At 36.7% G+C, this 72,089-nt stretch overlaps 2 protein-coding genes and 1 long non-coding RNA gene across 4 annotated transcripts; 1 reads left to right on the top strand and 2 right to left on the bottom strand.

Moving 5' to 3' along the window:
* Positions 1-656: 656 nt before the first annotated feature.
* LOC145803586 (uncharacterized) lies at positions 657-1,199 on the bottom strand. Its single transcript, XM_082896896.1, has one exon. The coding sequence runs from the start codon at positions 1,197-1,199 to the stop codon at positions 657-659; it is 543 nt and encodes a 180-aa protein (XP_082753022.1).
* A 31,578-nt stretch (positions 1,200-32,777) lies between these two features.
* LOC145804513 (uncharacterized) lies at positions 32,778-43,548 on the bottom strand. Its single transcript, XR_014346445.1, has 2 exons — positions 43,236-43,548; positions 32,778-33,017 (listed from the first exon to the last, which is right to left on the bottom strand). It is a non-coding gene; the product is annotated as an uncharacterized LOC145804513 (long non-coding RNA).
* A 5,283-nt stretch (positions 43,549-48,831) lies between these two features.
* LOC114259699 (putative mediator of RNA polymerase II transcription subunit 26b) lies at positions 48,832-54,162 on the top strand. 2 transcript variants are annotated; one of them, XM_082898666.1, is made up of 9 exons: positions 48,832-50,254; positions 50,620-50,688; positions 50,793-50,875; positions 51,587-51,639; positions 52,453-52,574; positions 52,714-52,741; positions 52,861-53,195; positions 53,366-53,506; positions 53,646-54,162. In XM_082898666.1, exons 1-9 carry the CDS (start codon positions 49,796-49,798, stop codon positions 53,724-53,726), a joined length of 1,371 nt encoding a protein of 456 aa, XP_082754792.1. In that variant the 5' UTR covers positions 48,832-49,795; the 3' UTR covers positions 53,727-54,162. The 2 variants fall into 2 exon arrangements, with proteins under 2 accessions (XP_082754792.1, XP_082754793.1); XM_082898667.1 differs by having other exon boundaries at positions 53,425-53,506.
* The last annotated feature ends 17,927 nt before the right edge of the window (positions 54,163-72,089 follow it).

Consider the following 72,089-nt stretch of genomic DNA (forward strand, 5'->3'; position numbering starts at 1 on the left):
TGGATTTGAAGTTTGGCACAGAATTTCCTGAACTTGGCATTGTCAAATTGTTTGCCGTTGTCAGAGACGATGGCTTGAGGAATGCCAAATCGGCACACGATCGATTGCCAGATGAATTTGGTGGTGTTCCGCTCGGTAATTGTGGTAAGGGGTTTCGCCTCCACCCATTTAGTGAAGTAATCAATGGAGACAATTGCGAATTTGGTTTAGCCTCAGCCAGTGGGCAATGGGCCAACTAGGTTGATCTCCCATTTGGCAAATGGGTAAGGGCTGCAAAGTGTGATCAACTCTGTAGGAGGAGCATGAGTGATGTTGGCAAAGCGTTGGCACTTATCACATTTAAGCACGAATTCAGCGGCATCTTGGTTGAGAGTAGGCCAGAAGTAACCAGTGCGGAGTATTTTGTGGGCTAGTGACCTGGCACCAGAATGATTGCCACATACACCCTCGTGGACTTCTCTCATCACGTAGGTCGCTTGAGCAGGATTGAGGCATCTCAGGTATGGTCGTGAAAAGCCACGTTTGTACAAGAGACCACTGATAAGAATGTAGTTGGACGACCGGGCTCTGACTTTGGCGGCCTGGTGCTTGTCGTCTGGCAGTTCCCCCATTGTCAAAAATAGGAAGATGTCGGCCTCCCATGGAATAGGCTCGTTTTAGAGGAAGTGGACTTGCTGCTGGTTCGGAGAAATAGCAGGGTGAGTCAGATATTTGAGACGGACATCATGGCTGAGGTTTGACTGGTCGTCAGAAGCTAATTGAGCCATTTCATCTGCCTTGGCATTTTCCGTCCGAGGAATGTGCTTGATGTGGAAATTATTGAAGAGGCGAGCAATGGGGAGTGCAATGTCCCTGTATGCCCACATTATGTCTTCCTTGGCATCGAACTCCCCCGTGATTTGTCTGACAATGAGCTTGGAATCGCTGAACACTTGGATATGGTTGACACCAATGTCTCTGGCGAGGCGGAGACCTGCGATGAGTGCCTCATATTTAGCCTCATTATTGCTTGCGTCGAACAAGCAACAGAGAGCACACTTGAAATAGCCACCCTTGGGAGCGGTGAGGATAAGACCAGCCCCACTGCTTTCTTTGCGGGATGATTCGTCGACGTTGAGGGTCCAAGAGTAGGGGTCTTCTGCCTCAATATGGGATGGCGGGGGTGGGGGTTGGGGTGGGGGCTGGGGCGGGGGAGCCATGATTGGAGTGGGGTTAGTGAACTCCAGGATGAAGTCGGCGACAGCCTGCCCTTTGATCGCCGTTCGAGGTCGGTAGGAGATGTCAAATTGGTTGAGCTCGCCTGACCATTGCATAAGTCGGCCGGACAACTCTGGTTGTTGCATTATTTTCTTCAACGGTTGGTCAGTGAGGACGACAATGGGGTGGGCCTGAAAGTAAGGTCGGAGTCGTCTGGAGGCTATGACCAAGGCTAAGGCCATTTTTTCAAGCAATGCGCAGTTTTGTTCTGCTCCCTTGAGAGCCCGACTGATGTAGTAGACCAGTCGTTGGACAGAGCTGTCTTCCCTGATGAGTGCTGCACTGACTGCGGTGTTCGACACGGCTAAGTAGAGGAAAAGGGGTTGACCCGTGATTGCCTGAGAAAGTACGGGGGCTGGCCATGCACTGCTTCAACTGCTAAAAGGCCTCTTCAGATTCTGCTGTCCACTCAGAAGTTTACCGAAGAACTTTAAAGAAGGGGAGGCACTTGTCCGTTGTGCGGGAAATGAAGCGGTTGAGGGCAGCGACTCTGCTAGTAAGCCTCTGAACCTGCTTAACCGTTCTGGGCGACTGCATTTCTATCAAGGCTTTGATCTTTTCGAGGTTAGCTTCGATACCTCGTTGATTGACCATAAAACCCAAGAATTTCCCAGATCCTACGTCGAAGGCGCATTTCTCCGGATTGAGTTTCATTTGATACTTTCGTAGGGTGTTGAAGGTGCAGATCAGCCAGATGATCGGTGGAGAGCTTGCTCTTGACTAGTATGTCGTCAACGTATACCTCTATGTTCCGGCCTATCTGGTGATGAAAGATAGCGTTGACCAACCGTTGGTAAGTAGCCCCAGTATTTTTTAACCCAAACGGCATGACACAATAATGGTAGGTTCCCCGGTCGGTGATGAAGGAGGTGTGCTCCCGGTCAGACGGGTGCATCAGAATTTGGTTGTATCCAGAGAAAGCGTCCATGAAGCTGAGCATTTGATGGCCGGCCGTAGCGTCAACAAGCAGATCGATGCGAAGAAGGGGATAGCTGTCTTTGGGACAAGCTCGGTTAAGGTTGGAGTAGTCGACACAGAGTCGCCATTTACCGTTGTTTTTACGAACCAAGACCACATTTGACAGCCATCTGGGGTAGTCCACATTTTTGATAAACTATGCCTCAAAGAGCTTATCTACTTCAGAAGTGATAAGAGTGTTGCGCTCCGGGTGAAAGATGTGCTGCTTCTAGCGGAAGGGTCGGAAGTGAGGCTCAATGCTGAGACGATGGGTTATGAAGGAGGGGTCAATACCCGGCATGTCGGAGTGGGTCCAGGAAAATACGTCGTTGTGCTCAATCAGGAGGGCAGTAAGGTCAGCCTTTGCTTGAGAGGATAGTTGGTTGCCGATTTTGGCAATTTTTATCGGGTTGGTGGGGTTGATGGGGACCTCAACAAGCTCTTCCACTGGTTCCCCTCTGACCAGCTCATCCTCGTCCCTGATGTCAAGCCCTTCAATGATCATAGCCTCCTTTAGCTTGACCTCTTTAAGTGAAGTGACGTAACATTTCCTAGCCACGGTCTGCTCTCCCCTTACTGTGCCGATCCCCAAGTCGGTGGGGAACTTGACGGCAAGATGAAAAGTGGATGTGATAGCTTGTAAAGCATTTAGGGCGGTGCGGCCAAGGATGATGTTGTAAGCAGAGGGACAGTCGACGACGAGGAAGGTGAGTAACTTTGTGGTCTGCCGTGGGTATTCTCCGATTGTGATGGGAAGATTGATGGAGCTGATGGAGGTCACTCGATCTCCAGTAAAACTGACCAATGGGATTTGGAGAAGGGATAGACTTTCTTCCCCGATCTTGAGCTGGCGGAAGGCATTTAGGAAGATGATATCTGAAGAACTGCCGTTGTCGACGAGAACCCGTCTAACCTTGTAATTGAAGAGGAGGGTAGAAATGACGAGAGGGTCATTATGGGGGTAATAGATGCCTGTGCAGTCGGCATCCGTAAAGGTGATAGGCTCCGTCCACTGCTTGGGCTGTTTGGAAGGTCGGTCCAATGTGGCAACTTCTTTGTCTCAACCCTGCCTTATTTTTCTGAGTTCTGCCCGCTGAACCAAGCGAGATGGCCCTCCACAAGCAAGCCCGCCGGCAATAACTCTGATCTCTCTAACTAGGGGGCAGGGTTCCCTTGTGCCCGGGGTTGCTGTAGAGGGCGATCATGACCTTGATTAGGTTGTGTGGGTTATCGGGGAGGGGTGCGCCGGCGGTTGTTTCTAACAGGTTCAGTCCTTTGCCTCTGCTGAGGGCGGGCGTCTGTGAATCGACTGAGACGTCCCTAACGTATCAAGCCCTCGACCTGGTCTTTGAGGTTAACACACTCCTCGTGTTATGGCTGTGGTCTTGATGGAAGCGGCAGTATTTGGATTGGTCTCGCCGGTTAGAAGGAGGCTGTGATGGTTGGGGCCATTTTAGGGGATAATCTCGTTGAATCTGGTTCAAAACTTGTTCCATGAGGGAGTTGAGGGTTGTGTATCGTTCGAACCGGCCGGGCGGTCGGGTTGGTGTCGACCGATTGGCTCGGGGTGGTCAGTCGGTATACTAAGGTGTTTGATTATTGCACCGGGTGTTTCTGGTTTCTAAGTCCTTTCTCTTCTCTCTGGGGGTCGGATTTTTGGTTGTAGGATCTTGTCGGGTGGCTAGGGAATCAGATGATCGTAGGCCGGCCATGAATACCGTGAGGATGACCTTGTCATCGTTTTCCACTACCTGTAGGGCTTCGGTGTTGAAGCGGGTGACGAAGCTGCGCAGCGACTCCCCCTCAGTCTAACGGATGTTAAGGAGCTGGGTTGCCGGACGCCGTTGGTGCTAGGCTCCAATGAAATGGCTGAGAAAAGAGTCACTGAGGTGCTGAAAAGTGGAAATAGAGTCTGCTGGCAGTTGACTAAACTAGAGTCGAGTCGACCCCTTGATTGTTACAGGGAAAGTCCGACACATGATTTCATCAGGGAATGCATGGAGGATCATGAGGGTTTTATAGGTCTCCAAGTGATCGACTGGGTCCGATGTACCGTCGAAAGAGTCGATCGTGGGCATTTTACACTTAGGAGGTAGAGGTTTGTCCCGGATGGAGGCAACGAATGGTGAGTTGGTTGTAGTAGATGGTTATTCGGAATATTCTGCATGACTCCTTGGAGTTGGATCTTCATGGCTCGGAGTTCTACGTCCCAGAAAGGGACGTTGTCACCTCCGGACTGGAGCGGAGGCTGGACGCTACTGGCCTTGCTCTCGGAGGTGGGTGCCGGGGCCAATGGGTATGGGGCCCGAAGTGGAGGGTTCATATCTAGGGGAGGGGGTCGCAAGCCTTCCAAGTTGGGTGGATGAGGCTGCTGGATAGTATGGCTCGGGGCTTGTTCTTGGTTGGGTGGAATATCTAAAGGTGGTGGTGGAGGCATATGAAGGTTTGTTTGGAGTAGAGCATTAATCAGGGCTTGGTTTTGCCCGGCCAAGCGGTTGATGCTGTTGGTGAGCTCGATGAAATACTGTGGGGGGTTGTTTGGATTGGGAGGGTCGGCTTGGTGGTCGGCAACATTGTGGTGAAAAGCCATGGATCTAGTTATGACCATCCACCTTGGTAGGCAGCAGGAAAGGCTTATTGGGAAAGGGTCTCTGGCGACAATGAGCACAACTGGCGCGCGGAGCAAAAGGTTTCCCATAGACTAATCAAGATTGATGATGCTGCACGTTCCAGACGAATCGGGTCGGATTGATACACGTTTCCCAAACCAATGTCCAAAGGACCAAGCCCACAGAGGAACCTGCACAAGAGTTCAACAGGGAACGGAGAGTCCCCCAGTAAACCCTCCGACGAGCAAGTTAGAAAGAGAGATGGAATGTAGAGATAGTTTAGAGATAGAAAGCTTAACCTTCTTCTTATCTTCGACATCTGCTTATATCCTTTGGTAATCATTTCGTTATCCCTTCCGACCTGCCATCTTGGCCGAAAGTCTATGCTCTAGCTTGCCATGTTCATGGTGAGGCCGTTCTGTCTCAACGGGGAGTGGTTATCGTAATAAATGCCGTAAGGGACTTCATTAATGGCTGATGTGCAGTGCAATAACTTTGCAGGATCTTTGTCTGCTTATGTGACTTGTCCTTCACCTGTCACGTGTCTAAGTATCATTGATTCTTAATGCCATGTTGAGTTCCAGCCATGTTGGGCCTCATTAGTTGAATTATGTATTGGGCGCTAAGTGGTGGGCTTGGGTTGTTTATAGTGGGTTATAGCCTTTATGGGCTTACCCATGCTAAAGATCTTTCAAATAAGATTCACGTTGACTATAAAATTCTTTAAAAAAATAAAATATTACCGTCAAAATTGATGTAAAAAGTAACATGTTACTCTATTTAATAGTAACATGTTAATATTATCCTTTTTTTTTTTTCAGTTTGTCCTTACTCAAATTATGCACCTCCTCCTTAAAGGGTTTATAAAGCAAAATAAATTGGATTATTTTTTTTACCAAATAAAAATCCAATGAAAAAGTTTTAGCCAAAATTTTCTTGTATTTATTTATTTGTTTGTTTGTTTGTTTGTTTGTTGTTGTTTTTGTCGATCTTCAAGTTCATCTTCTTATCCTCATATCAACTACCACTACTCCCGTTGACAGCAGCCACCAACCAGGATTTATACAATAAATTCAGAGAACTCGTGAACTAAATCATTTACCCCGTCTGGGAGTTTGGCTTTTATCCAAAATTTTAAAAAAATTATTATAAGTTCGTATAACTATTTTTATCTTCTTCCTTTTTTTTGGGGTAAGTTTTAACACAAAAATTTAAAAAATTAATTAGAATAGTTAGTTTCCAAACGGGTTCTTAAATATCTATAAGATGAGTTGCTTTGATATCAATACATTGATTTGAGGGGGAAATTGCATTTCAGTCGAGAAGTAGGAAAAAAAATTATATTTTCATAGTGGTGTAACTCTCATGTGTGTATGGTGTAAATTCATTCACGTATTTGATGCAATTCTTTCTCTGTGTTAGAGTTACAAAGAAAACAAAAAAACAAAAAAATCCATTTGTAATTACTCTATGTATTTACAATTTTCCCTTGATTCAAGAATTTGGGAGTAGGTTAAAAAAAATAAAATAAAAAAAATAAAAATAAAAAGTTAATATAAAAAGTTAACTTATTCCCTTTACTTTTTTAAACATTTTTTTTATATAAAAAATCAAAAAAAAATATTAAAAGTTTCCAAACCAACTCTAAAAAATAGGGCAAATTACAAACACTCCCCTCGAGATTTGGTAAAATACAAATTCCCCCTGAGATTTGAGAAATTAAAAATTCCCCCCTGAGGGTCAAATTTTTATAACAAATTAGGAGAAATTAGGGGGGAATCTGTATGAAAATAAAAACCTCAGGGAGCAATTTGTTATGAAAATATAAAGCTCAGGGGTGGGATGTAATTTTTCAAACCTGAGGAAGGAATTTATATTTTCACCAAACCTCAAGGGGGTGTTTGTAATTTGCCCTAAAAAATAAGCAACTCAGTTCTACGGTTTGAATTTTGAACTAAGTTATGCTTAACCCGAGTACACCAGAATTCCAAACAAGTATTTTATGAAATGAATTTAAAACTGAAATAAAAACTCTGTATTTTTTGTGGACAAAATGTTGCTACAATTCTTTGGTCATGGAAAATGAACATCTGACAGTCCCTTCTATATTTTCTATAAAAAAAAAAAAATTGGAAAAGATATAAAGGAAAAAAATATGATTTAATCCTTATAACAAAATAATCATTAGTTTTAATTCTGACAATTTAAGTTCTAATTTTTTAATTTATTTTCTATTTAAATCATCTGTCTCTTTTCATTAAGTTAAACCTATAGAAAAAAAAAATAAAAATTTAGTCACTAAATACAATGAAAAATGATATTTTATGCATTATATGTACAACTACATTTAGCCCTGGTTTGATTATCATTTTGAGGCTAAAAAAGCACTAAATGACAAAATAGGTTAAATAAATCAATAAAATAAAATATCACATCCAATTTATAACTATTACGCTTTTTCTCTAATAAAAGTTAAAAAAGCCAAAAAATTCAAACCAAACGAGGCTAAAAAAGTCTCAATATAAAAAAGTTGACCATATTAGCCATTGTCAAACGAAACTTTAGTTTAATGGTTAAAATATCATTTTTTCGTTGATTTTTTTAATGAAAATTAATGAATGATTTGATTAAAAATAAATTAAAAGATTATGATTTAAATAGATAAAATTTAAAACTCAAAATTTTATTTTATAATAAGGTATTAGGAATTATTTATTTATTTTTATTTTTTTTATAATTTTCTCAAAATTTTATACCAACATTTTCTAGAAAAAGACGTGATGGAAATTAGAAATTTGGCATGATGTATGGTCATGAAATGTTTTGTTGATTTACATTTTGGTCTTGGACTCGTGGTGGAATTTATACATGAAAAATAAAAGCGTAATTTTATTTTCATACATCAATTTCTCTCTATTTATATATTTAATAAGAAACATTTAATATAATTTTATCTTAAAATAAAAATATTACAATACCTTATATTCTTTCATCCAAATGATAATTCTAAAATCATCACAAACATCTTCCATCGCCAGCGCCACATCTCTCATCCGCCATCTCCTCACATCGTCTCTTTGGCCCTGCCTGCAAGCACCTTCCGACATGAACATACACTCTTACAAGCCTTTCGCTGTGAACTACTCACTTTTGAGATTGATTGTGAAGGTCTAAGATGGAAGGGGATGAGCTAAAAGTGGTAGTGATGATGGAAATAGAGGGCTAAGAGTGGGGACAATAGCGGCAAAAGAGGGGTGGGTAAGTGGAAGAAAAATTAGAATTTTTAAAATTGTAGATGAATGTATTATTAGAATAAAGAGGTGTGTATTGAATTGTTTATTAATTTATTTGTGTACTGAAAATGCGTTCATTAAATATTATGGGAGCCAAAAAGAGGATACACTTGAAAATGGCCAACAGAGTATCCAAGCTTGTTTAAAATGGGCTGAATAAGGCCAAAGCCCACCAGACTATGTCTTTGCCAAATAGATGTCCGAATAAGCATGAAAATATCAGGGATTGTTGAATTACGAGTACCTGTGTCGAATAGCAAAACCTAATATGTCAGGTGATTCTGCATGGACGCATTAGGTGGGACTAGTGTGACAATCCCATTCTGTGTTATGCCGTTAATCTTTAATTACACTTGTGATTATGTGCTTAATATGAATTTGGATGCTAAGTATGTGATTATATGCATTTTTGAATTTATATTTGTTCATCGTAGGAAAATCTATTCTGTATTCTATAATAAACTGAAATTGAGGGTCGTAAAGGTGATAGAAACCAAAATTGACCACACTGTTATGATTAGCATAAGTTTTAGAGCCTATGGTGAAATTTGATTAAAAATTGATTCGGATTAAAAAAATTAGATTAAAGTGATTAAAATAAGTGTAATTGCTTAACCTTAATCAAAATTATTAGTCCAAGCTAATCGCCCACTATATATAGGACTAATTAATGTTTGAACTCATTTATTTGAGCTCATCTTCAAGTCTTGGTGAGGTTATACAATTTAGAGAGAGAGAACACCATTTTAGAGAGAGGAAGGCAAGAACTTGAAGGAATTGACTTGGAGATTGAAGATTTGGGAAGCTAGGCTCAAAAATTTTCTAGAGTTGGAAGAATTAAAGGCTCCAAGTGAGTAATTGACCCTTAATTCATGAGTTTAAGTCAAGTAATTGTAAATTCAAGAAGAATATGTAGTTAAATGCATGAATTGAACAAAAATTGTAGGAAATGAGATCATGTTGTACATCATGTATGAGTTTGTTATGAAATATCATTTTAAGGCATGGTTTATGCTGTCTAAGATGAAAAGTGGGTCATTGAGTTCATGCATGCATAAATCATGAGGCCATGGACTTGAATTTCATACGTAGAGAGTTTTAGAAAGGAAATTGGACCAAAATGGGACATACATGATGAATTCATGATGTTTTGAGCTTCAATTTTTGTGAGTTGGCTATTGAATTCATGCTTATGGTTGTATAGTTAAAGTTTAGAGCATAACATACAAGTCTACACTTTTTAAACATGTGTTTTGAAGCTCAAGAATATTTTGAAAATTCCAGAATTCGAGCAGTTCGCTCGAGCGATGAAACTGTCACTTGAACGTACATTTTGAGTTTCCAGTACTTTTGCAGACATTAGAGGTTGGCTCGAGCGACCAAAAAACTACTTGAGCGACCAGCCTTTATTTTCGATCTTGACTCGAGCGACCAAAAAGTTGGCTCGGATGTAAAATGAGGGCATCCAATACTTTTGCAGACCAAGGGGTTCGCTCGAGTGACCAATATTGCGCTCGAGCGAAGTGGCCTATTTCAAGAAACTTTGAAAAGTTGTTTTATGCCTCATTTTCTGTTCTTTTGCATTTCTAAGCACTCTCAAACATACATTGAGCATTCTAAATGACCTAAAGAGTTCAGAAAAAGCCTAAGAAAGAGACATAAATTAAAGAACAGATTGAATTATATTGTGACCCCAATTTCTGTATGTGTTATGAATTGTGTAGGGTCAATCGCGAGAATGAATCAACTATCTGAACACTGTGAGTAATATCTTAGTAAAGAAATTTTCATATATGTTACTTTCTAAATACTACCTATGCGGTAAGCTTTCTGAACTCATGAATTTGTATTATGAATGAGTATTCCACCTGTCTGATTCTTAAATGGCTTGAAAAAGTGATTAATAAGCACAAACTTATAACATTGGACTGAAGGTCGTTTTGTACGAATACAGAATGGGCTCAAGGCCGTTTGGTATGTTTGATGGGAATATGAAATGGGCTTAAGGTCGTTTGGTATATTTGAAAAGGACACGGAATGAGCCTAAGGCTGTCTAGAATGTTTGACAAGATAAACCTAAAGTCATCATATGTTTGAATTAGACCGAAGGTTGTTTTGTATGCTTGCTAAATGGACCAAAGGTCATATTGAATAAGGAACTAATTGGACCAGAGGTCATTTTGAATATGAATATGAATATGCATGAGAACATGATCATGACTATGGACTAAAGGTAATTTCGAATAAGGAATTGAGTGGACCAAAGGTCATTTTGAATGTGAATACGAATGTGAACATGATCATGATTATCAATGCGCGTATGAGTATGTTGGACCAAAGGTCGTTTTGATTATGAATGAATGAATGAGTTGGACCGAAGGTTGTTTCAATTATAATTGATTGAACCCGAGGTTGTTCCGTTATGATGTGCTTAAGGCTGCTGTGAATGAGAATTGGGTTTCATATTTATTAAGTACAAGTATGATTTATTTATACACAAATCTCAATCATTAACCTCTTGACTCAAGTATTATTCATTGGGCGTTAGCTCACACTTTATCTGTATGTATGTAGGTGAACAGCAGGATATCCAGGCCCAGCCCTAGTGAAATTGTGAAAGAGTACTGAGCTTTTGAAGTCAGCCAAGGTTGCCTCACGTATGAGGCTTTTGATTGTCCTTTTTTGTTTTATTTTGTAGTCATGTGTGACCAAGTTTGTATATAACCTTGGTTTTTGTTAAGACTGTTTTTGGTTTATCTTATGACAAGTCTGAATGATCCTGGACATGTATAAATTACTTATGTATGTGATGTGTGAGTTATTATATAAATGTGAAATGTTTTTATTTTGCCACATATACACAGCTGATTGGACAATCTTTGTGTTTTTGCTTTCACTTCTGGCTCTATATTGATAAATATGTTTGATTTTCCATCTAAGGCTATAGGTAATCTTATGATTATTGGCCAGTTATGCTTCTAACTTCTAGGGGTGGGTTCGGGTCATGACAACTAGACTATCCCTTTCAAGGAAAAATAGTAAGGGAATGGGCCCTGACAGGATGATGATGAAGGGTTAGGTTACATAGAGAAAATATCAAAGAAAATAACTATATAAAAGGAGGAGGGAAGCCCCAAGAAGGGGGTATGTGCTCAGAACCTTGAACCTCAAGATACCATAAAACACCAACCGTTTTACAGCGACTAACTCGTCCGCCAGAGTGCTAATTCTAACATCACAGTTCGGAGTTTTATTTCTATTTCAGGTGACAACTGGGAAGATTATTTGTGATAACCCTATTCCGCATTATGCTAATTGGTCCTTAATTTGAATGTGATTATGTGTTTGATATGATTTTGTGTGCCACTATGTGAAAATATGTGGTTTTGAATTTCTATTTGTTCACCGTAGGAATATCTGTTTGATTATCTGTTTTGGATATTAATTGAAGGCCTTATCGGCCACAGAACCCGAAATTGATTACGCCATTGTGATTAGCGTAATTTTTAGAGCCTATGGTGAAATTTAATTGAAAATTGATTCGGATCAAAGTAATTAGATTCAGAACGATTAATTAAGTGCCCAATTATTTTGATATTGATATCTTTGGTTAATGGGACCTACCCTAAGGGCACTATACACTCAAAATCTCTTTTTTTTTTTTTTTTCATTTGGCTGGTTTTGACTCCAAGAGATAGAGAGAGAGTCGGCTATAGAGAGTGAAGGGGAGAGAATTGTGCAATTTTAGCTTAAAGCTTGGAAACCTTGAAGATTACTCAAGAAATTGCTATAGATTGTGAGAATTAAAGCTCCTAGGTGAGTATTTCTTGGATTCTATTTTGTAATTTTGTGTGTTCAAGCTAGTTGGGTAATCAAGAGTAAGAATTGTCAAGAAATGAGTTGTATTTGTTGAGTTTAAAGTCAATAGATGTATGCATGTAGGAAATTACTATGAATTTCCATATTTGAGCACAATGTGTATGATCCATGTTGAATTTTTGGTTTAAGTCCATATATTTGATCACCTCTTCACCAATTAAGTTGAGAATATTGTGTATATGCCACATGCAAGTGCAATTCATGGAAGCATGAACCTTGAATGTTTGAATTTAGTGTGTTGGTGATGAGTTTGAGTCAATTTGGGACATGCATGTGTTTGATTCTTGAAATTGAGCTTCATTGGGTTGTAATTTGGGGTTTATGCCATGTTAGTACAAGTGTGTTTGAAATTTGAGCTATTGCATACAAGAAATGTTGGTTAAATGTCGAATTGGAGCTCAAGAACATGTTCTGGAAAACCCAGAAAATTTGGTGTCCGCTTGAGTGAGGAAACCGCCGCTCGAGCGTGAAATTCGTGCTTCCAGTATATTTTTGCAGACATGGTGTCCGCTCGAGCGGGGAAGTTCACGCTCGAGCGAGGAGCTATGTAGGATGGACTCGAGCGTAAAAATAACATAACCAGTACTTTTGCAGACCTCATGGGTCCGCTCAAGCGGGGACCCTATTTTTTGAAATTTTGTTTATGCGTTCTGTGTTTTGTTTTCCGTCCTCTTTCACTTGTAAGCACTCTTAGGCATGCATTGAGCATTTTAAATGAGTTAAAAAGATAAGAATGAAGCCTAAAGAAGAAGATGTGAATTTAGAATGGATTGAATTGTTTGTAACCCTTTGGGTTCATGGAATGTGTAGGGTCAAGTTCCAGGGCAATCCAACCAACCGATCACTGTGAGTAATATCTTGACAAAGATATCTGAAATATATTGTTGTCCAATTCCTTACTCCTATGTAAGTTTTGTAAATTTATTAATTTGAATGGTGGACAAAGTTTGATATGAAAGTTTGAAAAGGCCAAAAGACCAGTTTGATATGAAAGTTTGAAAAGGCCAAAAGGCCGGTCTGATATAAAAGTTTGAAAGGGCCAAAGTCTAGTCTGATATGAAAGTTTGAAAGCGCCAAAGGCCAGTTTGATCTGAATGAAAGTTTGAAAGCGCCAAAGGCCAGTTTGATCTGAATGAAAGTTTGAATGGGCCAAAGGCCAGTTTGACATAAATGAATTGGGCCTAAGGCCGTCTATCCTATAATGTTCTAATGTATCTTCTTTATTTGATATTATTCACTAGGCTATCGCTCACGCTTATTCATGTGTTTGTAGGTGAGCCAAGAGAAGTCCAGACCCAACCCCAGTGAAGTCTGTATGGAATGACCAAGGTTTTTGGAGAGTCAGCCCTCGCGTCTCACGCACAAGACTTGTCTTCGCCCTTTTGTTATGTATTTATGTTTTGTCATGTTGGCGAAGCCTTTGACTCTGTTGTATATAGTTTTCATGGGTTGACGTAGATTTGAATGATCCTGTTTGTACAAAACCTTATGCTACTATACTTTCTGTTGTGAGTTATTAACATTTGTAAATGTGGAATGTCATGATGTGCATATAAGCACGGCTCTATGGACAAAGTTTTAAATTTTCTTCCGTTTGGCCCCTTTACTCTGATAACTTTTGTCTTGTTTTGGTTAGAGGCCATAGGTAATCTCAAGATTACTGGCCGGTTACGTCCTTAACTCATAGGGGCGGGTTCAAGTCATGGTATCAGAGCACGAGTTAATAACTCACACACTTGTCCAAAAGAGCAACAAGCGTCTAGAAAAGATCTAGGATGCATTCATGTGATAAGTATGAATTTGGAAGCATCGAGAATATGCCTAACTGTTTTGATATGAACGATTATGTGCTATAAGTTTGTGAATTGCTTGCATTGCAATTGTTTGAATATGTGTGCTTTCTAGTATATGCATACTTGTGAATCTTTTGTATAAAACATAATGCAAGTTTAGTTAGATGGTGAGAACAAGAGGTGATGAGATAGAGGAATCTTTTACTGCTAGACTGGATAGAATGGAGAGACTGATTTAGGAAATGGCAGAGACATTGAGGCAACAACAGGAATGGCAACAACAGTGGCAGCAGCCACATTCTCCACCTCCACCTCCGGCACCTCCTGTGCCAGATAATCAGAATGATGACCGAATCATAGCTCTCACCAAAGAGTTCAAGAAAATGAAACCACCACAGTTCCATGGTGGATTAGATCCTTTGAAAGCTGAAGCGTGGTCCTCGGTATCGAAAAACTATTTGAAGTGTTCCCGTGTTCGGAGACACAAAAAGTGCTTCTAGCCACTTTTATGCTAGAAGACGAAGCAAGAAAATGGTGGATGTTAATGCGTGAGAATTACAAAGATGCTGATTGGGCGAAATTTTTGAAAATTTTCTATGACAAGTACTTCCCGCAGTGTGTTCGGAACAGGAAAGTAGCAGAGTTCATGGAACTAAGGCAAGACAGTATGACTGTAGCTGAGTATGAGGCCAAATTCACTGAATTGGCCAGGTTCGCACCTCATGTGATTGATACTGACTATAAAAAGGCGAGATAGTTTGAAGGTAGGCTTCGAAGTGACATCCTAGAAAGAGTGAATGTCTTGAAGCTGTAAACCTACATTGGGGTGCTGGACAGGGCCATCATATCAGAAGCCAACATAGCTAGACAGACTAAGCCAACAATAGAATAGAAAGGTAAAAAAAGGCAAGGCTTCTTTTCAAAGAAGAAATTTATGAAAAAGCAGAATACGGGCTCCTCAAATACTTCAAATTCTTCCCAAGACACATCTCCCATGTGCAATGTTTGTAGCAAAAGGCACCGTGGGATTTGTTACCGTGTGTCAGGGGCTTGTTTTAAATGTGGTAAATAAGGGCATATGGCCAGAGATTGCAAACTGAACAATGAAAAATTTGCTGCTAGTTCGACAGCATCAGTCCCAAAACCAGGAAATGCTACGAGATCTACTCCCGCCAGAGATACCGTGAGACAAAGGAGAGTTTTTACGCTTGTTCTGGGCGATACTCGGAATGCCAACGTAGTTGTCTCAAGTACCATTTCTATATGTAATCAGGATGCCTTTGTGCTAATTGACTCTGGATCAATACACTCATTTGTAACATCTGCATTTGCATCTAGACTGAGTAGACCTCTAGAATTACTGCCATATCTACTATGTGTGTCTGCTTTATCTGGGGAATCTGTATTGTGTGAATCTGTCTATCATTTTTGTGACATGCGAATTGGAAATGCCATTTTATATGTGGACTTGTTACCCTTGAACTTTAGGCACTTTGACATAATTCTGGGCATGGACTGGTTAACTAAATATTGTGCCACCATTGACTGTGCGACAAAATGGGTTATGTTTAGACCACCAGAACAAGAAGAAATTATGTTTGTGGGTAACGGGGTAGTGCCTCCATCTTACTTGATATCTGCAATGATAGCATGTAAATTGATCAGGAAAGGGTGTCAGGGTTATTTGTGCTATGTGTTGTCTGAACAATCTGTAAATACTGAATTGAATGATATCCCTATTGTTAGAGAATTTCCATATGTGTTTCCAAATGAACTACCAGGGGAATTGGTGGACAGAGAGATAGAATTCACTATTGAAACTGTATCAGGCACCCAACCTGTTTCTAAAACTCCCTACAGAATGGCTACAGCTGAAATGAAAGAATTGAAAGAACAATTACAAGACCTGCTTGACAAAGGGTTTATCAGACCTAGCACTTCACCATGGGGTGCATCGGTCTTGTTTGTGAAAAAGAAAGATGGAACCCTACGCTTGTGTATCGACTATCGGGAATTGAACAAGGTAACAATAAAGAATAAATATCCCTTACCCCGTATTGATGACCTGTTTGACCAGTTGCAGGGATCACAAGTGTTTTCCAAGATTGATTTGAGATCCAGGTATCATCAGTTGAAGGTAAAGGCGGAAGATGTTGAGAAAATCGCATTCAGAACGGGGTATGGACATTTTGAGTTACTTGTTATGCCATTTGGAGTTACTAATGCTCCGGCAGCATTTATGGACCTAATGAATCGAATTTTCAAAACCTACCTTGACGAATTTGCTGTGGTTTTTATTGATGACATTTTGATTTACTCTAAAGATAGACTTGAACATGAACAGCATTTGAGAACTGTCCTGCAAATACTTAGGGAAAGGAAATTGTTTGCTAAACTAAAGAAATGTGAGTTTTGGTTGGGTGAAGTTGTTTTCTTAGGGCATGTGATCAACAAGGAAAGGATTTCAGTGGACCCACAGAAAATAGAGGCAATTGTGAATTGGCCTACACCGACCAATGTAACAGAAGTCTGCAGTTTTATGGGTTTAGCTGGGTACTACAAGGTTTAGCTGGGAACTACAAGAGGTTTGTGAAAGATTTTTCAAAAATAGTTGTGCCTCTTACCCAACTGACACGCAAGGGGCAGCCTTTTGAGTGGAACGATGAAAGAGAATTAGCCTTTCATGAATTGAAAACAAGATTGACCACTGCACCGATTTTGACACTACCATCAGGTACGAAAAATTTTATAATTTTCAGTGATGCATCTTATAAAGGCTTGGGTTGTGTGTTAATGCAGAGCGGAAGGGTTATCGCTTACGCCTCTCGGCAGTTGAGGCCACATGAGAAAAACTACCCAACACATGATCTAGAATTGGCTGCAGTTGTTTTTGCTTTGAAAATCTGGCGGCATTATTTGTATGGGGCAAAGTGTGAAGTCTGCACAGATCACAAGAGCCTGAAATACTTTTTTACACAGAAAGAACTGAATATGCGACAGAGGAGATGGCTTGAACTGATAAAAGACTATGATCTTGAGATTCAGTACCACCCCGGGAAAGCCAATACAGTTGCTGATGCCTTGAGCAGAAAATCAACCGGGAGTATGGCTTGTTTGCTTACTGGACAGAAGGAGATTCTGCAAGATTTTGAGAAGTCTGAAATTGAAGTGGTATTGAGTGAATAGGGCAGATTGATAGCCGCTATCTCAGCTGAGCCGAAAATCATTAAAGAAATTAAACAGAAACAGAAAAGAGGATGAATTCCTCAAGAAGGTGATAGGTGAATTTGAGACAAGTCTGAAAGCAGAGTTTGGCGTTGTAAATGAAGTGTTGAGATTCCGAAACTGAGTGTGTGTCCCAGACATTCCGGAACTAAAGAAGAGAGTTTTAGATGAAGCCCACAAATCAGCGTTTGCTATGCATCCGGGTAACAATAAAATGTATCGGGATTTGAAACAGACCTATTGGTGGCCTAAGATAAAGAAAGAGATTGCAGAATATGTGTCCAAATGTCTTCAGTGTCAGCAAGTTAAAGCTGAACATCAGAAACCAGGCGGTTTACTGCAACCTCTCCCTATTCCTGAATGGAAGTGGGAACATGTGACTATGGATTTCGTTGTTGGCCTACCTCGGACTTCTCGAGGTTTGGATTCTATTTGGGTTGTAGTTGACAGACTGACTAAATCTGCACATTTTCTACCTGTTAGAACTACATTTAATGCTTATAGATTGGCTACTATATATGTTGATGAGATTGTCCATTTACACGAAGTTTCAGTATCTATTGTGTCGGATAGAGATCCAAAATTTATATCTAGATTGTGGAAAAGTTTGCAGGAAGCTATGGGGACAGAACTGAGATTTAGTACTGCATTTCACTCACAAATAGATGGGCAATCAGAACGGACCATATAGACTTTGGAAGATATGCTAAGAATGTGTGCTTTAGACTTTCAGGGGAGTTGGGAAGAATATTTTCCACTGGCAGAGTTTGCGTACAATAACAGCTTCCACTCCAGCATCGGTATGGCACCATACGAGGCTTTGTATGGTAGAAGGTGTAGATCACCAATTTGTTGGACAGAAGTCGAGGATAGAGCTTTACTCGGGCCTGAAATTGTGCAAGATACTTCTGAGAAAATCAAAACTATTCGGCAAAGGCTCAAAACAGCTCAGGACCGACAAAAGAACTATGCAGACGTTTGAAGAAGACCTCTTGAGTATGAGGTCAGTGACCACGTGTTTATCCGTGTGTCCCTAATGAAAGGCCAAGTCAGATTTGGAAAGAAGGGCAAGTTGTCGTCGCGTTACATTAGGCTGTTTCAGAGTTGCTTTGCCACCGGGATTTGAACAAATCCATAATGTGTTTCATGTGTCGATGTTGAGGGGTTACCTTCGAGACTCGTTTCATGTGATTGATTATCACCGGGTAGCTATTGATGAAAATATGGAATACGCCGAATGGCCGGAACGAATCATTGACCGGCAAGTGAGACAGTTGAGAAGCAAGTCCATCCCAATGGTGAAAGTGGAATGGAAAGAACACTATGGGACGGATGCTACATGGGAAAAAGAGGAGGAAATGCGACTACGCTACCCACATTTGTTTCCCGACGAAGGTAAATTAAGTTTGGAGGACCAAACTTCCTAAATGGGGGAAGGTTGTGATAACCCTGTTCCGTATTATGCTAATTGGTCCTTAATTTGAATGTGATTATGTGTTTGATATGATTCTGTGTGTCATTATGTGAAAATATGTGGTTTTGAATTTCTATCTGTTTACCGTAGGAATATCTGTTTGATTATCTGTTTTGGAAATTAATTGAAGGCCTTATCGGTCACAGAACCCGTAATTGATTACGCCATTATGATTAGCATAATTTTTAGAGCCTACGGTGAAATTTAATTGAAAATTGATTCGAATCAAAGTAATTAGATTCAGAACGATTAATTAAGTGCCTAATTATTTTGATATTGATATCTTTGGTTAGTGGGACCTACCCTAAGGGCACTATACACTCAAAATCTCTTTTTTATTTCATTTGGCTAGTTTTGACTCCAAGAGATAGAGAGAGAGTCGGCTATAGAGAGTGAAGGGGAGAAAATTGTGCAATTTTAGCTTAAAGCCTGGAAACCTTGATGATTTCTCAAGAAATTGCTATATATTGTGAGAATTAAAGCTCCTAGGTGAGTATTTCTTGGATTCTATTTTGTAATTTTGTGTGTTCAAGCTAGTTGGGTAATCAAGAGTAAGAATTGTCAAGAAATGAGTTGTATTTGTTGAGTTTAAAGTCAATAGATGTATGCATGTGGGAAATTACTATGAATTTCCATATTTGAGCACAATGTGTATGATCCATGTTGAATTTTTGGTTTAAGTCCATATATTTGATCACCTCTTCGCCAATTAAGTTGAGAATATTGTGTATATTCCACATGCAAGTGCAATTCATGGAAGCATGAACCTTGAATGTTTGAATTTAGTGTGTTGGTGATGAGTTTGAGTCAATTTGGGACATGCATGTGTTTGATTCTTGAAATTGAGCTTCATTGGGTTGTAATTTGGGGTTTATGCCATGTTAGTACAAGTGTATTTGAAGTTTGAGCTATTGCATGCAAGAAATGTTGGTTGAATGTCGAATTGGAGCTCAAGAACATGTTCTGGAAAACTCAGAAAATTTGGTGTCCGCTCGAGCGTGAAATTCGTGCTTCCAATATATTTTTACAGACATGGTGTCCGTTCGAGCGGGGAAGTTCACGCTCGAGCGGGGAGCTATATAGGATGGACTTCTATTTGAGCGTTCGAGTTTCACGCTCGAGTGTAAAAATAACATAACTAGTACTTTTGCAGACCTCATGGGTCCGCTCGAGCGGAGAAGTCCACGCTCGAGCGGGGATCCTGTTTTTTGAAATTTTGTTTCTGCGTTCTGTGTTTCGTTTTCCGTTCTCTTTCACTTGTAAACACTCTTAGGCATGCATTGAGCATTTTAGATGAGTTAAGAAGATAAGAATGAAGCCTAAAGAGGAAAATGTGAATTTAGAACGGATTGAATTGTTTGTAACCCTTTTGTGTTCATGGAATGTGTAGGGTCAAGCTCTAGGGCAATCCAACCAACCGATCACTGTGAGTAATATCTTGACAAAGATATTTGAAATTTGTTGTTGTCCAATTGCTTACTCCTATGTAAGTTTTATAAATTCATTAATTTGAATGGTGGACAAAGTTTGATATGAAAGTTTGAAAAGGCCAAAAGACCAGTTTGATATGAAAGTTTGAAAAGGCCAAAAGGCCGGTCTGATATGAAAGTTTGAAAAGGCCAAAGACCAGTCTGATACGAAAGTTTGAAAGGGCCAAAGACTAGTCTGATACGAAAGTTTGAAAGGGCCAAAGGCCAGTTTGATCTGAATGAACGTTTGAATGGGCCAAAGGCCAGTTTGACATGAATGAATTGGGCCTAAGGCCATCTGTCGTATAATGTTCCAATGTATCTTCCTTATTTGATATTATTCAGTAGGCTATTGCTCACGCTCATTCTTGTGTTTGTAGGTGAGCCAAGAGAAGTCCAGACCCAGCCCTAGTGAAGTCTGTGTGGAACGACCAAGGTTTTTGGAGAGTCAGCCCTCGCGTCTCACGCACGAGACTTGTCTTTGCCCTTTTGTTATGTATTTATGTTTTGTCATGTTGGCGAAGACTTTGACTCTGTTATATATAGTTCTCATGGGTTGACATAGATTTGAATGATCCTGTCTGTACAGAACCTTATGCTACTATACTTTCTATTATGAGTTATTAACATTTGTAAATGTGGAATGTCATGATGTGCATATAAGCATGGCTCTATGGACAAATTTTTAAATTTGCTTCCGTTTGGCCCCTTTACTCTGATGACTTTTGTCTTGTTTTGGTTAGAGGCCGTAGGTAATCTCAGGATTACTAGCCGGTTACGTCCTTAACCTATAGGGGCGGGTTCGGGTCATGACATTATCCAAGGGCTTGTTTGGATGAAAGAGTATTCCATATTCACCTCCACACAAATATGGGCACTAAAGAGAATTTGCGTGTAAAAATAAAATTACGTAAAAGAAAAAGAGAAGAAAGCGAAAATAGACCTTTTTTACATTTTTATCCTGTTTTATTTTCTTATGTAATAATTATTTTTTAACAAATTTGCAATGTAAATTCAGCATTAGTGGATGTGTCGACACTCAAATCTAAACGAATTCATTTTTATTTTTATATATGAGAAGATGTTCACACTAGTATTTTTAAAAATTAAAAAAAAATTACTTAAAAGTTAGCAAGTTTGAAATTGGCAATCAGATAAGGACCATTATATGATGGGACTTTTAAAAGAGAAAAATTGTGACTTGATCAGCCTCTGGAGAAGAGTTTGATACCCTTATGATAGTTTATTTCTCTATTACTATGGGAATTGTATGTAGTTAGGCTTGCCTTGGTAGATTTGGTTTACTGTATTAGTTTTTGTTGACTTTCTAGTTATTGTGAGTTAGTAATATGTTTGATAATATAAATATTTTTCCTATTTCGATTGACCAAAGAAAAAAATTTCGTCTATCTTTTAATGTTCAACTAACTTAATTCACCACCGAGGGTGGTGGCAAAGTAGAACTCAGCTCTCCTTCCATGCAGGGTGTCTGGGTTTAACATTCAGGGGTCCGGTTTTCAAACATGCACTGTACTCCTATTACTAGACTCTGAAGACTTTTGTTGTCGAGTGTGAGTGGAGTCCATATTTGCCCCTGTAATAGGTCTCTTCTTTTAGGTTAGGTTAAATCTAGCTGTCAACTTGTTATCCCAGGATTAGGGCCTATGGATGCTATGATAATCCCAATAAATGTCCTTTTTTGATTAAAGTGACATAATATTTTCTTTCATTTACATTTGTTTCTTGTACATTTGCTTCCTCTCATCACATCAAGCTTATGCTTTCCCCTCTTTCCCTCTTGGTTGTTCAGCCACCATCAACACCGAGCTTACTCTTGTAACAACCCCAACCTTTGATTAACGCTAATCCATGATTAATTATGCCTAATTAGAAATTTAGTTGAATCTTGAATTAAAATGCATGTGTGTGTGTTGCATTGTTGTGTTTATATCTGTTAGGCGTAGAAAGATCTGTTCACGATTTATTCGGTTTGCGAATTGAAAGCCTTATCGGCATTCGAATCAGAAATTGACTTGATTTATTTGCTAGTTAGAATTTTATAAAATTTTATGGTAGGCTTAATTAAAATTCGATTCGGAACGACTAAATTTGATTAAAATAATGCTATTTGTTTTATTTTGTCAATTACCACCTACAACGCCTTTTGACCCCACTAAGTTGCCTTTCTCATTTCATTCCTTCCACAACTGATGCAAGAGACGGGAGAGAGAGAGAGAGAGTTGAGGGATTTGGGTCCTAGTTCAAGAATTGACTTCACAAGGGGGAAATTCGCTAGAAGATTGAAGATAATTTGAAGCTTTGAGTTAGGATCACACTTGTAATCAACCTTAGGTGAGAACTACACTCTTAAACTTTGTATTTACGGCATTAAGTAAATGAACTCAAGAAGGTTAGGTGGTCAATTAAGCTAAGATTGGAGAATTGAAGCTCAATACATACATGCATGTGTAATTCATAACATTTGGGGTTGGCTTTTTAAAGAATCCTTGCATGCATGTCATAATCCAAGCTTCGTTTTAGAAATTCCTCATGTTCCATATCATATTATCTTAGTTGATCATGTTTTTGGGTTGAACATTGCATTTGATCATGTTTTGGAGAGCCTTAGCTCTAGTATGTACATGCGTGTCATGTTTTGGATCATCCTCAAAGTTTAAATCAAGTTTGTGCACAATCGGTTTGCTCTTGGGCCATAAATTCTTGAAATGATTCTTTAAACATGTTGTTTCATGAGTTTTTAAGTATTTTCCAAAGTTTTGGGCCCAGAAAATTCAGTTTGATGCATTTGGAGTTGAATTTGAGCTTGGTGGGAAAATTTGGGAATTCCAGAAATTTGATCCACGCTCGAGCGTGGGACTTTACGCTCGAGCGTGAACTCTGAGTACGTGCACTCCGCTCGAGCGTGGAAGTATACGCTTGAGCGTGAAATGCATATACCCAGAAGTTTGTGGGTTTTACAGTTCGCTTGAGCAGGGGAATCCACGCTCGAGCGAGGGTCTGAGTCTCAAGCTCGAGCGTTGGTCGAGCGCCCGTCGAGTGTGAAAATCATGCATCCAGCACTTTTTCATGAGTTTACAATACGCTCGAGCAAGGAAATTCATGCTCGAGCGAAGCTTCATTGTCTGCATGTCCGCTCGAGCGGGGAAAGCCACGCTCGAGCGTGGACCTTACTTTCAGCAAATCTTGAGAAATGTTTTCCAGCGCATTCCTGCATCCTCATTCCATCCTAGGCATTTCTAAGCCATGTTTAAGACTCCATAATGAGGATTAAGGGTTAGAAACACAATAAGAGCAATCAACATAAGTTATGTACAATTCGAACGTGTGTTTCAAGTGTGTGTTCGTATGTGTGTTCATGTAGGTCATGCGCCTCAGAACAAGTGAAGGGCCTCCTTACCATCTAGTTAGGGCTACCAATCATCTGTGAGTAATAACTTTGTAAAGTTATGTTTAATGTTAAGTATTTTCTGAATATTATGATACGAAGTAATTAGTTCTCTGAAATGCCATACTATGTTTGAAATGATTGAATGATTGTCCAAGATTCTGAAAGTTATTCGTGGCATCCTTAGCATCATATGATATGCGTCCCTTTATGGGTCATCAGGTCCCTTCATGGGTCATCAGAAACGTCTCTATGCACATGAGTCATCGGAATGCCTTCAAGGCTGTCCCTTTATGGGCCATCGGATTTGTTAACGCTAAGGGATGTACCACGTGTGACTATATGCAAAATATGATTATGAAAACGATTATAAGTCCGTTTTTGATTTGGAATCTGAATATGCGTAAGACTCTGTTTCTGATAAGAATATGATTTCTAACTCTGTGATGGACATCATTCATTAAATCCTTTACTCTGTTGTTATTCACTGGGCTTTAGCTCACAGTTTATATTATGTATGTAGGTGAGCCGACGTGTGACCAGGGCCAGAGTTGACGGCCTTCATTTCTGTTTTGTCAGCTAACCATTGTGCCTCCCGAGGAGGTTCCGATCGAAGTCTAGTTGCATCGCTGTTTTTGTACTTATGCTAGTTTCTGAATGTTTGTAAAGTCAGGTCTTGGGAACTCCACTTATGTAAATGTTTTATAAATATTGAGGTCCTCCGACCGACACGCTTGTGTATATATATAAGTTTTGAAATCTGCTGACCCATGTATATCATCACAGCTCATTGGACCCTGTATATTTTGTATAATTACTTCCGCAGCCCCCTTATCATGTGCTTTTCTGTTCAGAGGCCTTCGGTAATCCACGAATTATTGGCCGATTACGATGCTAAACCTACAGGGGCGGGTTTGGGTCATGACAACTCTCCTCCTTCTACCTAACATGAGCTAAAAGTTATATCGTGGGATTAGATGAGATAAATGATTGGATATATGATGGCATTGTGAATAAGAATATGGAGATAAGTTATACAATGAGGTAATAGATATAATAAATGATTGCATAAAAAAAGTGAAGTAGTTAGAATGAAATAAAAATATATAATTGTTTTTAACTATTGGATGAAGGGAAAAAAATAATCTAGAGAGACCTCATTATTCTAATCACACTGTCTATGATATTATTAACTCCCCTACAAATTTTAATTTTCTATTTAATCTTCTATATTAAGTGCAATACGATACAAAACAAACACCAGATTGAATTTTTGGAGGGATACATGTTCCCACCTTCAATCTCATTCTCTTTATGTCATAATTATACACTGGATTAATAATTCGATCATGTTTTCTTCACATTCAATATCTCTTTTAACACTGGCAATCAAATGCACCCTAGAAGAAAGGAAAACTATCTTGGTTTGAATAATGGGATAAAATTTTAAAATTACTTTAAATGTTAGCATGACATTATCACCACCCTTTAGATTAATTCAAATTAATTAACCAAGCCAAACAAGAAGAATAAAGTAGAGAGCTATCATAAAAGAAGAAGGTGTTGATGTGGAAATGAATTTAGCGATAGTATGCTCTTAGGACACAATAGCATGCTTTTTATAGTATAGATGCAATAATAAGGTTGTCAAAGCCCTAAATTTTATGTGATTAATTAGGTTAAAAAAAATTAATTTAAACGTGATTATTTAATGAAAACCCTCTTTTATTTCTTAACCATTTCCCAAATATAGTAGTTTGTTATTTGCATGTTCACAATCATCTATCCTATTCTATTTTCATAAAATTGAGTCGACTCCTAGTAGTATTACTTAAGGCACGCCATATAACTGAATGCATTAAAAAAATGAATTTGTTATCATATAGATTACAAACTAGAAACTAATTAAAGAATTACAATTCACAAAAAGGTCATAACCCTAATAATTTTATGGTCTACTAATTTTGATAACGAAAGAAAGTGGAGTGCATCCCCACATCACGGCAAGGGTTTCTCGTCCGCACTTGAAATGTAAAGGCTAAGCAAACAACAACAAGCTCACCATAAGTTGTCACGACCCAAACCTGTCCCTATAGGTATAGTGCCGTAACTAGCTAGTAATCCTGAGATTACCAAAGGCCTTTGAACAAATTAAACAAGATACAGGGGCTAGCGGAAGCAAACATAAACATATACATCCATAGAGCTATGTAGACATACATGGGACAAAAAATTTAAATCTCAATTCCCATAATTAAGATGTCATGCCCATATCACCATTCATACATACAGACCTACCAAAGACTTGTTCAAACTTAACAAAAGAAATACAAAAAGATCTTTAACAAGATTTGCAAAAGCTTGACCATTGCAAAAAGGAAGCCTCCTCAAGAGGCATTGTGGCTGGCTGACAAAAAGGAACTCCAGGTCAACAACTCTAAGCCTGGTCACCTACATACACACACAATAATAATGTGAGCTGGAACCCAGCAAATAACAACAAAGTCAAGGATTTATGAATGATGTCTAAAAAGTTTCAAGAATCAGAGGTCATATCAAAAACAGATTCGCATTCACATATTTAACCAGATGTTGTAAACAGTTATATGTGGTCCATCTATTAGCTATCATATCATCTTGGTCCTAAGACCCATATGCATAGTCGGTACCGATGACCCTATAGGTTCATATCTTGTGCACAAGTAACCATGGTGTTGTTTCCCCCAGGCTAGCGGCATATGATCATAAGTCACGGTATTGTTTCTCCCGGGCGAGGGCCTTGTGAACTAAGGATGCCACAAATACATTTCAGAAAATTGGACACTCATTCACTATTCATAAAATAACATTTCATAAAACAGATCATATCTTAACATTCTGAAAATACTTATAATCCAACATAGCTTGACAGAGTTGTTACTCACAGATAGCTCTGATAGCAAAATGGACAAAGTAGACAGATCGGATAGCCTATGGCGTGTGACCTGTACAAACATATAACAAATGCGTATTGAACACATGCCTGGAAAACACATAACTCATTCCTTTTTCTATCTTGGCATGTTTCTAATCTTTATCATCATTATTATGTCTTAATTAAGGCTTAGGAATCCCTAGGATGCAATGAGGAGGCCAAAATGTAAGCTGAAACACTTAGTCAAATTGTCAAAAGTAGGGCAGTCCGCTCGAGCGCAACATCGGTCACTCGAGCGGTCTGCCAAAGTACTGGTTGCTTGAATTTTTCGCTCGACAGATGCTCAACGGTCACTCGAGCGAAAGACTGAGTAAAAAAGGTCTTCGCTCGAGTGCAACTTCAGTCGCTCGAGCGGTTTGCAAAATCTTGTAAAACTTCTGGGAGCATGAATTTTACGCTCGAGCTTGGACTTCTTCGCTTGAGTAGAGGTAAAAATGTAAGGGTGGTCGCTCGAGCGCAGATTCTACCGCTTGCGCTAACCCCCAAACTCTGCAAAAGTGCTGGGAGCTTGAATTCTTCGCTCGAGCGTAGACTCCAACGCTCGATCGGAGAGTGCAAATTCTGAAATTTTCAGATTTGCTTCGCAAGTTAAAAACTCAATTTCAACACTTCAAAACACAATCTTTTGGGTCAAAACTTGGTAAAACATTGAGAAACTTATAGTAAGTGAAGAATTCGAAACCATTTCACAAAATCAAGCCCAAAATCTTTGTCAATTGAACAAAACTAAACTTGAAATGTTGAAAACATAACATACATGTATTCCTTGAGTTCAAACTTTCCAAATCTTGGTAGAATGAGATGTATAGCACAAAGAGGAGTTGAATTCGAATAACAAGACCAAAATATGAACATGCATGTAGGAAAACTTTGAAATCAACTTCCAAAACTCCATGATATGCACATGCATGGATGGTTTAATCCCAATTCTACTTCTTTAGCTTAATTCTCAAGTTAATCTACTTAATTCTCTTAAACTTATGCATTAAGTGCTACAACTACGCAACTAAAGGAGTGAATTCCTACCTCAAGCTTTGAATTTTCAAGTGTAAAGACTTAATCTTCCTGGACTATCCTCTTAAGTTCCCTCAATACTCTAGCAAGTTCCTTAGTTGAACTCAATTCTTCACTTCTCTCTCTCTCTCTCTCTCTCTCTCTCAAGTTTTGCTCTCTAAGATGACAAAATGAGAGCGTTGTACTCAAGAAGCCTTATATAGGTTGGTTTAATTGTCTTAGTTAAGCTAGAGCATTATTTAATTCTAATTATTTGGTTCCAAATCGAATTTTTAATTGAACCTACTATAATGTTCTAAAAATTCCAAATAACACATAACCCAAGGTAATTTCGTGATCGAATGCCGATAAGGGCCTCAATTCGCAGAACAAAACAGAAACACAAACAGATGTTTCTACGACAGATAGATATAAATGAAAATAACATATAACATATGTAATTAACATAGAATTTCATCTTAATTACTTATTAAGCCTTCTTAATCAAAGATCATAAGCTAATCACAGGTCGGGGTTGTTACAGTCTTCATCTCCTAAAGAGTTTGGTCCTCCAAACTCGAATTACTTTCGTTTTAGAAGAATATCGGATCCAAAAGAAACAAGTCAGGGTATCTCTTTATCATATCCTCTTTGGTCTCCCGTGTTGCATAAGTTCTTCCATGACTTTTCCAATCAACCTTCACCAGCGAAATTTCTTTATTTCTTAGTCTTTTGATTTGGCGGTTCACAATCTGGATTGGTCGTTCCTTGTACGTTTAATAATCTTTCAGAAGAACATGAGTTGGCTCAATCACATGTAACGAATCTCTCAAATAATCCCAAAGCATTGAGACATGATTGTGCATATTCTCCATAACTAGAGGTATGGCCACTCGGTATGTTATTGGATTGATTTTCTCTAGAATCTCATACGGGCCAATGTATCTCGGAGCCAATTTTCCTTTCACTCCAAATCGTGTTTGCCTTTTCATAGGAGTTACTTTAATAAACATATGATCCCCGACTTCATATTCTCTGTCTTGTCTTCGGACATTGGCATAACTCTTTTGACGACTTTACGCAGTTTTCAGTCTCTGTTGAATCAGTTTTACTTTCTTTGTCGCCTCTTGCACAAGTTCTGGTCCCAATCACGGTCTATCACCTACTTCGGCCCAACAAATTGGAGATCAGCATTTCTTTCCATACAATGCTTTATAAGGAGCCATTCTAATGCTTGAATGATAGCTGTTATTGTACACAAACTCGGCCAGAGGGAGGTAAGTCTCTTAATTCCCTTGGAAATCTAACACACACATCCGTAACATATCTTCCAAAGTTTGATTGGTTCATTTAGATTGGCCGTCTGTTTGTGGGTGGTAGGCACTACTCAGTCGCAGTTCAGTTCCTAAAGCCTATTGTAAACTCTACCAAAATCTTGACGTGAACTTCAAATCTCTATCAGATACAATGGATACTGGCACACCGTAAAATCTCACAATCTCATTTACATAAATGCTAGTTAACTTATCCGCATTATAAAAAGTTTTAACAGGCAGAAAATGGGCAAACTTAGTTAAACGGTCAACAATGACCTAGATAGAGTCCATAACTCGGGAGGAGCGAGGAAATCCAACAATGAAGTCCATCGTAATGTGCTCCCATTTCCATTCTGGTATTTGGAAGCAATTGAAATAATCCAGCAGGTTGTTAATGTTCAGCTTTTACCTGTTGACAATGCAAATACCTAGCCACAAAATTAGTAATACTTTTCTTCATTCCAGGCCACCAGAAATTTTGTTTCAAGTCATGGTACATTCTTGTATTCCTCGGATGCATAGCAAATTTAAAGTTGTGAGCTTCGATCATAATACGTTTTCTCAATTCAGAATGGTCTGGTACACAGAGTCTACCCTGAAATTGCAACACATTGTTTTCATACACAAATCCCGGCCTCGATTTTGATTCATTTTCATTAACAATCTTCTTCAGAAATTCATCTTCTAATTGCTTTTCCTTAACTTCCACAATTATGGTTGGTTGAACAGAAATGGCAGCTAGGATTTCACCATGTTCATGCAAAACTACTTCAATTTCATTCCTTTCCAGATCACACAACAATTATTTCTGCCCAGTGAGAAAATATGACAAATTCCGAATAGACTTTCGACTCATGTGCAACAGTATTTGCATTGCCTAGATGATATAGAATCTATAAATCATAATCTTTTTATCAACTTAAGCCATCGTCTCTGTCTCATGTTCAATTCCTTTTGAGTAAAGAAATGTTTGAGACTTTTATGATCAGTGTACACTTCGCAAGTCACACCATAAAGATAGTGTCGCCAAATTTTCAACGCAAACACTACCACTGCTAGTTCAAGGTCATGGGTTGGGTAGTTCTTTTCATGAGGTCGGAGTTGGCGAGAAGCATAGGCAATCACTTTTTCATTTTTGCATAAGCACACATTCTAGACCCTTGTATGAAACATCACTATAAATCTGGAATCCATCTATACCATTAGGCAGAGTCAGAATGAGTGCAGTTACTAATTTGGTCTTTAATTCTTGGAAAGCAGATTCCTTTTGGTCATTCCAATCAAATGGTGTATTTTTCTGTGTTAATTGTGTCAAAGGCATAGCGAGTTTGGAGAAATCTTTCACAAATCTTCAATAGTAACTAGTAAGTCCTAGAAAACTTCTAACTTCTGACACATTTGTTGGTCTTGGCCAATTCACAATAGTTTCAATTTTCTGTGGATCTACCGAAATGCCATCTTTGTTGATTACATGCCCCAAAAATGTTACACTGTCTAGCTAGAATTCACATTTAGAAAATTTTGCATACAACTTCTTTTCTGTCAAGATCTGTAAGGTAGTTCTTAGATGATCTTCATGTTCTTCCCTACTTTTAGAATAAATCAGAATATCATCAATAAATACAACTATAAATTCATCAATGTATTGTTTGAACACCCTATTCATTAAGTCCGTGAATACTGCAGGTGCATTAGTTACCCTAAACGGCATTACCAAAAACTCGTAGTGCCCATATCTAGTCCAGAAAACCATTTTCTCTATGTCTTCTATCTTAAGTTTCAATTGGTGGTATCTGGATCAAAGATCAATTTTGGAAAACACTTGGGCTCCCTGGAGTTGGTCAAACAGATCATCTATTCGGGGTAGTGAATATTTGTTCTTGATAGTTACTTTGTTCAGTTCCCGATAATCTATACATAGTCTCAAAGACACATATTTCTTTTTAACAAATAAAACTTGAGCACCCCAAGGTGAAGTGCTCGGTCAGATAAACTTCTTGTTTAACAATTCTTGAAGTTGGACTTTCAATTCTTTCAGTTTTGAGGTTGACATTCTATAAGGGGTTTTGGAAATTGGTTGTGTTTCAAGCACTACTTTAATGGTAAATTCAATTTCTCTATCAATCAAATCACCAGGTAGTTCATTTGGAAACACATCAGGAAATTCATTAACTACATGAATAGCTTCCACATTAGGACTATCAGAAGTCACGTTTAAAACACTACACAAATAACCTCGACATCCTTTCCTAAGCAATTTAACAGTTTTCAAAGCAAAAATCATTTATGGAGGTAGAACTATCCCATTCCCAGCAAACACGAATTTAGATAAACCAGGTGGTCGGAGGACAATAGATTTATTCACGCAATCAATAGTTGCACAATACTTAGTCAACCAATCTATACCCAATATGCAATCAAAATGAGCAATGTCTAAAGGCAGCAAAACAACGTATATTAACACATCTCCAACCATGACATCACACGCAGGATACACATAGGCACACATCATAGTACCCCCAGAAGGTGTAGGTACAGCTAACAAGTAATTCATGGGTTCTAGTGGTCTAGTCAATTTGCGAAAAAAAGCATGCGACACGAATGAATGTGTAGAACTAGAATCTATTAACACATATGCATTTTGAGCACAAATAGGGAGTATACTTGACACCATAGATTTAGTGTTCTGTACATCGCCGGGCACGAGTGCAAACACTCTACCTTGTCTCAAGGGTTTTCTCTTAACATTAGTTCTTATATTTGATCTTGGTGCAGAAATAGATCCGGCCAAACTTGCCATAGGACGGTTGGCATTTTTAGCTGTGAGTGGGCAATCCTTCATCATGTAGCCAAGCTTGCCACACTAGAAGCACGCACTAGAAGCACGATAATAAACAATCTTATGTTTTCTTTCACATTCTGAACAAACATGTGTAGATCCAGTACTCTGACTTGAGCTGCTAGTAGATCCCGTGTTTTGCTTCTTGTTCATAACAAATGAATGGCCTTTTTTGAACTTGTACCCAGATCTCTTGCCCTTCCATTCAGTTATTGGAGCTTTTGTTTGTTTCATTACAGCCAGGTTGGCTTCATCCATTAAAGCTCTATCAAGTACATCTACATATTTGGGCAGTTTTAAAACACTTACCCAATCAAACACATCTAGATCTAGTCCTTCCTCAAATTTTCAAGCTTTCTTATAATCTGTGCCCACCATGTGCGGGAAAAATGGGCTAATTCAGTGAACTTGGCCTCATATTTGAGCACTGAAATATTGCCTTATTTGAGTTCTTGGAATTTAGACACCTTTTTATCTCGGAAACACTGAGTGAAGTATTTTTCATAGAAGATCTCTTTAAATTGATCCCAAGTCAAAGTCCCACTACTTTCACGGACAAGCATCCACCAATGTCGGACTTCGTCTTTTAAGGTATAGGTGGCCAACAAAACTTTATGTGTCTCGATACTTGGAAAGACTTCAAATAACTTTTCAGTTTCTAACATCCACGTTTCAGCCTTTAAAGGTTCAATTCCACCCAAGAAAGTTAGTGGCTTTATCTTATTGAATTTTTGAGTCAAGCTGATGATGTCATTATTTACCTGTTCTACTTGGACCAGAAGAGGCGGAGAAGGCAAAGGTTTTTGTCTTTGTTGTTGCATTATTGCTTCTGTCAAAGCTTCAAGCATTTATTCCATTCGGTTCATCCGAGTCTCGGAAGATTCAATTGTACCATCACTTCTTGTATTTTCCATTTGCTATAGGTAAACAGAGCACTAATAAACATAGGCAAATAATTCTTTTCACAGTGTTCAATTTCAGTTCATTTCATGTCAGTGTCAATGTATATTGGTTTAGAGATGTTCATATATTTCACACACACTCACACATGCAGATTTAATGTCTCTAATTCTTACTAGGACATCCTATAGCTCATATGGACTCGTGTGTGCGGTATAACTTGTACTTTGATACCACTCTGTCACGAGCCAAACCCGCCCCTATAGGTTTAGTGTTGTAACCAGCTAATAATCCTGGGATTACCAAAGGCCTTTGAACAAATTAAACAAGATACAGGGGCTAGCGAAAGCAAATACAAACATATATGTCCATAAAGCTGTGTAGACATGCATGGGATAGAAAATTTAAAACTCAATTTCCATAATTAAGATGTCATGCCCACATCACCATTTATATGTACAGACCTACAAAAGACTTGTTCAAACTTAACAAAAGAAATACAAAAAGATCTTTAACATGATTCACAAAGGCTTTACCACCGCAAAAAGGAAACCTTCTCGGGAGACACTGTGGTTGGCTGACAAAAAGAAACTCCAGGCGAACAACTCTAAGCCTGGTTACGCACCTGGTCACCTACATACATACATAATAATAAAGTGAGCTGGAGCCTAGTGAATAACAACAGAGTAAAAGATTTATGAATGATGTTCAAACAATTTCAAGAATCAGAGTTCATATCAGAAACAGATTCGGATTCACATATTTAACTAGAAATCATAAACAGTTATATGTGATACATTCATTAGCTATCATATCATCTTGGTCCTGGGACCCATATGCATAGTCAGTATCGACGACCCCAAAGATCCATATCTTGTGTACAAGTAGCCACATTATTGTTTCCTCTAGGCAAGGGCCATGTATAAACCATGGTATTGTTTCCACCGGATAAGGGCCATATGATCATAAGCCATGGTATTGTTTCCCCCGGGCGAGGGCCATATAAACATGTACTACGGTATTGTTTCCCTCGGGTGAAGGCCTTGTGAACTAAGGATGCCACAAATACATTTTAGAAAGTTGGACACTCATTCACTATTCATAAAATAACATTTCATAAAATAGATCATATCTTAACATTATGAAAATAGTTATAATCTAACATAGCTTTATAGAGTCGTTACTCATAGATATCTCTCAATAGTAAAATGGACATAGCAAACAGATCGGATAGCCTATGGCGTGTGACCTACACAAACACATAACAAATGTGCATTGAACACATGCCCGAAAAACACATAACTCATTGATTTTTCTATCTTGGCTTGTTTCTAATCTTTATCCTCATTATTATGTCTTAATTAAGGCTTAAGAATGTCTGGGATGTAATGAGGATGCCAAAATGTAAGTTGAAAACACTTAGTCAAATTTTTAAAAATAGGGTAGTCCGCTCAAGCGCAATATCGGTCGCTCGAGCGATCTGCAAAGTCTGCAACAGTACTGGTTGTTTGAATTTTCTGCTCGACAGATGCTCGACGGTCACTCGAGCCAAAGACTGAGTAAAAAGGGTCTTCGCTCAAGCGCAACTTCAGTCGCTCAAGCGATCTGCAAAATTTTGTAAAACTTCTGGGAGCATGAATTTTACACTTGAGCTTAGACTTCTTTGCTCGAGTGGAGGTACAAATGTAAAGGTGGTCGCTTGAGCACAGATTTTGCCGCTCAAGTTAAACCCCGAACTCTGCAAAAGTGCTGGGAGTTCGAATTCTTCGCTTGAGCTTAGACTCCAATGTTCGAACGGAGAGCGCAAATTCTGGAATTTCCACATTTGCTTCCCAAGTTAAAAACTCAATTTCAACACTTCAAAACACAATCTTTTGGGCCAAAACTTGGTAAAACATTGAGAAACTCATAGTAAGTTGTAGTGACCCTAATTTTTCACAAGTCATATTTATTATTATTACTTCATTTTATTTTTGACTTTATTAATTGTGTGGATACGTGAGAATTTAATATGATATTTACTTATATATAATTAATTTGAATATATATATATATTGATATTTTATATATATATATATATATATATAAAAGGTGTTTTATATATATATATATATATTGTATTTAAATAATATAATATGTCAATTAGGGTACAAAGCTTAGAGGCTCACTAAACCCCCCCCAAAAAAAAGAGCAACCGTAACGGGAATTAGGAGGAAAAAAAAGAGAGGAGCAAGCCGTGAGAGATAGAGAGAGGAAGGCTCTGTGAGGAATCAAAGAGTGCAAATCGAGAGGGAGAGAAAAGATAGACGACAGAGGAGAAAAGGAAAAGAAAGGGGTTAGGGTTTTATTTTGGGGGTTTTATTAATTCTTCAAGTAACTCGTTAATCTTCGAAAAATAATTGTGAGTGCAAAACCCACTTCCCTTGATTTATGTTTAATTCATTGTTTTTATTTATTTATTTTTATTTATTTGATGTTGGTTTGATATTGTATTTACATGATGATAATGAATTGATTTTAATTATTTTGATTAGTTGTGCATGAAAGGTTTAGAGTTTTATGTATATTTATTTTATGGATGTAATCACACCCACGGATATATGAAATTAAAATAAATGAATACATAGATAATTCCGATTACTCTACCATGACTCCATGGATAGTTTGGTTGGCGTTTATTAATTTTTTTTCTCCCTTGTATATTTTTTTTTTATCATTGAAATTTACTTAACCATATATATAGAGATGAGAATATTTAGATTTTGTTTCACCCTTAGGATTTTAATGATGAAATATTGATTGAGGTTTGGTCCTAACTTAATATTTAATTGTCCAAATTTTGGGGCGTGACAGTTTGGTATTAGAGCCCTAGGTTACCCTAGACTTATGAGAGTTTAGGTGATCCTTGGATTGTGGAAACATGGGTTAGCTAATTTAGTTTGGTGGTTGAATTTATTCAAAGTATTTATAAACAAGTTTTTGTGTGTTTAACTTGAAGGTGATGGCGGAAAGGTATAATTTGAGAAATGTTGAGCCCAGTGACACAAGGGAAGAAACAACTACTAATGCGACGGCGGCTGCTACCGGGACAACCAATACTGTGCAGGTTAATGTGAGGGAGATGATGGCTCAGTTACTTCAGGTTGTGCAGAACAATAATCAAAGCCAATAGGGAGATCTCTTTGCAAAGAGAAACAAAGACTTTGGTTCTTTAGGAGATCAGAAATTCTTTGGAGATGGGGGGACCCATTGCAGCTAACGCCTGGGTCCAGAAATGTGAGATGGTGTTTGGTCATATGTAGCTCATTGAGGTTCAAAAACAGGAGTTGGCTACACATCAGCTTAAGGGAGTAGCCCTATTTTGGTGGAACTCGTGGAAGGAGGGTCTAGATTTGACGACTTTGACTTGGAAAGATTTTAAGACCCGTTTTGACCGGAAGTTTGTTCTTGTTACTATTTGGTCTCAATTGAGTGATGAATTTTCGAAGCTGACACAAGTGGGTAGAACAGTGATCGAGTATGTCACCAAGTTTGATGAGTTGTCTTGTTATGCCCTTTACTTGATTGACAAGCAGTAGAAGAAGAGTAAGAAGTTTATTAAGGGATTAAATCATTACCTGTCTGAGTCCCTTATTCTCTTTGATGCTGAACTATTTGATAGAGTTCTTGACTTAACACTGAAGTATAAGGAAAATGAGAAGCAGTTTAAAGAAGGGAAAGCCAGGGTCGGAGAGACTTCCAGAGGGAGTCACTTCCAGTAGCGTGATGGGAACAGATACTAACCCTATGATCAAAGGCATAGGGGTCAACAATATCAGAGACCACAACAACAAGGTAATCAGGGAAATTTCAGACCTGAGGATAATTTCAGGCCTCAGGGTAATTTCCAACCCCAGGGGCACTATTATTAGAGACAGGGTGGTTTGCGCCCACAGGGTTATCAAGGACAGTGGCAACAAGAGCCATAGTTGGGTTATCGTTCTCTCGTACCTCAATTGAAAGGGCCCTCCACCTATCAGAGCAATAGCACCTCAACTGATCAATATGAAGTGTTTTGGGTGTTAGCAGTTGGGGCATGTAGTCAAGGATTTCCCTCAGAGACAACATGCACGACAGGGTCAGGCAACTCTAACCAGAGCATTTGTAGTGATTCCAGGAGATGATAAAGTGCAAGGTTCTTTTAATCTTTTTCAGGAACCCATTAGAGTACTTTTTGATACTGGTGCCTCTCATTCTTTCATATCTAGACAGTTTGTAGAAAGAGAACACCTTGTAACTATCTCTTTATCTAGACCTATTCGTGTTGAGACTCCTTTAGAAGGAGTAGTTACTCTTTATGAGATATGTAAAGATTTTAAGATTGATTTTGCGGGTAGAGTCTTGTATACGGATCTAATTGTGTTAGGGTTTGAGGGGTTTGTGGGGTTTGTAATTATTTTGGGTATGGATTGGCTGTAAAAACACTTTGTGACTCTAGATTATTCTGGGAGGACTGTAAATATAGATATTATCGGTATGCCATAACTTACCCACACTTTTAGCGATGGAGAAGAGTCGGTGACGACGAGTTTTCTGTACTTGGTAGAAATCCCTAAGTAGGATATTAGCGAGGTAGACGTGGTACGTGAGTTTGAGGATGTATTTCAAGAGATACCTAGACCTCTACATCGACAGGTAGTAGAATTTCACATTGACTTAGCACCAGGAACTGCACCGACTTCTAAGGCGGCATACAGAATGACGCCTAAGGAGCTTGTGGAGATAAAGAAACAACTAGAAGAGATGCTTCAAAAAGCTTTCATACGTTCAAGTAACTCCCCGTGGAGAGCACCCGTAATCTTTGTTTCCAAGAAAGATGACATTCTCTACATGTGCATAGATTACAAAGAGCTGAACAAGGTGACTATCAAGAACAAGTATCCGCTACCTAGAATTGATAACTTGTTTGATCAGTTGAAGGGGGCAGCCGTGTTCTCTCAGTTTGATATCAGAACGGGTTACCATCAGATATGTATGTCAGAGGAAAGTATACTGCTTACTACTTTTCGGACTTGGTATGGGTTGCACGAGTTTCCTATAATGCCTTTTGGTTTGACAAATGCTCTTGCCTATTTCATGGACTTGATGAACAGAATTTTTCAACCGTATCTAGGTCAGTTTGTGATTATCTTCATAGATGATATCCTGGTGTATTCTAAGAATAAGGAAGAGCACATAGAACACTTGAAAGTCATGTTATAGACTTTGAGGGAGCAGCAGTTATATGCTAAGTTCAGTAAGTGTCACTTTTGGGAGAAAGAAGTTCGGTTTTTGGGACATGTTGTGTCCAATCAGGGGAAAGTGATAGATCTTGAGAAAGTTGTTGCGGTCAAAGAATGGAAGCAGCCCACGAACCCTTCAGAGGTAAGGAGTTTTTTAGGACTAGCCGGTTATTACAGGAGATTTATAGAAAAGTTTTCTACTATTGCATCACCCATGACCAACTTGACCCGCAAGAATGTGAAGTTCTTATAGACAGATGATTGTGAGAGAGCTTTCTAGGAGTTAAAGCAACAGTTGACTACAACACCAGTGTTAAGTATACTAGTACAAGAGGAAAAGTTAGTAGTGTTTACTGATGCGAGTGGAACTAGGTTGGGATGTATATTGATGCAGCATCAAAAAGTTGTATATTATGCCTCATGACAGTTAAAACTTATGAGAGATGATACCTTACTCATGACTTAGAGCTGGCAACAGTTGTTTTTGCATTGAAAGTGTGGCTACTTGTTTGGGAAGCACTTTGAGTTGTACACAGATCACAAGAGCCTCAAGTATCTTTTTTTTCAAAAAGAGTTGAACATGAGGCAACAGAGGTGGGTTAAATTCATCAACAATTATGATTTCGAGATCCTTTACCACTCGGGGAAAGGAAATGTAGTCGGAGATGCACTTAATTGACAACATGGGATTATAGCTTCTTTGATGATTCAGGAATGGAAGTTTTTGGAGTAAATTTCGAATGTTCAACCAATAGAGAATGTTGAGAAGGCATACATTGGTAGTTTGACCGTGCAACCGACGTTACTAGGTAAAGTTCGTTAGATGCAGTATTTAGATGGGATCCTCATTGACAAGCTCAATGACCTTGTCATGGATTTGATCGATGATTGTCCTACTGATTGGTCTGTGGACTCAGATGGGGGATTGCGATTCAGGGGCAGGTTGTGTGTACCTAACATTGTTGAATTGAGGAAAGAGCTTATGGATAATGCCCACAGGTCCTGATATACCATTCACCTTGGTGGGACTAGGATGTGTCATGACCTGAAGAGGACGTTTTGGTGGGAAGGTATGAAGAAGGGCGTAAGAGAGTATGTTTCTTGATGTTATGTGTGCCAACAGGTTAAAACAGAACATCAACGATCGTTTGGACTTTTACAGCCTCTCGAGATCCTTACTTAGAAATGGAAGTATATCTCTATGGACTTCGTGGATGGATTACCGCGGTCTAAGCAAGGCAATGAATCTATTTGGGTGATAGTGGATCGACTCACCAAGTTTGCTCATTTTATTCCTATCAATGTTCACCAAACTACGGATAAACTAGCTAGGATGTATATTCAGGAGGTGGTGCAACTTCATGGCGCACCAGTTTCTATAGTTTCAGATCATGATCCGTTATTTGTGGCAGAGGTTTGGGAGAGTTTTCAGCATGCTTTGGGTGCTATGTTAGACCTGAACACGACTTATCATCCTCAGACGGATGGGCAAACTGAGCGGGTAAATCAGATCTTGGAGAATATGTTGAGAGCTTGTGTTCTCGATCTTGGTGGTAGTTAGGAAGAACACTTGCCATTAGTGGAGTTTGCTTATAATAATAGTTATCACTCAAGTGTCGGGATGACACCTTTTGAGGCTTTGTATAGGAGGTCATGTCGATCACCTACTTGTTGGATGGAGGTAAGAGATGCGTCGTTGTTAGGGTTAGAGTTGGTGAGAGAGACCATAGAGAAGGTGAACATTATTCGGGAACGTATGAAGACTGTACAAAGTCGTTAGAAGAGTTACGTTGATAGAAAACGTAAGGGGGTTGAGTTGAATGCTGGAGATTTTATGTTTTTGAAGGTCTCGCCGATGAAGGGTATCATGCAGATCGGAAAGAAGGGAAAGTTGACACCTAGATTTGTGGGACCATATGAGATCACTGAGAGGATTGGTAATGTGGCTTACAGATTAGCCCTACCACTTGTTTTAGCTATGATTAACAACGTGTTCCATATATCTTAATTGCGGAAGTGTGTGCAAGACTCTTCCCAAGTAGTATCACCAGAAGTATTAGAGGTTAGTGGTGATCTCACGTATGTGGTGCATCCAATTACTATTCTAGATCGGGATGTAATGCAGTTGTGGTGCAAGAAAGTGAACCTGGTGAAAGTGCAATGGAATGAGGATGAGAATGATATCACTTGAGAATTGGAAGAGAAAGTTCGGCGTATGCACCCAGAACGTTTTGCTTAGTACTCTCATCTACCGAATCTCAGAACGAGATTTTTTTGAGGTGTGTATGTTATAGCGACCCTAATTTTTTACAAGTCATATTTATTATTATTACTTTATTTTATTTTTGACCTTATTAATTGTGTGGATATATGAGAATTTAATGTGATATTTAATTAATTTAATGTGATATTTAATTATATATAATTAATTTGAATATTTATATATATACATATAAAAGGTGTTATATATATATATCTAATCTTATATTTATATTTATATATGTTGTAATTATTAGGGGTGGGCGCGGGTCGGTTGCGGCCACAGAATCTCCAATCCGCCATCCGTCTGCCATATTGGCGGATTGGAGAAAATCAATCCATATCCGTCCGCCAATCCGGTGGATGTAGATTAAGCGGATTGGCGGTTTGGCGGATGGATGCGAATCGGTTTGGCGGTATAAAATTTTATAAATTTTCAACATAATTCAACTTGTGCACTTCTTCAAAAAAAGAAGAAAAAAGTATTACAGTTAATGACTTAAAAAAATATTACAATCACTGCATGCCTCATCCAAAATAAGAAGGTTTGAAACTTTAGAATATCACAATCACTACATGCCTCATCCACATACTACAATCACAGCATATCTCATCCACATAAAGTATTACAATCAGTGGTTTTTAAAATATAAAAACAATTCAAACCGCTAAAACTATGAATAGAGCAGTAGTAGAGATTGTATGTCTTTATATTGTTACATCTATATCTGTTTTTGAAAACAAAAACCAACCAGCATATATCATATTTTCTATTTATTATTTTTAAAGATAGATTTAAAAATCAAAAAATATAGATAAATAATACGTTTATTTTTTTCAATTCAAAAAAGATATTCAAGTTGAAAACTTTTTTTCAACAGAATATTTAAACTCTTTTTTAATTGAAAATACAAACAGAATATTTAAACAAACTAAAAACACAAAATCTTATAAATTACTAGGGGTGCTCACGGTTTGGCGGTTCGGTTGCGGCCAAAGAAATCTCAAATCCGCCATTCATCCGCCAGATTAGCGGATTGGAGAAAATCAATCCGCAACCGTCCGCTCGTCATCACGCATCCGTCAAAAATGCGCCGGATCGGTTCGGTTTGGTCTGTTTTGGCGGATCGATATATCCGCTGCTCACCCCTAGTAATTATGTTGTATTTAAATAATATAATATGTCAATTAGGGTACAAAGCTTAGAGGCTCACTAAAACAAAACAAAACAAAAATAAAAATAGAGAGGAGCAGCATCAATGGGAATTAGGAGAAAAGAAAAAAGAGGAGCAAGCCATGAGAGAGAGAGAGAGAGAGAGAGAGAGAGAGAGAGAGAGAGAGAAAGAGAGAGAGGCTTTGTGAGGAATCAAAGAGTGCAAACCGAGAGGGCGAGAAAAGAGAGACGACAGAGGAGAAAAGGAAAAGAAAGGGGTTAGGGTTTAATTTTGGGAGTTTTATTAATTCTTTAAGTAACTTGTTGATCTTCAAAAAATAATGCAAAACCCACTTCCCTTGATTTATGTTTAATTCATTGTTTTTATTTATTTGATGTTGGTTTGATATTGTATTTATATGAAAATAATGGATTGATTTTAATTATTTGGATTGGTTGTGTATAAAAGGTTTAGAGTTTTATGTATATTTATTTTATGAATGTAATCACAACCATGGGTATATGAAATTAAAATAAACTAGGAATCGATAGATAATTTCGAATACTCCACCATGACTCCATGGATAGTTTAGTTGGCGTTTATTTTTTTTTTCTTCTCCCTTTTATTTATTTATTTATTTTTTTTGAGCATTGAAATTTACTTAACCTTATGGAGACGAGAACATTTAGATTTTGTTTCACTCCTAGGATTTGGATGATGAAATATTGATTCGGGTTTGGTCCTAATTTAATATTTAATTGTCTAAATTTTGGGGCATGACATAAGTGAAGAATTAGAAACCATTTTGTAAAATCAAACCCAAATTCTTTGTCAATTGAACAAAATTAAACTTAAAATGTTGAAAACATAACATGCATGTATTCCTTGAGTTCAAACTTTCCAAATCTTAGTAGAATACACAAAGAGGAGTTGAATTCGCATAACAAGACCAAAATATGAACATGCATGTAGAAAAACTTTGAAATCAACTTCCAAACTCCATGATATGCACATGCATGTAGGAAAACTTTGAAATCAACTTCCAAAAATCCATGATATGCACATTCATGGATGGTTTAATCCCAATTCTACTTCTTTAGCTTAATTCTCAAGTTAATCTACTTAATTCTCTTGAACCCATGCATTAAGTACTACAACTACACAACTAAATGAGTGAATTCCTATCTCAAGCTTTGAATTCTCAAGTGTAAAGACTTAATCTTCTCAAAGTTAGAACAATTCCTTGACTATCCTCTTAAGTTCCCTCAACAATCTAGCAAGTTTCTTAGTTGAACTCAATTCTTCCCTTCTCTCTGTCTCTCTCTCTCTCGCACACGCACGTTTTGCTCTCTAAGATGACAAAATGAGAGTGTTTTAGTCAAGAAGCCTAGGTTGGTTTAGTGGGCTTAATTAAGTTAGAGCATTATTTAATTATAATTATTTGGTTCCGAATCGAATTTTTAATTGAACCTACTATAATGTTCCAAAAATTCAAATAACATATAAATCAAGTTAATTTCGTGATCGAATGCTTATAAGGCCCTCAATGCCTTCAATTTGCAGAACAAAACAGAAACACAAACAGATATTTCTATGACAGACATATATAAATGCAAATAACATATAACACATATTAACAGAATTTCATCTTAATTACTAATTAAGCCTTCTTAATCAAAGATCATAAGCTAATCACAGATCAAGATTATTACTTAGGCTCTATTACTATATGTCCTCATGCAGTGCAAGATAAGGTGGAGAATTCATTATGCTCAACGAAGAGAAAGGTGCATAGTTACCCTAAGAAATTCCCCTTTATAAGTAGAACAAATTAGCCCCAAAAAAAGCCCAATGATCAAAGCAAGGAAAAACAATCTCGGGTCAATGGAACCGGTCGATTGATCGATCGTTCGTGAACAATCATGTTATAGGCTCTCTCTCATTTCTCCCTTGCTTTTTCAAATCCAGCTTTTGAGCTAGTTGAGCAGTCGGTCAACTACTCATGCATTTATTGCAGTTCAGTAACTCATTGAAGTTGAATTTCTCATCTAATTTTGAATCGTTTCTACTATAAATTAGCATTTAAGTCCAAGGAATATCAATCAACTATTATTACAAGGATTGAACTCACCAAAACCCAACAATTTCATCTATATATAGAGAATAGAGAAACGTACCTTTTCCTATAGCTTTTATAGAGATCCAACAATGGTGAGATGGCGAGTACCAAACTTCCTTTAAGCTTGAGGCCCTCCAAAGGTTACTTCCAAGTTTCAAGACAGCTTCCAAAACCAAGCCCTTTAACAATGGACAACACAAAAGAGGAAAAGAACAAGAAGATTCAACATATAGAGAGTTGAGAAAACACTCACTACCTAATAATAAGCCTTAGGGAGGTCGAAGGAGAGTACAAGTGAGCGTTAGTGTAAAAGTATGACAATAGTGGTAGGTGAAAGTCTTCCATTCCTACTTCATAAATTCTCCATTTTTGTATGACCACATAGATTTTAAGAACCAAACAAACAATTAAAGTTTACAGATTATCAGATAATGGCCCTGCTTGGTATAGCTTTTTTTCATCTTATTTTAACTTTCAGCTTAATTTAAGCTATTTTAATGTGTTTGGTTTACCTTAACAATACAGTTTATAGTTTTTTATAAGTTAGAAATCAACTTATTCTTTGAGTGAGACAGGAGAAACTTAATTTATAAGTCAGAAATCAGCTTATATTCATAATTATAAGGTATAAACTGTTAAGGTATAAGGTATAAACACTTCCCACAACTCTACCAAACAGGACTAATATCACCACAATAAAATAAGTCATACGAACCTCCTTTAGTCAAATTGCCAAGTGCCAAATTACCTCCGAGTTCTTTGAAGGTGCTTTGGTTCCGCACGAAATTTTATATTCAAAATATTTAGGTTGCGTTTGGTGGAGTTTTGTAAGTATGATTTGAGAGTATGCATTTTATTTTGAGTTTGTGAATTGTGAAATTATGATTTGATTGTAAAAAATTTGTTTGGTTATGGTTTTTGAATAGAGTGTGGAATTAAGTTTTGAAAGTATGATTTGACATGTGAAGTAAGAAAATTTGTTCGGTTATGAGTTTTGGAAAGAGTTTTCAAAACTTAATTCAAATTGTTATAACTCATAATAAAACACACTACTTTCACACTATTGAAAATTCTGATCAACATTAAAAACCAAACTTCTTTTAAAATTCAATTAAAAAAAATTATTATTAACAGAAAATAACATTAATCAATTTTTTAATTGAAAATACTACAAAGGAAATAATTTTTTTCAAAATAAATTTTCAAAAAATTTAAATCATAAATATTTAAATAATTTAAATAGTTTAAAAAATTTAATAAGTAAAAAATTAAAATAAATTTTCAAAAAATTTAAATTGTAAAAATTTAAATAATTTAAATATTCAAAAAATTTAAATAATTTAAAATGTTAATATTTTAAATTTAAAAACAACTCTATACTCAAATCTTAACCAAACACATAAAACAAAATTCAATTAAGAAATTATTTTTAAAACTCATAACCAAACGCATAACTCAAAACTCCATATTATCTTCACAACTCTACATTTAAATCGTAACCAAATACATAACAACAAAATTAAAATATTTAAAAATATTTTTATAAAATAGAGTTTGAATTTATTTTTATAAAATATTTTAAATTTTAAAAAATTAAAATCGTAATATTTTGAAATTAAAATATTTAAAAATATTCAAAAAATTAAAAAATTAAAAAAATTATAACATATTTAAATATTAAAATATTTAAAATCTTAACAAAATTAAAATATTTTAAAAATATTTAAATATTTAAAATATTTTAAAAGATTAAAATATTGATTTGAATTGAATTTTGAATTATATATTTAGTTATGAGTTTTGAAAAGTAATGATTATATTTTGAATTGAGTTTTGAGAAATGGATATAGAATTATGATATAGAAGCTCAAAACAAGCAGCACACTCAAATCAATAGGTGGAATTATAATTTGAAACTCTTACCAAACGGAGCCTTAATTTTCCAAAATAGGTCTATGCTACTTCGTAGTGGTTTAAGATGCCTTTCCAATGATATAAGAATTCAATTTAAAATGAAATTTGATAAACATTTTTGGGCCATTCGTTAGTTTTCGACAAGGTTCCTAAAATCGACTACTAAATGGACTTACCAAACTAACTTTTTTCTCAAAACAAGCTTCAATAATCATAAATAAATAAACATGTTTTGAGTTTTAAGTTGGCCCCTAAAGACCCTAATTTTGCACTGAAAATTGTTTAGGGTTTAAACAGAGAACCATAGAAGCCAAGGTGGATTTGATTGAATCGGCCCCTTCTTCTTTTGTTTTTTCAATCTCACATCAAAATTTAATTTTAAACATATTGTACTGTCAATCCTAGCATTGGTGTTTATAAAATCAAAGTTACGTCTCACATATTTATCACTTGTTTGGTAACGTTTATGTTTATTTTTTTTTCTATATTTATAAATTATAAAAATTACTATAAAAATTCTTTTGGCATCTAATTTTGATTTTAAAAACAATATATAAACAATTTACCAAATTTATTAAATTGTAGTAATTTTTTTTTTTTTACTTGTTTTGAAAGCGTTTTCATTACTTCATCGCTCTCCTACCCCTTTTGAACACTACGCACTACCCATCACCATCGCCTACCACTACCTCTATTTATTGTTGTCGGCAACCCCCTCCACCTCTAACAACCAACCCAACCAACGTCACTCTATCTTTGACGACTGACAGCCACCTCAAACGATCTCATCCCGCTTACTTTTAAAATAATTTTTTAAAAGTATGTACTAAATATATTTTTTATTTTTGTTTTTACGAAAAAAATATAAATATACATAAAATTTTCTATAACCTGCAAGTCAATAATCATTTTGTCAATATGCCTATTTTAATTTTAATTAATTAATTGCATATCTCGTCAAAATTGTATTTTTGAAATATAATTACTTGAATAACTTGAATTAAAAAGGTAAAATTCAACATTGCTTGTATTTTTAAATTTTAATATATCTCGAATTTAATAAATAAATCTCCAAGTTCAAAACCTCTCACAGCTTTTGTTTATCACAAAGTTTTTAGGGTAAATTACACTCAACATTCGTGAGATTTTTGTTTAATACAGATCCCTTTCATAATTGAAAAATTAGATTCTTCTTTCTGAGTTTTGTAATCTCATTACAAATTGCTCCTTAGATTGCTAATGTCATGCTCTAAATTTTTTTAAATGATCTTATCATTTTTTCTTCATATCATCATGATTACATTCTACAACTTTATATCATTAAATTCTACCTGAACATATTCTTATTGAGTGATGATACATAAACATAATTTTTTTATAGAATTTTAAGACACAATGGTGACCTTTCACTTTAAAACAAAACATTCATAAACATGATTTATATCTACAATAATATCACTATCACAATCACAACATTTTTATGATATTTTTTGTATCAATTTTTATATATGAATTTAATTTTTTATTTTTATTTCCACTATTATATCTAGATTAGATCAATTATATTTAAAAAGTATAAAATTTGTACAAAAAACTTTTTAAAAAAATCATTGAATACAACAAAACAAAATAATATATTTAATTTTTGTATTGTTTTATATTTTTTTGTATTTGGTGGATTTAAAAAATCATAAAATATTATATCTTTTAAGTATATTTAGATTAGGTGTATTTAAAAAATAAAAAAATTGTTTAAAATATTTAAAAAATTCATTAAAAATAAAAAAAAAATATTAAAAATAAAAATACTTAATTTTTTTGTGTGAGTTAAACAAAAAAAAAAAGTTGATTGTCATTTTTCTTAAAATGATATTAATAAAATATATGCATTATTTTATATATGAAAAAGTTAAGAGGTGAATATATTATTTTAATCTGATAAGAGGTAAGTATAATTTTTTAAATGTAAAAAATATATCTGTATAAAATAAAAATCTTAAAAACGATATTAGTGTAATTTACCAAGTTTTTTAAAAAAAAATTTTTTGTTGTTTTAGTTTTCGGACACGAGTCCAATGAAGAACCGCTTTCACTCCACAGCGCGCGCGCACACGTGAATTGCGAGAATACGGCACAAAACGCATCTCCCTCTCTCTCTCTCTCTCTCTCTCTCTCAACAAATAAAACAATCACAAAGCCACTTTCATAATCCATCCACATCCCATTTAATCTTTGGAGATTTTTACCATGCACGCTTTTAAAAAGAGTAAATTATAATTACTCTATTTGGATTTGAATTTTCAAGAGTAATTTTTTTTATTTTGTGATTTTTTTTTATATTTTTTATATTTTTTTTATTAAATATTCTACCTTTTAGTTGTATTTAAATTAAGTGTATTTACAAAAATAATATAATTACTTAAAATATTCAAAAAATTACAAAAAATAAAAAACTGAAAAAATTATTGTTAAAAATTGTTAACCAAATAGAGTCATTAATTTTTTCTAAATTTAAGAGTTTATATAGTAAACTTTAGAATTTTAACATAATTATATTAACTTCCATTTTATTAATGTTAAAATACTAGAATTAATGTAGATGGCATAAATACACAAATATAAATAAAGATAAAATATACATTTAAGTGTAGAAAAGATGAAGATAATATTTTTTGATCTATATGACTAATGAATTATTGATAAAAATCGGGTTAAGTGTTATATGAATTAAAACGTTAAGACAATCAAATGTAATTATGTTAAAATTATAATTATGTTAATTTAATTTAATATATCATATATAAGTTTTAATATTTGGTGATTTTGATATCACTTTGTGTTATAACCAAATCACAACAAATCATAACCAAATAGACATAGCCTGTGTTTGGCAAGTGGGTTTGCAGGCTTTTTTGGCTATTTTAGCCACATAAAACAAAATAGGCTATTTTAACCATAACAAACAAAACATCACATCCAACCCATAATCATTACATTATTCTCTCACAAAAAAACTCAAAAAAGTCAAAAAGTCAAAAAGTCCTTCCCAAACCAAGCTTTTAAGCTCAGGCTAAAATAGTCAAAAAAGTCAAAAAGTCAAAAAGCCAATCCACTTCTCAAACGGAGGCATAATAGATCATAACTAAACAATGCTTAATGCTTAACTAAAAATTCTTTAATTATAGTCAAAATAACGGTCTCATTACATTATTATAATCAATAGTAAATTAAATTATAATCAAGTCAAAACTAATATCATAACAAATTATAATAAAATATTATTAAAAAAATAGCATTTAAGGGGTCATGTTGTGTGTCTACAATGTAGACCTTTATTATATATTTTTGTTTTACGTGTTTTGTATTTTTGTAATAAATGTTACCTGTTTTTATGATAAAAGTTAAACATTTGGGTTCAAAAATGAAGTTACACATTTTATAGTTATATTACACATTTTTGTAGTGATGTTACACATTTTTTTATTAATATAAAAATGTATAACTTTATTTCTAAATTACAAATTATCGTAACTTTATGAAAAAAATTATGACATTATCACAAAAATATGCAATATGTATAACAAAAATGCATAATAAAATGTTTATTTAAAGAGTATGTACCATAATTTTTTTTTGACAATTAAGATATGATATATTTATTAATCTCAGGGGTGGTTTAGCGGTACAACTTGGAATGTGGTAATAAAATTAGCACATTGGGCCCCAGGTCACTTGTTTTATTTTTAAATGAAATCCTCCGTAATTGAACGATGAAATTGATCTCTTAAAATTAATTTATATGTACATAAATTGATCCGATTATCTAATTATCAAAATATATATAATATCTAGTTTTTAAAGTGTGTATTATAGAAATTTTCAATTCCCGACTTTCTTTCTCTTGGTGTGAATTGTGACTCAACAAAGTCTAAGTCCAAAAATTTTCAAGTAAAAAGACCCAAAAATATCATAATTTATTCTATAATAAATAGTGATAGTAAAAAAAAATTTCAAATCAAAATAAAAAAGAATAACTCTTCTCTCTCTCTCTCTCTCTCTGGGTTCAAAACCGGGTAACGTGAAACCAATTGGAAGTTGAACTTTTTGCGAATCCGTTGTTTGTGCCCTTTCCATCACTTGCCCTCCTTGTTCGCTATCTAAAACCCAAATTCAATTTTCTCGTCTTTTCTCAGCAGCACCTGGTTTTGTTCCTAGAGAGAGAGAGAGAGAGAGAATCCTGAGAGTTATTTTCCTTCCCTGTATTTCACTATTTCTTTGCCATAATTAGCATATCGATTTCTCTTTTGATTTTGAATTTCTTATTATTTCTGGAATTAGCACATAGTTTCCTCCTAGAAAAATTTTAATCGATTTTGTATTTTCTTGGAAAATTTGTCATAATTCTCAAGAGAGTACCTGTTTTTTTCAAACTGAAATTGGTTTTATCTCATCATCTGTGACGATCATATCACAAGTCTTTTCTCTCTGACGTAATCGATTCGTCAAAAAAATAAATAAATTACCAACCACCAATATTTCTGAGAGTCAAAAAAACAAAAAAATTGTGTATGAAAATCGAGTTTTTGGTTTCTGGGTATCATCAAAATCAGACGAAAATCAAATTCTGATTTCTGGGTATTGGCGGAAACTCGATTTTCCGATCTGGGTTGGTCCGGATTCGATTCAGAGGTTGATTTCTCAACCATGGTCATTAAATCTAGAACCCTGGACAACTGGAGGGACTATTTTCGAACCTCCAATTTTGATATATTCGATATAATCGAGAACGCAATTATTGTTGCTGCTTCGGATTGTCCACAGGAGTTCAGATTGCGGAGAGATCGAATTGCAGTAACTTTGTTTTCATGTAAATTGATTCGGTGTGTCGGGTGTGAACGCGTGGAGTTGAAAGTTCCTGTAGAGGATGAGGACCAAGGTTGTAAGAGTGGGTTTGAGAAAAATGGATGTGAATTTGAGAATGGTGGTGGTAAAGAGAGCAAGGTGAATAGTAGTAGAGATGATCAGGTTGAAATGAATTTCAACCCAGTGAGCAATTACAGCTATGGAGAAGCTGAGGCATTGACTGATGATATTGAAGAAGAGAGTCAGATTTTTGGGGAGGTCTTGAGGATCAAAAAGATTATTGATAATCGTCAAGATGAGGTTTATCTTCATAACTTCTACTGAATCTTTCTCTTTTATGTGAATTCAATTTTCATTTCTGTATTTTGTTGCTTTTGAACGTGTTTTGTTTTTTTTGGTAAGAACTTTGACTGATAAATGGGAGATTGGTCTGTTATTGCCAAGCAGCATATGATTAAATCTTTGATTTTTGCAATTCTGTTGAATTTATTTATTTATTTATTTTATTTTTATTTATTTATTTATTTATTTATTTTTTTTTTTGGGAGATTGGATTTGAATTTGTTTGAATATTGTTTTATGTTATTTGGGAAATTATTTGGTTATTGTTACACTTATCTGGTAAAGATAGAGAGCCCTTCAAGCTTTTTACTTTCTTGTGACAGTCTGATTCAGTATTATTTGATTCACTGAGGAGGCTTCAATTGATGGTTTTGTCTGTGGATACATTGAAGGTATGAACACTCTTGTTTTTTTTTTGGCTGCAATTTTTTTTTCCCATTAGTTTTTGTTTTCTATGAGTGTAGTGAATTGAATTGCATTACTCGTTATACCACAGGCCACAGAGATTGGAAAGTCTGTTAATGCTCTGAGGAAACACGGATCGAAGCAGATTCGACATCTTGCACGGACGCTCATCGAGTATGTCATTCTTTCCTCTTGCTAGGCATTATTTTATGTTCTAGATTTGGTCATTTGATGGATGAACTTATGTGAATTTATTGTTGTATGGTTAAGTTTACCAACAAAGAATTTACGTAGTTTAAAAGTGCTGATATGTTATTTTCTTCCAAATTTGTGAATTTGGTGGTACTGATAATTCTGTTTGCTTTAATCAGCAGCATTCTTGCTAAGCCAGTCCTTTCTTTTTATGTCTTATCACGATTATCAGCAGGGAATTATACTACTTAGACTTCGATTTCCTTATAGATGTGCTGATGATTCCTATAGTTATGATGAAGATGATGACAATTTTGATGATAAGAATTGCTTCATTCAAACATTTTTCAGCTTATCCTTGTACAATAGAAACAGTGCTAGTTTAAGAAGTTCTATTTTTCTATGCTGATCGCCATAAACAACCGTTATCAAATTCAGCTTCTTTGTAAGCATATGAATTGTGGAAATCTTGGGTTATTATATTATCCTTTGTCTGTGTTAAACAAGTCATCTAACATTTTGCTGCCAATATGATTCCTCTACGTGTTAGTGGAATGTTTGGTAAGAATGTTGCTAATTAATTCCCTTTTTCTATCCAGTTATAGCTAAATGTACTCACGAACTTTCAATTTGCTATATTAGATCAGTATGGCATATTCTTTTTGTTTCTAACTGCACGATCATTAATTGCAGAGTGTGGAAAGATATGGTAGATGCGTGGGTCATTGCTACAGCGGCTATTGCAGGTAGCTTTTGTTAAGAATTAGCTTTTGATAGATATAGCATATATGCATTTGATGTAGGACCACCGAATCAAGAACAAGGATATCAAAGAGAACAGAATACCACTGGGGGTGGTGGCCCAGTGGATTACGCATCTCCCCTCCACCCAGCCAAGCAGGGGTCGATTCTTGCGGGGGGGGCGGGGGGGGGGGGGGGGGTAGCGTGTTCCCAATTTGCTTCGGCTCATCGTGCTGTACTCCAATTGACACTCTGCCTCCTGTGTGGCGGGTAGGTGAGGTCAATTTGTGTGCCCTAGTGGTGGGTCCTTTTTTATGAGTTGGATTAAATCCAGCAACCGGTTACTCCGGGTCCAGTGCCAGGGCCCACAGATGTTATGATGTTCCCACGGAGCATCCTTTCCTGTTCCAAAAAAAAAACAAAAAAGAGAACAGAATAAATGACACAAAGGAAATAAACTAAACCCTCAAACAATAATTAAAAAAAAAAAAAAAAAAAAGAACTCTCAATTCAATTTATCATTCAAAGCCGTCAAACCCTACTGTATACTAGCCTATTTATAGGCAACCAAAACCCTAATTAAGAGCTTTCAAAATATAGCACACCTCAAATAATATATCTTACCTAATAATTAGGAAACTCCAAATAATTAAATCCTACCTAATGTTCTAATGTAAATAGAATTCCTAAAATCTAAATTATCATATTTGCTCAATTCCTTTGTCATCAGACACCTTTTCTGTCCACTTAAGTATATTTTGTTCTCTCATTTCGTTCTTGACTGAAACTGAGTTCTAAAAATATTTATATTTTCATAGATGCAGAAGGTACCCCGGAGTCTGTAAACCCATCTGTTGTTGATGAAGAAGAAGAAGGCCTCCCTTCTCCTCCATTAGACGAAGGAGCTTTTCTTAATAATGCTACAATAGAGCTGTCCCAGGTGGGTGGGTGGGTGGGTGGGTGGGTGTGGTGTGTTCATTTCTTTTTTTTCTCAAGGAAATAAGTTTATTAGCCTTTTGTGGTTAGAGACTGACACATTTTGCTTCTTTTTCTGTCTTTCTCAATTGCGCTTACCAAAGTTCTTCGATGGCATAGATGATGATGGAAGTGAGTTGAATTTGTGATCCTTTATGCTTTTCTTATAAAGCTTTTTGCTATTCGGTTCTTTGTTTGAATTCCCCACTTTCTTAGAGATTCATGATTTTTAAATGGGGATGTTGTTTTAGATCCTCGAAACAGTGGGGAATTCAAGAAGAACCGTGAAAATGGCAGAAACCCATCAATGGCGAATCAAACTGTTCCCAAGTGGAAGCAGCAAGTTCCCCATGAACCGTATGTACCTGCCACGGACAAGAAGGGTGAAGAAAGGAAGAATCAAGAACCTGTAATGAAGAAACCAAATGCTGTTGTGAAACCACATAAGCCCTTGAACACCGAGTCTGGCCCTGGGAGGCTGACAAAATTAAACATGGAGCAAAAGGTCAGCAATGAGACAAAATCCCAGCAAAACTCAAACAGGCCGATCACAATCCAAAAGAAGCCACTAGCTGCTCAAGAAGATGTGAGTATTGGGAAAATCCATCATTTTTAAATATCTGCTGTTACGTATTGGAATTTTGGACTTCCCATACCATTATTCATTGATAGATCGGCCGATTCTGTCCGATGTTGACTGATATATATATGACTGTGTCATCGATACTGTTATTTAAAACAACATCACCTGTACAGATGTCAAATAGCTTGCTGCTTGGATCATTCATTTTGATCTATTTTTGCTGTTCAATTAGAAACCGAAGTGTTTGGATGATGCTGCAAAACTTGAAGCCGCAAAGAGGAAGCTCCATGAGCGCTACCAACAAGCTGAAAATGGTATCTGCTCCAAACTTATTCTTACCATATTTTGGATTTTACTTTCCGTATTTGATTTATTTTTCATCAAAATAACTTTCAGTAGAGACACATAATGAAATTATTTTTATCTGATGGTGATTGTTCTTCTATTTGACAGCAAAGAGACAAAGAACTATCCAGGTCATGGAATTGCAGGATCTCCCGAAGCAAGGGCTTGGCCCTAGGAATCCTCACATGAGACCTGGAAATCACAACAGGCATTGGGCAAATGGGCGTCGCTAGCTTGTTTGTTTTTGTGATGTTGATTCGAATAAACAACATTTCAAAATTTCTCCCATTTTGAAAGCCAATAAAGTGGAAGAAAACTCTTACTATGTGGCTTCACCCACTCGAGCATCGATGATGACGCTGCTAAATTAAGACTCAGTTTGAGGTAATGAACTTTTTCATTTGATTTGGGTGGCTGGTATAGATTACGAGGTCTAAATTCTTGATTTGTTGTTGATGAATGTGATTTTCACCCATCCCATATGATGATTTTCTCTCAGACATCTCCTTTGCCCGTTCCATTATCAGACTCTGTTACATATATAAATTTGCACAGAATAATAAGTACATTTATAGTATGAAACATTTTGACATGAAATGAGTGTAAGAAGTTGGTTGGATGTTCACTTTTAGTAGGATTGTAATTGATATCATGCTCTGTTGAATGAAACATGACTATGATACTATTCTTTCAATTAAAACGAAAAAAAAAAAGGGTGATGAGTCCACCAATTTTCTCTCGGACATCTCCTTTTCCTGTTCCATTATCAGACTGTGTTACATATATAAATTTACACAGCATAATAAGTACATTTTGACATGATATGAATGTAAGAAGATGGTTGGATGATCACTTTTAGTAGGATTGTAATTGATCTCATGCTCTGTTAAATGAAACATGACTATGATACTATTCTTTCAGTTAAAAGGAAAAAAAAAAATGAAAAATTGGTGAAAAGTCCACTTTTATGGATATATATAACATTAAGTGCAGTGATTGTTCTGTTTTGATTCGAAGGACATGGTTAATGAAATATATTAGTGAGAAGTAAAAATTATATTGTTACACTCACACACTATTGTTAATCACCAATCATTGTCGATTGTTCTCGGTGAGTTGGAAAACTCGCTATCACTGGAGAGTCACCGGAAAAGTCATTAGCGTCAGAAGTCAACGGCTACCGGCAGCGGTAATATAGACATGTGGACAAATAGGCGGGGGCTAGTTAGGTAGGAAGGAGTAATGTGATTTTTTAAATTGTTGTACTTATGACTTAAAAAGAATAGAGTTTAGGGCAATATGGTCAAAAATTTTAAAACCTTGATTTGACTGAGTGCCAAAAAAAGAAATGACAACGTCAAAGTTGAGAGACACAGTTGTCCTGTAAGGCCAGTGGTTAGATTTGTGTTCAATAGGTTGATCTTACTCTTGGTTTTGTCTTTTAAGATATTGCTTCTCTTTTTTTTCTTTTCTTTTTTTTCTAATAACAGTCAGTAGGATGAAGAAAGCGAGTAGTGTTGGTGAAGGTTATTTTGTCTTTTCATTTTAAATTGAAAGGAAGCATGGTGTAATTATATTAAAATTGTAGAATTTTTTACATTTTAACTAAATCTCAATGTGGTTTACCCAATAAAAATTTAGGAGAATATTAGATAGAAGGTAAATCAAAAAAATTGCAAATCAACAGACTCTGTTGAGACGTGTGCTCGGTGTAAGTAAGATTATACAAAAATGACGCAGTTTTTACTTGTATCCCTTTGCATTCAAATGATTATTATTATTATTATTATTTTTCATTTATTATTCCCCTAAAAACATGATTAGTAGTGACCCTTCGTCCTATGAATTTTAGTTAAGAAAGTTGCATTTTGTTCTCATAATTTTAAAATTGCACTTTACACATAATTTTGTAAAATTTTCACTTCACGTCTTGTAAAATAAAATGTTGATACGTTACACCTTTAGTTTTCACCATACCTGAATTTTTTTTAAAAATTGTGCAAAATGCAACTTGTATACAAAATTATAAGGTGTAAAGGATTATTATTATTATTATTGTTATTATTATTATTATTATCAAGCAACAAATTGCAACTTTCACAAAAGTTATAAATTCCAAAGCCTACCTTTAATTTTAGAATAAATTGGTGATAAATTTAATTTAAGGGGGTTGTAAGGCATTGGATTTAGTGGATATTTTTTGTTAGTGAGAAATCCACCTTTTATGAAATAGTTTGGTGAGAAGTCATTTTATTTGTTTTGAAAGCCATTTTGTTTTCAATTTTATCCCTTAATTTATTTGTTGACTTTTTTAATTTGTTGACTTTCTGTTCAAAATTTTTCCTATATCTTCAAATTTATATCTATTTGTTAAATTTTTTTTCCTTATCTATTCAAATTTTCCTCTATCCGTTCAAATTTTGTAGATTCTGTGGGTTTTTCTCTTTAATTTTTCCTATCTATTGAAATTTATTTTTATCTATTCAATTTTTTGAATGAACAGATCGTTGGTATAACCAAGCCTCAATCAATTTTTTATTTGTTGAAAGTCTAGCAGATGATCAATGAAGCAACACACTACACAACAAAATTACAATTAATTCCCTATCTGTGTTAAAAATAATAATTGGGCAAATTACATATACACCCCTCCAGGTTTGGTAAAATTACAGATACCCCCCTGAGGTTTCGGAAATTACATCCCGCCCCCTGAGGTTTGTATTTTCATAACAATTTACCCCCTGAGGTTTCTATTTCATAACAAATTACCCCCTAATTTCTTATGCAAATATAGCATTCAGGGGGGAATTCGTAATTTTTCAAACCTCAGGGGGGTATCTGTAATTTTGCCAAACCTGGAGGGGTGTATATGTAATTTGCCCTAAATAATTATCCGTGTGAAATTCTTATGTGAGTGTGTGTGGGGAGAGAGAGAGAGAGAGATTGATTCTGTTTGGTAGAGCTGTGGGAAAGTGCTTATAGCTTATGCCTAAATAGCTTATAGCTTATAACTATGAACATAAGCTGATTTCTAACTTATAAATTAAGCATCTCTTGCCTCACTCAAAGAATAAGCTGATTTCTGACTTTCAAAAACGTATAAGCTATAAGCTATAAGCTAAACCAAACACATCAAAATAGCTTAAATTAAGCTGAAAGCTGAAATAAACAGTTTTTAAGTTGCACCAAACAGGCACATTGAATAGAGAAAACACAAACAAAACACAAAAATATTTTTACAAAGACCAAAAACATACAAATTTATTCAATAGAGGGAGAGAGAGAGATTGAACAGAGAAAACACAAACAAAACACAAAAATAATTTTACAAAGACCAAAAACAAGCACATACATACAAATTTATTCAAATCTATTCAATAAAACATTATAAACCATTCTAATTTCACAAACACAAACATATTTTCCAGATATATTTAGAAGAAAAAATAAACATTTCACCAAACATAGACAAATCACCCATAGGCTATCATCAATCTCAAAACATAAACAAAACGCAAATCGAACACATCTACACACTAGATCTAATAAATCTGAGCTCAAATGTATATACACAAAAATAAAAAATAAAAAAATCCAACACCGCTCAACAGATCATCGTCTTCTTCATATTCACAACATTAAATCTAAGATTTGAGTTCAAATCAATATATATATATATATATAAATTTAAAACATAGAGATGAAGGGATGGAGGAATGGGGGGAAAAGAGAGAGAGAGAGAGAGAGAGAGAGAAAAAAGAGAGAGGAAGAGCAATTGCTTGTGTACTTTGGTGATCAAAACCCTAGAAAACCAGGCTGAGATCGGTTTGGATGCCTCGTGTTGGCTAAGCAGACCCTCAAGTCTTCCACCATGGCGGCGTTGGGCGACGGAGGCCGAGTCTAGTAAGTCGTCGTCCTCTGATAGGAATGGAAGAGATAGAGATGGATAGATAGAGAGAGAGAGAGAGAGAGAAAGAGAGTGATAAGAGAGACAATGATGGCGATGCGACTGTGGATGGAGTTCGTCAAAGGTTACAGATCTGACGAATAGGTTGAACGTAGTCCTTTTTATTTGTGTACTCTGGTGACCGAAACCCTAGAAAACCATGCTGAGATTGGTCTGGATGCCTCCGTATTGGCCAAGCAGACCATCGGGTCTTCCATCATCGCAGGGTCGAGTGGCGAATGTCGAGTCCAACAAGTTGCCATCCTCTGATAGTAATGGTAGAGAGAGAGAGAGAGAGAGAGAATGACAGAATTGTGGAATTTTAACCGTGTTTATGATATATATATGTAAGGGTAGTTTGGACATTTTGCATCACCATATCTTTATGGACAAAGTATTTATGTGCCTGGACATTTCACCAAACAAAATTCAAATTTGAATTTATGAACCGAGTATCCTTAATTTTACGAGATAAATTTTAACTTTGACAAAATTAAAAAATGTAAACTATGATTAATTCAAATTTATACTTCCATTGTGAGGAGAAATTATTTGATTTTCTAGGAAGACCAGGTGAATTCACTTTATAGTGAGAGAATATATAATAATTTAGTATATTTTTTTTGATTTTTTTTGTTAAAATATGAGGTGAAAAAAAGTAATATGTTTACGATAATTTTTGACTATTTACCAACAAAAAAAAATGCAAAAAATAGAGAAAAAATAAAAAATTTGACTTTTTTATATGATTATTTAACTTTTTAATCTTTTAGTGACTTTTTAATTTTTTAAACATGTTCTCGAATCAAATTGACAACGTGATCACATAAACGCATGTTATTGAATAAGCACATCATCATGCTTAAATTCTTTGTGCAAAAAACAAAAATTTGCGGGGAAAAACATCATATGTTTTGAAGTAATTAATATATATATATATATACATGTTAGATGGTGGAAATATTTTTGTCCAAAGATTATTTATTTTTTTACATATGTATTTATGAATTTCACACTTTACTCCTAGTTTAGACAGAGAGAAAATTAGGTTGGGAGACTAATCAAACATTTTTTCTGTACATTGGGAATTAAAATGACATAATTTAAATATTAGAAACTAATATAACACTAACATATGCTTTAGCGACAAAAAATCTAATCTTTTAGCTCCATTTACAAATTAACCCTTGAGTTAATGCCATCTATAGAGTGAGTTAGGTTTGGGGATCAAATTTAAACATCATTTATATATTGAGTGAATTGGCAATCTCAAACACTAAATAAAATGACACAACTTATATATTTTGCATCTCTTTATGTAACTCCAAAAATTAAAATTTAATATGTTTTGTTTTAAATTTTCAAATATAATTTTTTAGTTTATTATTTTTCGTGTTTTATTATCTTTATTTTATAACTTTTTAAATATTTTTTTTATCAAGTTTCTTAATTTTTAAATGCACCTAACCAATATGCAAATGAAAAATTTATAAAAAAATATATTTAAAAATTCAAAAAAATACAAAAAGTACAAATATATCATATAATAAAAAATCAGTACATGTTTTGTATTTTTGTATTTGTTGTATTTATTGATGTTTTTTTTTTTTTAAGGAAAACTACAAATTAGTAGTACATTTCCAAAATAATTATAAATTCGAGGAAAAATTAACATTTTAATTATTGAAATTTGTAGGCTTTGCCATTAATCTATTTTTTTTCATACTTACACTCAAAATTTTATTTTGCCAATTTTATTTTATTTCTAATTCATAAATATTTTTAATTTTTGGGAACATTTATAAAAAAATTAAAAAATATTAAAATATGAAAAATTCAAAATTTAAAATTCAAAAACTATATTTGAAAATTCAAAACTAAGTTGTCGTTTGGAAACATTTACACTTTATTATTTTTAGTTTACAGAAACTATTAAACATGTTTATATTTATTTTGGATAAAAACAAAACTAAAAAATATGTTTCATACACACCTATTTTAAAATTTTATTTTGAAAATGAATGAAAAGGAGTGGTTGCAAGAGCTGATTGTCAATGGTTAGAAATAGTAATTGGAGGTAGTTTTTAGTTGTGGCATGTAATGGTTGAAGGGCGATTGCCACTGGTGAGAGGTGCTTGGTAATTGTTGGAGGTGGTTTCTAGCTAGAAAAAGTGGTAGTCGAAAGTGATTATCAATGGTTAGAGATGTTGGCCAGTCGGACGCCTAATGTGATAGTTGAAAATGGTTCAAGAAAAGTTGGAAGTCGAATATCGTTACCGTCAGTGAAAAGTGGTTGGCAACTAAGGAAAGCAGTTGCCTGAGGTGGTTGGTGGAGGAGGTCACTATTGATAGTAATCGTTAATGATGAGCAATGAATGGTGGTTGAAAAAAAGTAGGAAAAAAAGAAGAAGAAGTTAAAAAATAAATAAACAAAAAGTTAAACCAACTTTTTGTGTTTAATAAATTGTGTAAGGGTTTTGCTAACAAGTGTTTTTAGGGTAGAAGTAAAAGACAAAATATTTCTAAAACATGATACATTTTTCTCTAATTTTAATACATTTTTATTGAAATCAATATACTATTTAATATTTTTACATGTTTTAAAAACACTTTTCACATTTCGCAACATTAAACAACGCCTATGGGACACCCGTTATCAGTTTCCATTGTGTAAATTGTTTATAACTTTTTTTTAAAAAAAATTAATAAAAAAATTATTTATAACTTTTACAAATTATAACACTATAAACAGGAAGTTATAAATATAAACGTTATTGAAAAAAGACCCAATCACATAGCGTAGCCTCTATAAATTGTACATTCGCACTTATACTCGCACTTGCACTCGCACTCGCACATTAGCGGAGATTTGAATCTACATTTCTGATATTAAGTATAGTTCGTCTAAACTTGAAAATTTTGTCTTACTTATAAATGACTGACATCAGAAAGAGTCAAACTTGAGACTTCAAATATATTGCCACCCGAATAACTGATTTAAAAAAGAATGAAACTTAAACTTCAAAATTTCTATTTCAATACCTTACCAAATGTAAGAGGGGCTAATTTGAGCCCACTAAATTATTTAGACCCAATAGCCCAAGATTAGTGGGCCCGAATTTATTGCAAGTCCAAGAATCGGTGGGCCCAGATTTATCGCCATCAAACGGATTGAATAGCTCTAAGCCTCGAAAGGTTCGGATCCACGAACCTAGAGACTTACTCGGGCCCGGACTCGAAAGGGTATTAAGCAAGCCTAGAGATCCGAGGCACTCGGACTCGAAAGGATTCGGATCCACGAATCTAGAGATCCGAAGTACTTGGCTTCGAACGGATTCAGACGCAATCTAGAAGTCGCTCCGTTAATGAGTCCCAGAACACTTGCGGGCTCGGAGCTTTCCGGGATCTACGCACCAGAACCATGGGCGTAATGGAGTTCGAACAAAGGACCCGATCCCGAGGACGGTGAGTGGAGATAAATTCACTCTTCGGTTAAACTAGCCTATACCCGGGTCGAGGTGGCACGACCCCGGGGGGGTCCATGAGACTCGGCAATATTTTTGCGGCAGGACGTCCTCTGGGACTACCCCTGACCCTTTGGGATGATTGGGGATCATTGGTTAGGTGTGGCTAAGAAGAAGGGTTCGCCGAGGGATTGATCTCCTCTTTGGGGTTTTCTCATCCTCGGAGAAGTCACCTCCTCGGAGAGGTCACCTCCTCGGACAAGGTGGTTAGAGAGAATATCCCCCATGTGCCTTGCACATGGGCTCCATCCTACATCATGAGGTGCCTATAAATAGCACCCACCCATAGCTTTACAAGGGATGGATTTTGGAGATTTTTAACTCTTGGGAAAGAACTAATTTCCCTTCTCCATTATCAACCGTGAGAGTGAAAGTGAGAGATCCATGGGAGAGCCTTGCCATTATTCTATTCTCTAGCCATTTTGCCTTCTTCTTCACCCAATCTCTTATCTCCATCATCTCCTTTGTTGTTGTGTTCCTAAGTTGAGATTATTGAAGAATCTAAGCCTCTCATCATATTCCTAAGTTGAGATTATTGAAGAATCTAAGCCTCTCATCATATTCTAGAGAATTCGAAGTTGTTCTTCAAGGATCTTCGAAGATCTTCGAATTTTCCAACTCCTTTCTTGAACCCTCTCCTACAGTTTGGCGACTCTGCTGGGGAGGCGGATTGGTTAATGGTCTCAACGAGATCTGGAATCCACACAACTCCAACAAGGATGGCGGGAGAAGATGAAGTTCACCAACAAGGATCCTCTAATGGTGGTGATGACAGAACCATGGCTCCAGATCAACCACTTTTGCTTGAAGCCATTCAAGGACTTCAAAATACTTAGCAAGAGATTCTTACCACTCTTCAGAATCTCACTCACACCATGTTAGTGATGAGTTCTAATTTTGCACCGGCGCCAAACGGAAATCAAACTGGTGGTGGAGTTATTCCCGCCAGAGCGCAAAATCAAATCCAAGGAGAAGTAGGCCCCAATCAGCCTATGGCTCATGGCAACACGGCCACAGTAACACATGCTCAAACCACAGTAGGCGGCAGCAGTTTGCCCATGCCCGGGCTCCATGGCGTGCCGAGCCAAGATCCAATGGTGACTAGGGGAGTTTCTGGTGTAATGAATGGCGCTCCGACGACTGTTGGTGTCCAGGAAAACATAAGGAGCATGATGGCGCAAAAGGGAGCTCTGCTCGTACCTAATCTTGTTACGCCATCAATAAATGTTACCCAAGCACCAAGCGGGCCTCCTTTGGTGCCGACAACAAATCTGCAAGCACAACCCGGTATAGCAGCGCCGTGCGGTGGACTCTATGGGCCTCAATTCAATATCCCATCACCAACTGGCTTGTCTATAGGCGCTGATGGCCAGTATCGTCAAATGTCCTCACCAATGATGAATTCGCAGCACCAGAATGGCCAAGACGCCCCTAGCTCAGTCTTCGGGTACATAAGCCAAGTCCCGGGAATACCACCATCAAACTCTCTCCCTCAACAGTTTCTCACTCTCGCCGATGTGCAAGCCATGTTCGATCTCGAACGGGGCAAGAGGACCTTACCCTCTTTGCCTGATCCAGACGTCAAGCCGCCTTACCCCATTGAGATGCTGAGCTATCCATACCCTGAGGGGTATACAGTGCCGAAGTTCATCAAGTTCGACGGCAAACAAGGAAATGCCCGAGAACATGTTGTGCGATTCATCGAGACTCTAGGTATTCATGGTTCAAACCACGTCCTCCGACTGAGAGAATTCTCTAAGTCCCTCACCGACCGAGCATATAGTTGGTATGTTAATTTGGCCCCAAACTCTGTCCGAAGTTGGGAGGAAATGGTTAACAAATTCCACTCCAAGTTCTTTCAAGTGGCGGAGAAGGTGACCACACTTACATTGTGTAAAGAGAAGCAACAAGAAAGTGAAGACATCCTTGACTACGTCAAAAGGTTTCAGGACAAGGCCGTGGATTGTCATGAAGCAGTTGAGGAGAGTTATCTGGTTCAAATTTGTCTAGAAGGGGCATTGAGCAGGTACAAAATGTTTCTAGTTAACCACAAGCTACCCACCTTCTCGGCATTAATAGAAGCAGCTCGGAACATTAGCATTCCTCAGGCTCAGGAGTCCGGATTTAAAGCCAGTTACAAGACTAGTTTCAAGTCATCTCGTGGACCTATCGTTGCTGCTGCCTCTGCCCCGGATACCCGAAATTCACAAGGAGGAGGTCATAGAGGCCAGAAAAGAAAGCAATATAATGGTGAAAAGGGGAATGTTTCTTATCCATGTGGAATCGAGGAAGTGAAAGCTCTAGTTAAGGAATGGGTGGCCGACGGAGAGCTAAAATTGCCTTATGTTGAAGAAATGCCATCAAAAAAGGACCGTGAGAGCCCTGAATTTTGTGTCTACCATCGTACATTGAAACATCCGACAGAGAAGTGTTGGACTCTCAGGAAAATCTTCAGAGATAAAGTCGAGGCAGACGAATTGAGGTTCAAAAAGCGAAGGACTCAAGACATCCGAGAACAACCATATCCTCAACACCGAGATAAGGGCAAGAATGTTGCTATGATAGCTTATGAAGGCCCAATGATCGAGGCTATCGCTAATCTCGATGACGATGACTGTTATTTGGACGACATCCTCGAGCCAGAGGGTGAGCAAGTTTACTATGGAAGTGCTCTCGATCCAGAGGGCAGAACATTTATGACTCATGGCGAAGATCCCTTTGATCCAGAAGGAGGAGAAGAATACTATGGAAGAGGAGGACACCATGTTTATGTGGCATCTTATTTTGAGGAGACCGAGGAGATGGTTAACTACGAGCCTCCAAGAGTGGAAAAAGATCCGGATCACTATGCCAAAACCCTGCAAGACTGTGTAAAGTTCAAGCAGTTCTTTGACTAGCTTGGACTTTCCAGGGAGGCAAGAACGGAAATCACCAAGTCTATCATTAATATAGCCGAGGCACACCATGAGGAATGCATGTCGACTGAGGGGTCTATCCCGAGGAAGGCAAAAGAGCAATCTAGTGCCATTACTTTCTCCGAGGCTGATCGAAAGTATCCTTTTTCTCACAATCGCCCGCTTTATGTGACTGTTTTTATTTACGGGGTTGAGTTCAAAAGGGCCTTTCTAGATAGTGGAGCCTCTATCAACATTATGACTCGCGCTACTCTAGAAAAAGCCGGAATCTCTGAAGAACGCATTGTGAAGCAGCCGATAGTCATCACTGGCTTCGGTGGAGAAAGGAGAGTTACTATCGGATGCGTAACAGTTGATTTAGCCGTTGGAGAGATTCGCTCGGCCACCAAGTTCCATATTATCGATTCTGAGGCAAATTATCACATCATTCTAGGGAGGACCTGGATGCATAGATATGGGGCTGTACCATCAAGTTATCATCAGTGTGTTAAGGCTAAATGGGGAAAGAAGACGGTGACAATTCAGGCTACAGAAAGGCCGTTCGAGATCCATGAAGCTCATTATTCTGATGCCATCTACTTCACCGAACTGGTTGTCGAAGAAGTTCCCACCACCTCTAAGCCTTGAGGGGTCAAAATTCCTCGTTGGGAGGATATCAAAGATGACAAGGAGCCGATGACAGAATCAAGTAAGCGGGCGATGTCTAGACCAGAAAGTCCGCCTATTCCTCGGAAGGTGATGAACGTTCGAGAAGGAGGCAAGATGGTGTATTATTTATGAAGGTGCGGGGAGTCGGTTTCTTCAGTCACCGACTCCGAGTCAAAAGAAGAGCCTCCTGACAATGATATAGTAATAAAGCCTGAAGTGGCTCCAGAATGTATGCAAGATGGGCCGAAGCCTCAGCCTGAACAACTTATCGAAATAGATCTGAGTGATGGACAAGATGCACCGAGGCCGGTATTCGTAAGTTCGAGCCTTAGCCCAGAAAAGTGGGAACAGTTGTTAAAGTTGATAAGCCGATACTCAGATGTGTTTGCTTGGTCATATAAGGAATGCCCGGACTAGATCCTGACCTAGTCTCCCACTATCTTGATGTATTCCCAAACTCCAAGCCAATTAAGCAAGCTGCTCGAAAATATCATCCAGATCTCGAAGAGAAGATTAAGGAGGAGATTGAAAAACTTCAACAGGCTGGTTTCATCCGGCCAATACAGTACCCCACGTGGTTAGCAAACATCGTGCCAGTAAAGAAGAAGAATGGCCAAATCAGAGTATGTGTAGACTTTCGAGATTTGAACAAATCTTGCCCGAAGGATGAATTCCCTCTTCCTCACATCGACACCCTCGTGGATACTACCTCGGGACACCAAATGTTCTCATTCATGGATGGATTCAGTGGATACAATCAGATTAAGATGGCTGAAGAGGACGCAGAAAAGACTGCTTTTAGAACACCTCTCGGAAACTTCTTCTATACAGTCATGCCTTTCGGACTCAAGAATGCCGGTGCAACTTACCAAAGGGCTATGACTGCAATCTTTCATGACATGATCCATCATGAGATGGAAGATTATGTTGATGATCTAGTGGTGAAATCCAAGAAAGAAGAAGACCATCTCCGAGACCTTGAGAAGGTATTCAAGAGGTGCCAGAAATTCAAAATGAGGATGAATCCTCTCAAATGTGCTTTCGGGGTGACGGCCGGGAAGTTCCTCGGGTTTCTTGTACATAGGCATGGTATCGAGGCAGATGAAGACAAGGTCAAATCTATCAGAGCAATGCCTCCCCCGCATTCTCAGAAGGAGTTAAAGAAGTTCCTCGGGAAGGTGTCTTATATTCGGAGGTTTATCCCAGCACTGGCAGAGATCTCTGCGCCTTTCGGCTCTTTGTTAAAAGGAGATGCCAAGTTCGAGTGGAACCAAGAGCACCAAAAGGCCTTTGAGAGAATCAAGGCGGCCTTGACCTCGCCTCAGACCATGATAGCCCCGCAGCCCGGGGTGCCTCTAATGTTGTACCTAACTTCAACCCCCAAGTCCATAGGGGCATTATTGGTCCAAGATGTAGATGGAGTAGAACGCCCGGTGTATTACATCAGTCGGAAGATTCGAGGAGCAGAAGTCCGATATACTCCAGTAGAGAGACATTGTTTAGCTTTGGTATTCACCGCCCAAAAGCTCAGACATTACTTCCTAGCACATCAGATTCAGATTGTTACTAGAAGTGATCCAATCCGATACCTCCTCAGCAATCCTGCTCTAACCAGGAAGGTGGCAAGATGGTTGTTAGCATTGGGTGAATTCGAGATCACATGTGTAGCCCCCAAGGCGATCAAAAGCCAAGCCTTAGCTGATCTCCTTGCCCAATTTCCAAGTGGTGACTATGAACCAGTGAATGAAGAATTAAGAGGAGAGGTGCACGCAGCTATGGCTTCCGAGGAAAGCTTCTGGACATTGAGCTTTGACGGAGCAGCAGCCGGAGGGAAGGGAGAAACCGGGATAGTCCTTACAAGCAAAAGTGGGGAAAAGTTATATTTGTCTTATAAACTGGATTTCCATTGTTCGAATAACGAAGCCGAGTATGAGGCTCTTATTTTAGGCTTGATAGCAGCTGAGAAGCACAGTATCAAGAAGATTCGGATCCGGGGGGACTCAAAGCTGATAGTGAAGCAAGTTTCAGGACAGTTCGTCTTAAAGGAGCCTGCCTTGGCCACATATCGAACAACAGTCCAAAGGCTTCTTGACAAATTTCAGAAGGTCGAAATAGAGCATGTGCCTCGCTCCGACAACAAGTTTTCAGATGCCCTCGCAACATTAGGGGCAAGAGTTGACATTCCAGAGGAAGAGGCAACAATTGCCATTACTTTCTCCGAGGCTGATCGAAAGTATCATTTTTCTCACAATCGCCCGCTTTATGTGACTGTTTTTATTTACGGGGTTGAGTTCAAAAGGGCCTTTCTAGATAGTGGAGCCTCTATCAACATTATGACTTGCGCTATTCTAGAAAAAGCCGGAATCTCTGAAGAACGCATTGTGAAGCAGCCGATAGTCATCACTGGCTTCGGTGGAGAAAGGAGAGTTACTATCGGATGCGTAACAGTTGATTTAGCCGTTGGAGAGATTCGCTCGGCCACCAAGTTCCATATTATCGATTCTGAGGCAAATTATCACATCATTCTAGGGAGGACCTGGATGCATAGATATGGGGCTGTACCATCAAGTTATCATCAGTGTGTTAAGGCTAAATGGGGAAAGAAGACGGTGACAATTCAGGCTACAGAAAGGCCGTTCGAGATCCATGAAGCTCATTATTCTGATGCCATCTACTTCACCGAACTGGCTGTCGAAGAAGTTCCCACCACCTCTAAGCCTCGAGGGGTCAAAATTCCTCGTTGGGAGGATATCAAAGATGACAAGGAGCCGATGACAGAATCAAGTAAGCGGGCGATGTCTAGACCAGAAAGTCTGCCTATTCCTCAACTTTCTTAATTTTTAAATGCACCTAACCAATATGCAAATGAAAAATTTATAAAAAAATATATTTAAAAATTCAAAAAAATACAAAAAGTACAAATATATCATATAATAAAAAATCAGTACATGTTTTGTATTTTTGTATTTGTTGTATTTATTGATGTTCTTTTTTTTTAAGGAAAACTACAAATTAGTAGTACATTTCCAAAATAATTATAAATTCAAGGAAAAATTAACATTTTAATTATTGAAATTTGTAGGCTTTGCCATTAATCTATTTTTTTTCATACTTACACTCAAAATTTTATTTTGCCAATTTTATTTTATTTCTAATTCATAAATATTTTTAATTTTTGGGAACATTTATAAAAAAATTAAAAAATATTAAAATATGAAAAATTCAAAATTTAAAATTCAAAAACTATATTTGAAAATTCAAAACTAAGTTGTCGTTTGGAAACATTTACACTTTATTATTTTTAGTTTACAGAAACTATTAAACATGTTTATATTTATTTTGGATAAAAACAAAACTAAAAAATATGTTTCATACACACCTATTTTAAAATTTTATTTTGAAAATGAATGAAAAGGAGTGGTTGCAAGAGCTGATTGTCAATGGTTAGAAATAGTAATCGGAGGTAGTTTTTAGTTGTGGCATGTAATGGTTGAAGGGCGATTGCCACTGGTGAGAGGTGCTTGGTAGTTGTTGGAGGTGGTTGCTAGCTAGAAAAAGTGGTAGTCGAAAGTGATTATCAATGGTTAGAGATGTTGGCCAGTCGGACGCCTAATGTGATAGTTGAAAATGGTTCAAGAAAAGTTGGAAGTCGAATATCGTTACCGTCAGTGAAAAGTGGTTGGCAACTAAGGAAAGCAGTTGGCTGAGGTGGTTGGTGGAGGAGGTCACTATTGATAGTAATCGTTAATGATGAGCAATGAATGGTGGTTGAAAAAAAGTAGGAAAAAAAGAAGAAGAAGTTAAAAAATAAATAAACAAAAAGTTAAACCAACTTTTTGTGTTTAATAAATTGTTTAAGGGTTTTGCTAACAAGTGTTTTTAGGGTAGAAGTAAAAGACAAAATATTTGTAAAACATGATACATTTTTCACTAATTTTAATACATTTTTATTGAAATCAATATACTATTTAATATTTTTACATGTTTTAAAAACACTTTTCACATTTCGCAACATTAAACAACGCCTATGGGACACCCGTTATCAGTTTCCATTGTGTAAATTGTTTATAACTTTTTTTAAAAAAAAATTAATAAAAAAATTATTTATAACTTTTACAAATTATAACACTATAAACAGGAAGTTATAAATATAAACGTTATTGAAAAAAGACCCAATCACATAGCGTAGCCTCTATAAATTGTACATTCGCACTTATACTCGCACTTGCACTCGCACTCGCACATTAGCGGAGATTTGAATCTACATTTCTGATATTAAGTATAGTTCGTCTAAACTTGAAAAATTTGTCTTACTTATAAATGACTGACATCAGAAAGAGTCAAACTTGAGACTTCAAATATATTGCCACCCGAATAACTGATTTAAAAAAGAATGAAACTTAAACTTCAAAATTTCTATTTCAATACCTTACCAAATGTAAGAGGGGCTAATTTGAGCCCACTAAATTATTTAGACCCAATAGCCCAAGATTAGTGGGCCCGAATTTATTGCAAGTCCAAGAATCGGTGGGCCCAGATTTATCGCCATCAAACGGATTGAATCGCTCTAAGCCTCGAAAGGGTTCGGATCCACGAACCTAGAGACTTACTCGGGCCCGGACTCGAAAGGGTATTAAGCAAGCCTAGAGATCCGAGGCACTCGGACTCGAAAGGATTCGGATCCACGAATCTAGAGATCCGAAGTACTTGGCTTCGAACGGATTCAGACGCAATCTAGAAGTCGCTCCGTTAATGAGTCCCAGAACACTTGCGAGCTCGGAGCTTTCCGGGATCTATGCACCAGAACCATGGGCGTAATGGAGTTCGAACAAAGGACCCGATCCCGAGGACGGTGAGTAGAGATAAATTCACTCTTCGGTTAAACTAGCCTATACCCGAGTCGATGTGGCACGACCCTGGGGGGTCCATGAGACTCGGCAATATTTTTGCGGCAGGACGTCCTCTGGGACTACCCCTGACCCTTTGGGATGATTGGGGATCATTGGTTAGGTGTGGCTAAGAAGAAGGGTTCGCCGAGGGATTGATCTCCTCTTCGGGGTTTTCTCATCCTCGGAGAAGTCACCTCCTCGGAGAGGTCACCTCCTCGGACAAGGTCGTTAGAGAGAATATCCCCATGTGCCTTGCACATGGGCTCCATCCTACATCATGAGGTGCCTATAAATGCACCCACCCATAGCTTTACAATGGATGAATTTTGGAGATTTTTAACTCTTGGGAAAGAACTAATTTCCCTTCTCCATTATCAACCTTGAGAGTGAAAGTGGGAGATCTATGGGAGAGCCTTGCCATTATTCTATTCTCTAGTCATTTTGCCTTCTTCTTCACCCAATCTCTTATCTCCATCATCTCCTTTGTTGTTGTGTTCCTAAGTTGAGATTATTGAAGAATCTAAGCCTCTCATCATATTCTAGAAAATTCGAAATTGTTATTCAAGGATCTTCGAAGATCTTCGAATTTTCCAACTCTTTTCTTGAACCCTGTCCTACACCAAATTACTACACCCTCGAGTTAATAAACGTTACTTATTATGTTGTAAATATATTTTAGGGCGCTGATTGAGGGCCCGAGGCTTCGGGGCTCGAATGCCCCGAAATGCCATTTTAGGTAAAAAAAAAAAAAAAAAAAAAAGGAAAAAAGAAAGAAAAAAAAAACAGTTTCCAAAAATGGAAATTAGGGGTATTAGGGCCAACTTTTTTAGGGCCACCAATCATTTTCCTATATTTTATTTATTTTTTTATTTTTTTATTTTTTTGGCGTATCTACCCCAGGGATGGTGTGGAAAAACAGACAGCCGCCGACATGGCGTCATTGCTTATGAATATGTTTGGTGAGATTTGATTTGGTTTGGTTTTCAACTGGTGTGGTGGTCGTCTTTGGCAGTGGCACATGCTATGCTCTCTTTACTTCTATTTTAACCGTTTCCTAATACATGATTTTCGTGTCTCGTCTACTCTCCAACCGTTTTACTTCCTCTACTTTCCTCCCTCGCCCCTACTCAAGTTCCCATTTTACCACCTACTACTCTTTTTAGGCAAATGTATCTCCACCGTATTTTAAAATTATTTAAGTTTTTATAAATTTATATTAATAATTTTATAAAAATATAGAAATTTAAATAAATTATATAAGTTTGAAAAAATGTACGTAATTTTATAGTAAGGTTAAATTCCCTTTTTTTTTTATAATTGTTTGAGCAAATTACACTAGTAATTCTTATATTTTGTCTCTTATATTATTTTGATTATTTCATTTTTAATTGATTTAATTTTTATTCTTAATTTTAAATTTTATATCAATTTGATCTAATTAATAATGCCATTAGAGCTTTTGATAAAAATGATTATTGAGTTGATCAAATTTATGATAATTTTCCTAAAAGCATAACCACATGCCATTCATACGTAAATTTTTTATTAAAAAAAAAATCTACTTGTTGAATTATTTGGACTAAATTAAGGCAAAGTTAAAATTTCAAAGTCAAAATCGAGTCAATTAAAATTACAAGGACTAAAATAATACAAGAGTCAAAATATAGAGACTATTGATATAAATTGTCTTAATTATTTTGATCCCTTTTCTAGCTTTTTTAATTTTTATTTTATTAAGAATCAGGTTAATCAAGCTGTCAATAAGAAACACAAAATGTCACAATAATTATAATCTCAATACACATTTTACATATACATATATTTTTATACATTTTTTACACATTCTAATACACTTTTCTCAACACTACAACATTTTCTTTTCCTACTTTTGTTTTAACTTTGAAATGTCATAATTATAGTTTTTTATGTCCATTTTAATAAAATTTATATTCATTTTTTCGAGATCTTCAAAATATACATTTAATATAAAATTTGACAAAAGAATCAAATTTTAAAGATTTGTAAAACAGTTAGATCTAATTGTTTCTTTCTGTCCTCTTTTTTTTTTTTTTTTCTTTCAAAAAATTTTATAGCCTCTTAAAATTTCTCCTTACCAAAATAATTAGGAGGGCTTCTATTTAGTTTTTAAATTTTTTTTTTTTTTTTTGGTAAGAGTAGAATTTGATTTGACGAAATAAATATTAAGAATATATTTCTTTCCAAAAAAGATAAAATCATATAAAAATGATAAGGTGTCGTTTGGTAACACTTACGTTTTCTGTTTTCTGTTTATATTTACAAAAATTTAAAAAACTCAAATAAAAACTTGTTTGGTAAAATTTTTAATTTATAAATCTGTAGTCTCAGTTTATAAATTTGGCTAAAAAATGAAAACACAAAAAATATGTTTCCGTTTTGAGTTTTCAGTTTTTTTTTTTTTTTTACCACCCAACAATAGCCACCACCCGCCACTATTTTCCACCACCGTCTTCTGCCACCACCACCCACTTGCCACCACCACCTGCCACCACCACTCACCACCCACTTGCCACCACCACCTACCACCCGCTACCACCATCCACCAGCCACCACCCACCTGCCACCCACTCGCCACCACCACCGACCCCTCG

Source organism: Camellia sinensis, chromosome 12 (genome assembly GCF_055761805.1).
Source record: "Camellia sinensis isolate YWXY chromosome 12, ASM5576180v1, whole genome shotgun sequence".
NCBI lineage: Eukaryota > Viridiplantae > Streptophyta > Magnoliopsida > Ericales > Theaceae > Camellia > Camellia sinensis.

What these genes read in the sequence shown, in the direction of transcription:
- LOC114259699 (XM_082898666.1), top strand. Translation starts at nt 49,796, where the DNA reads ATGGTCATTAAATCTAGAACCCTGGACAACTGGAGGGACTATTTTCGA. An exon ending in TTGATAATCGTCAAGATGAG is followed by an intron (nt 50,255 to 50,619) that starts GTTTATCTTCAT and finishes TTCTTGTGACAG; the next exon opens with TCTGATTCAGTATTATTTGA. An exon ending in CTACCAACAAGCTGAAAATG is followed by an intron (nt 53,507 to 53,645) that starts GTATCTGCTCCA and finishes TCTATTTGACAG; the next exon opens with CAAAGAGACAAAGAACTATC.
- LOC145803586 (XM_082896896.1), bottom strand. Translation starts at nt 1,199, where the DNA reads ATGGCTCCCCCGCCCCAGCCCCCACCCCAACCCCCACCCCCGCCATCC.